Source organism: Spinacia oleracea, chromosome 6 (genome assembly GCF_020520425.1).
Source record: "Spinacia oleracea cultivar Varoflay chromosome 6, BTI_SOV_V1, whole genome shotgun sequence".
Lineage (NCBI taxonomy): Eukaryota > Viridiplantae > Streptophyta > Magnoliopsida > Caryophyllales > Amaranthaceae > Spinacia > Spinacia oleracea.
In genome coordinates this window covers 100666125-100738213 of record NC_079492.1, presented here as the reverse complement: position 1 = coordinate 100738213, position 72089 = coordinate 100666125, and the positions used below count along the sequence as shown (strand labels likewise).

Below are 72089 nucleotides of genomic sequence, written 5' to 3'. Positions count from 1 at the left end.
TGTAAATTCGGGCACTATCATAAGCTTGTAATCGGAACTCATCTAGCTCACTCAATTGAAGTAACCGCTTCTCACCGGCTAGCTTAGCATCCATGTTGAGCTGCTTGATTGCCCAATAAGCTTTATACTCCATTTCTACCAGTAAATGGCACGCCTTGCCAAACACCAATGATATGCATGTTTTATATAGTATTTTTACCCCCGTCCCTTAGTGCTTTTATGTGTCAAACGTGCTCTTAGGAGCCGTTTCTAGTACTAATGTGTGTTATTGAGTGTGCCTTAAGTTTCAGGTTTGATTATGAGAAATTGGTCGTTTTAGACCCGTTTCATTGTTGATCTAGGCCACTATATGAGTCCGAGAAGTTCGGGACCTCCATCGTCGACTTTCGGGAGCCTTGGATGCTTATGGTTGAGCCCCGGGAGTTAGACTCAGTGATATGGGCGAGCTACATTGAAGATTGCAAATCGCCCTGGAAGCTGTGGGCGAAATGCAACCATCGGGCGGATTTATAAGCAATATGGAATCATCAACGCGCGCCCGATCGGGCGCATCTCGCCCGATCCGGATCGGACGGTCAATCTGGAGGCTGTATGGAGAGTTCACAAACCGCCCGATCGGGCGGATTTTGGCCCGATCGGGCCGACTATCGAGTGGATCGCCCGATCGGGCGAAGCAACGCCCGATCGGGCGACGCCAACCCCCAGCACTTATGCGCGAGTTTTATTTCCGTTTTTTGGGCTTTATTTTGGGCAAACTATATAAGCAAGCCTTAATTGTTTTTAGAGAACACCTTTTATTTTTAGTTTTGAACCTTGAGTTTATTTTCTTAGCTTATTATTCTCTCAAATTTGTTCCAATACTTAGTTTTATTTTCAATCAAAAATTCAAGCTTTCATTATTCATTGTTCTTCAATTAGGTATTGCTTCTTGCTTTAATTTATCTTATTGCTTGATCATGTTTTCTATTATGTTAATTGCTTTGTTATTTATTATCATGAGTGAGTAGTTTAATTTCTAGGGTTTAGGGGATCCATGAATGCATGATTGGGATTATATGTGGACTTGATTAATTGATTGATTGATTATAATGTCTATAGCTTATTATTATTGCTCGTCAATTCTGTTCGGCCGGACTATTTTGATTTGAGTTTGATTAACCTTAGATTGTACGCCGAGAGGTATAAATCTGATGTTTTTGGTTTGTGGCTATTAGATAGGAATTATTTCTAGTACGTAGCGAGAGCCCGCTAGTTGTTCTATCCTAAGGAATTCATAAGATTCGAGAGATGCATGTTTTCCTAGTTATGATTGTTAATTGATTGTTATTGTCCGTTCTCCAATCCCGGTCTGCATTTATGGTGAACCGCTGCCCTAGATTCCTTTAATATTGTTATCTTCCGATTTGATTATTTGCTTTAGTTTAATATACAAACCAATCCAATTCTTGTTACCAATAGTCTAGATTAGTCTTTTAATAGTAGAAAGAACATTGTTTCCCTGTGGATACGATCCCTGCTTCCCTTGCTATATTTTTAGTTGGTGAACGTTAGGTTTATCTTTGATAGGAGTGCGATTTAGCCTGTGAAATTTTGGCGCCGTTGCCGGGGAGACGGTTTTATTTTCTGTTGTTGATTGCTTATCCTAGATTATTGTTTGTTACTACTCAAGGAACTCACGTTCCTTGAGACCGGATCTCACATTGTTTTGTAGTCTTTGTCTATGCCCAGGACCGTAGGTACAAGTAATCTTACTCCATTCGATCTTGAGCCCGAAAGAACCTTTCATAGACGAAGAACTTTCATTGCACAGTGTGGGAATTACTCTGATTCTGATCATAATATTGGCGATCTTTTTCCTTCAGATACAGATTCAGTTTCAGAGATAGAGATGGGTGACGAAAATCTGATACCGCCACCTACCCCACGGCTTACGGACTATTCTAAGCCAAGTCTGTCCGTGCTACCAAAGGCAATCATGCCTTCTATTGCAACTGAGACCTTCAAGATTGAGCCTGCATTGATTAACATGATCGAGAGACGCCAGTACGGTGGGGACCAGGTGAAGATCCGAATCTTCACATTCAGTCCTTTATCCAATATTGCTCCACCATCAAGCAAAAGGGATTGACTCCGGAGCAGACTATGGAGATACTTTTCCCGTTCTCTTTGAGTGGGAAAGCTAAACTGTGGAGTAATGGGTTGAATCGGGCGGCTTTGAAAATCAATAATTGGGAATCCTTGGCTCTTGCTTTTTATGTTAAATATTTTCCACCTGAGAAAACAGCTCGTCTAAGGGGTCAGATATTAGGTATCTCACAACAAGCGGATGAGAGTTTGTTCGAGGTTTGGGAGAGATTCAAGGATTTGCAAAGAGAATGCCAGCACCATGGTTTGGAAGATTGGTTCTTGATTCAGCAGTTTTGTAATGGTCTGGGCAATGAGTCTAGATGTTTGTTGGATTCATCTGCCAGTGGGAGGTTCATGCAACTTGAGGTGCCTAGAGCTATGGAGGTGATTGAGGAGATAGCCATTCACAATGCCCAGTATGGAAATCCTAGAGGTCTATCTAACAGGGGTGGTAAGCATGATTTAAATTCTATTGAACAATTAACTGCCCAATTGACTGCTTTACATTATAAGTTCGATAATATGCAAGCGGCCAATGCTCAATCTGCCCAACCTGTTAGTGTAGCTGCTATGAGTGCCCAACCTACTACTATTTGTGAAAGTTGTGGAATGTCTGGTCATTATGCACAGGAATGTAGAAGCTCTATTGAATAATGTAATGCATTTCAATCCTACAAACAAAACAACCCATTCTCCAACTCTTACAATGAGGGCTACAAAAATAACCCTCTGCTTTCCTACAGGAGCAACAATATCCAAAACCTTCACCAAGTTCAACATCCACCACCACAACCATATCAACCCCCACACCAACAATCTTACCAACCCCGAAACAACTACAACCAACAGTCTAGTGGGCCACCTGGGTTCTCTAGACAACACACATCACCCCCACAACCACAACCTCAAGCCACACAGCCTGACCCTATGCTAGTAGAGATGAGAAACATGATGCTACAAATGCAAAAATCTCTAAGTGAAAAGGATGCAAAAATCGATGCTCTTACTGCTCATAACAAGATCATTGATACACAGTTGGCACAGATGGCTACTACTATTGCAGGGAGGCCACCAGGCCAACTTCCTTCACAGCCCGAAAATAGGGAGACTGCTAATGCAATTACATTGAGGAGTGGTAGGGACTATGATGGTCCTTCTATGCCGGTTGAGGTTGATTCCGGGGTGTCTGCTAGTGATCTGGTCAGTGAGGAAATCCCGAAGATAGTTATGGGTGAAAAGGAAGCTGAAAAGGTAGTCAACGAGAATGAGGCTACAACTGCGGTTAAGAAGGGGGCGGATATACAAGTACCACCTATTGCACTCCCCTTCCCAAACCGACAACTCAAGAATAAGCTAGACAAGCAGTTTGGCAAATTCTTGGAAGTGGTCAAAAATTTGCAGGTAACGGTTCCTTTTACTGAATTAATTTTACAAGTTCCTGCTTATGCTAAATTCATGAAAGATATTTTGACCAGAAAACGTGCTTTTTGTGAGATAGAGACTGTAGCTTTCACTGAGGAATGTAGTGCTTATTTGCAAAACAAGTCTCCACCTAAACTTAAGGACCCCGGGAGTTTTTCCATCCCATGTAACATTGGCACCGTATTTATTGATAAAGCTTTATGTGATCTAGGTGCTAGTGTGTCTGTCATGCCTTTGTCTGTCTGTACTAAACTGAATATGGGTGAGCTTAAGGTTACCAATATCACTCTACAAATGGCCGACCGTTCTGTCAAATACCCCTTAGGTGTTTTAGAGGACGTCCCTGTTCGAGTAGCTAAATTCTATATACCTGTGGACTTTGTAGTATTAGACATGCAGGAGGATTCTCAAATTCCCATAATCTTAGGTAGACCCTTCCTTCACACGGCGGGGGTGGTAATTGATGTTAAAAGTGGGAAATTGACATTGTCTGTTGGGGATGATAAGGTGACTTTTAATCTGAATAGTGCCTTAAAAAGTCCCATGCTAGAGGAGGAACAATGCTATCGCATAGATGTAGTCGATTTTATTACTCGTGATAACGTCTCCCAAGTTCTCGAAAGAGATCCTTTGGAGGCAGTGCTTCGTTGTGAGTCTTCTGCAGGTGATAGCAGTTCTTGGAGTGCTGAAGTGGATGCTCTGGAGTTGGCTCTTAATGGTGGAGAATCTGAGCCGGAGAGCACCAAATTGAAGAGGTTAGTTCGGCCGGTTTGTTCTGCTAAAGAGGTAAAGAAACCCGAACTTAAGCCTCTTCCTGCTAACCTTAAGTATGCGTTTTTAGATAATGAACAACTTTGCCCTGTTATCGTCAGTACTGCACTTGATGCAGACCAGTTATCCCAACTTCTTATTGTGTTGAAAAGGCACAAAAAGGCCATTGGGTACAGTATTGATGATTTAAAGGGTATTAGCCCTGACTTTTGTATGCATAGGATACATCTAGATGAAAATCATAAACCATGCATTCAACCCCAGCGTCGTTTGAACCCTGTCATGCAAGATGTTGTAAAAGCTGAAGTTATGAAATTGCTTGATGCGGGTATAGTGTATGCTGTGTCTGATTCTAAGTGGGTGAGTCCCGTTCAGGTAGTGCCTAAGAAAGGGGGGACAACTGTGGTGAGAAATGAAAAAAATGAGTTGATACCAACTAGGGTAGTCACAGGTTGGCGCATGTGCATTGATTATAGGCGTCTTAATGTTGCTACTAAAAAGGACCATTTTCCCCTTCCCTTCATTGATCAAATGTTAGAAAGGCTAGCCTGTCACAAGTTTTTCTGTTATCTGGATGGTTATTCTGGTTTCTTTCAAATTCCCATACATCCAGACGACCAGGAAAAGACCACCTTCACCTGCCCCTATGGTACCTTTGCATATCGTAGGATGCCTTTTGGTCTGTGTAATGCACCTGCTACTTTCCAACGTTGCATTATGAGTATCTTTTCTGATTTTATTGAGTCTATCATGGAAGTGTTTATGGATGATTTTAGCGTCTATGGTACTTCTTTTGATTCTTGCTTGCTAAATCTGACTAAAGTTTTGAAAAGATGTGAAGAGTGCAATTTAGTCTTGAACTGGGAAAAGTGTCATTTCATGGTTACTGAAGGGGTGGTTTTGGGACATTTGATATCTGATAAGGGCATTCAGGTGGATCGAGCTAAGGTCCAAGTGATTGAACAATTACCCCCTCCAGTTAATGTGAAGGGTGTTAGAAGTTTTCTTGGTCATGCGGGGTTTTATCGCCGCTTTATCAAGGATTTCTCTAAAATTGTTAAACCACTTACCCAGCTCCTCCTCAAGGATGCCCCGTTTGTGTTTACTGATGCTTGTCTTGAAGCCCTTGACAGGATTAAACAGGCACTGATTTCGGCTCCCATCATCCGTTCTCCCGAATGGGATATTCCGTTTGAGATAATGTGTGATGCAAGTGATTATGCAGTTGGGGCAGTGCTGGGTCAGAGAAAGGAGAAGGTTTTACATGCCATCTATTATGCAAGTAAGACCTTGGATGAAGCTCAAGTTAATTATGCAACTACTGAGAAGGAGCTTCTAGCTATAGTCTATGCCTTGGATAAATTCCGCACCTATCTGATTGGATCCAAGGTGATAGTCTATACTGACCATGCGGCCCTTAAGTATATGCTCTCTAAGAAGGAAGCCAAGCCTAGGCTTATTCGATGGATACTACTGCTACAGGAGTTCGATCTAGATATCCGCGACAAGAAAGGGGCTGAGAATGTGGTTGCAGATCACTTGTCTAGATTGAGGTATGACGATGGTAAGGGATCTACACCGATTGATGATTCATTTCCGGATGATCATTTACTTGCACTTGCCAGTCAGTCACCATGGTTCGCAGATTTTGCTAACTACATTGTAGGTAGAATTCTTCTGGCCGATCTTTCATATCAACAGAAGAAGAAATTCCTACATGATGTCCGGTTCTACTTTTGGGACGACCCTTATTTGTTTCGTGAGACTGCTGAAGGGTTATACAAGCGTTGTATTCCAGAATGGGAAGTTCAAGGTGTTATCAGTAGGTGTCATTCTTCACCTTATGGTGGTCACCATGGACCGTCTAAAACAAACGCTAAGCTGTCACAATGTGGTTTTTACTGGCCTACTATGTTCAAGGATGCACAGGCTTTTATTATGGATTGTGATGCGTGCCAGAGGGCCGGCACTATTTCGAGGAGGTATGAGATGCCACAGAACGGGATCCTTGAGGTTGAGATTTTCGATGTGTGGGGAATTGATTATATGGGACCATTCCCATTGTCCAAGGGTAACTTGTATATCCTTGTTGCTGTAGATTATGTGTCAAAGTGGGTGGAAGTCGTTGCCTCACCTACTAACGATGCTAAGACAGTCATCTCCCAGTTCAAGAAGATCATTTTTCCTAGATTTGGGGTTCCGCGCGCTTTGATCAGTGATGGAGGGTCACACTTCCATGAGAAGCATCTGGATGCGCTCCTGCGCAAGTATGGAGTTTATCACCGCACTGGACTAGCCTACCACCCTCAGACGAGTGGTCAAGTTGAGGTCTCCAACCGAGAGATCAAATCTATCCTTGAGAAAGTGGTGGCAAAGTCTAGGAAGGATTGGAGCGATAAGCTAGATGATACTCTATGGGCATACAGAACCGCCTTTAAGACACCTATTGGTACCTCCCCGTATCGGTTGGTGTATGGCAAGGCGTGTCACTTAATAGTAGAAATGGAGTACAAGGCTTATTGGGAAATCAAACAGCTCAACATGGATGCAAAGCTAGCCGGTGAGAAGAGGTTACTTCAATTCGGTGAGCTCGATGAATTCCGACTACAAGCCTATGATAGTGCCCGGATTTACAAGGAAAAGACCAAGAAGTGGCACGACAATCACATTTTGCATAGAGAGTTCGCGGTGGGCGACAAGGTTCTACTTTTTAACTCTAGGCTTAAGTTATTTCCTGGAAAACTTAAGTCTAGGTGGTCTGGGCCGTTCACTGTGACTATGGTAAGCAAGTTTGGGTCTGTTGAAGTAGAGAATGAGAATGGTGAACGATTCAAGGTCAACGGGCAACGTCTGAAGTTGTACCATGATGGGGCTACTGTAGGAGTGGTTGAGGTCCATCACCTCAATCCCTCCGCCTCATAAACTGCATATTCAAGGTAACAAGGTCGAGCGGGACCTAGAAATAAACCAGCGCTTTGCGGGAGGCAACCCGTATTTTATCGCTTTAAGTAGTATAAGTTTGATTTTTTTTTTTTCCATTCTATTTTTGTGTGTTTAGTTAGTATTTCCATACCTAAGTGTGTTTAAGTATTGTTTTGGTGTTAGTGAGGCGAGAAGAGGGCATTACGCTGTTTGGGTGTTTAATAGTGTGCAGGCCTAAAGCTCCAAGTTCGAGAAAGTGAAATTACGCACAAGGCCAAGCACGCTGCAAACCGCCCGATCCGTATCGGGCGAGGTGCGCCCGATCGGGCGCGCACGGATGAGTTTCTTGCAGTTTATTTCCGCCCGATCGGGCGAAGCATGCCCGATCGGGCTGTCCGCCGAGTGGAATGCTCGATCGGGCGAAATTATTTCGCCCGATCGGGCGGTTTGGCGAGTGGAACGCCCGAGTCGGGCGTTTGTTTGCCCGATCGAGCGCAGAAGACGAGTGGAAGGCCCGATCGGGCGAAATTATTTTGCCCGATCGGGCGGTTGATGAAATTTTCGAGGAAAAGTCAAGGATGATTCTGGGCAGGAAAAAGTCAAGAAAATGAGCATTCCAAATCGCCCGATCCGGATCGGGCGAGGTGCGCCCGATCGGGCGCGCACGGATGAAAAGAAAAGGATCGCATTCCGCCCGATCGGGCGAAATGTCGCCCGATCGGGCGCGACGCGATTTCAGCAATAAACCAACGATTCCACCCTTTCTTTCTTCACTTCCTCTTCATCTTCAACCTAAATTTCTCTCACTTCCTCCATTAAACAACTTCCAAAAACTTCAAACCACCATATCTCCCTCAAATCTCCACCAAATTCAACAATTCTTTCATCAAAATCATCCTCTCATCATCCTCTACAACCTACACCTAACCGATTTAAGTTTTCTCTCATCCCCACAAAATCCCCAAATTCACCCAAAAAGCTCAAAAAACTCAAAAATTCAGATTTTTCATCAATGGCAAATAGACCACAAAGAAAATGCACGAGGGTACCAAGAAATCAACATGAGGCTTCCACAAGCCGAGCTCGGGAACCGACACCACCACCTCCACCACCGCAATTCGAGCCCGACACGGATTTTCCGGATGTCATCTTTATTACGGAGGAGCAACGAGCACGATTCATGCACCTCAAATTGAGGGAGGTAATCCCTACTCGCTTTATATGTCAAAAATCCTTGCATGAAATGGGAATTGAGCGTGATGTAAAACGTGTTTTTGTTGGTGTTGGTATGAGTAACATGTATAGTATGCTCCGTCTCACATTTAGACGGTTGACTCTAGAATTCTTGAGTAGTTTTAATTTGCGTAGGGATGGCTATCGAACCGTGTCATCGGTTCAATTTCGTGTGATGAATAGAACCTACACCATGAGCTTATCTGTTTTTGGTAGGATTTTTGGATTATCTACCACATATAGTAGGAAACCTAAGGAGACCCATAACAACTGCACCATGTGGGGAAAGCTTACGGGCAATGATAATCCCGGGAGTATGCAACATTTGCATGCTTCCAAGATACAACACCCGGTACCCATTGTCTTTTACAGGTTCCTAGGATTTACAATCTTTGGTAGGGATGAGACCCAGAACATTAGGAGTACGGAGCTAGAGATCCTAGGTGGCTACGTTTCCGAAGGAGAGGAGAGCTACAAAATGAACCTTGCACATCACATGGCCTCTCAATTTTACTCCATAGCCACCTCCACACATACTACCAAAATTACCATTGGTGGGTTGATCACCCACATAGCCATGGCCACGTCCAACTTTACTGAGGCTAACCAGATTCCAGTTCTGGGTAGCAACTTGCTTGATTTGGCTTATTTTGCTGGACTCCGTAGGCTACAGGGGGAGCATGGGTTATTTAGGCCGGGAGCCATGTACTGGATGTTCGAGGGAAACAGGCTTTTCACCTTGCCTGACCCTCAGGGCCGCACTAGTTTCAGACCCGGTCAGGCTCATTATTTATTTGTTGGATTTGAGCAAGAGCCTCAGCCTGACCCCCAGCCTCAGCCTGACCCTCAGCCAGAGCCCCATCAGTACCAGCCAGAGCCTCGCACCTACTTCAGGAGGGGGCGTCGAGACACGGGGAGGCCCCAAAGTGGCCCGGTAGTTCATGAGGAGCAGGGGTCCATTGATGAGAGGTTGAGCAGACTTGAGCTCGGGTTCCGGGAGTTCGCAGCTGATCACCAGAGGACCATGTTCCCATTTTGTGATCAGTATGCCAGGCAGGGCTATATTGCCCCAGATTACGAGCACCCTACCTGGTATACCTATCCCGCGGAGGGATATGGAGCTCCGGGTTCTATGGGCACCTTCACACCCACCCAGTACGGAGGGTGGGGAGCGGGTCCTAGTGGGCATGGTGGCCGAGATGATGGTGATGATGATGATGATGGCGGCAATGGCCGTCAATGATGGAGATGAGATCGAGTTGGTTCGATACCCTTGAGCCAATGAGGACATTGTCTGATTTGGTTTGGGGGGGTTTCACATTACTTGTACATTGTAGGTATGTTTTTCTTTTCTTTTCGCATTTCTTTATTTTGGTGTGTTTAATGCTTTCTAGATTAGTTTATTGCTTTAAAAAAAAAATACAAAAATACGTTCCGATGAATGCAAAATCATGCTTCCCTGTGCCCCTTTGATTGAAAATTGTTTTGATTCTTGGTGTTTGATGATGGGCAATGTAGATGTGTTAGCCATGATTTGATGTTCGATTGTTTTGATGCCTAAACATGAGTCAACTCGGACTAACTACTTGTGGACTTGGTGCTTGACTAGTTGACTTAGTTAGGATGTGTGATAGCTTCTTGGTGTGCCATTGATTTTGAGTATTGGTTTGCAACTATTAGTAATGTTTTATGACTCATATACATGCACATTGTGGAGGACGAAGGCATTTTTCTATTTAGGTAGCCTTCGGATGAAATTAGATACGTTTGTTCCCTCTTTTTCTACCCATGTTGTGCTTGTGCCATTTATTCGGTGACTAACCACATTACAAGCCCGTAAATTCCCCATTGGTTACTAGTCCCAAGCCTAGCTTGGGGGAGCTAATAGTAGTGAGGTGAGGGAGTTGTAGTGTGGTACATTTTGAGCATATTGAGTATTGAAAAGGGAAGTTCTTCTTATCATGATTATTGTTGAAAAAAATGAAATGAAAAATGAATGAGATGAGGAGAATAAAGAAAATCGTGTGAAGGTTCCAAAAAGAAAAAAAGAAAAAAAAAATGAGATTGAGCAAGAAAAAAATAAGAAGGAAAAATCGTTATTCTCAAGAAAATTCAAAGCATTGTTTCACTCAAGTATTGTAATTTCTTATCTTTATGAGTGATTGATTTTAATTGTGAAAGAAAGGCAAGAAAGTATAGTGTGGTTTGTTTGTTGTTTCATCATGTGTTGAGTGGGAAGTTGTGGTTGTGGTCATCATTTGTGGTTGACCATGGTTTTGCTAGGATTTATGCTCCCCAAAGCCAAGGCTTTAAGTTCACGTTTTACCCAAATTTACCGCACCTCTACCTAAGCCTATCATTACAAGCTTTGAAGACCTTCCGACCTTTGTGCATAGAGTCATATTAATGTGAAAGTAGTTGTTTATCAATGCAAGTTATGACATGACACATTCCGAGTCGACTACTAGGTTGAGTGCATGTTTTTCTAGACACACGAGTGTTGTGAGTTTGGGAGGGCATTGTACACATATATGTTGGGAGGGGAGCGAACGGGTACATTTTTTATCCGCCACATAAATGAGTGACGAGTGTGTGAGCACTAGTCTTGAATTCCATTGTACACTTGTGGTTCGCTTTGCGTGACGATTGTTGAGGTGGATTGGCGGTTGAATGAATTTGATTGGTTAACATTGATGCATGCTTGTTGGATTTTGCCTCGAATTATGTTTTTCATTTTGAATTATGTCGGGGGTGAAGTTGGTTTTGTGTTCATCGATGATTTCCTTGCTTAGGGACAAGCAAGGATCTAGCTTGGGGAGGTTTGATATGCATGTTTTATATAGTATTTTTACCCCCGTCCCTTAGTGCTTTTATGTGTCAAACGTGCTCTTAGGAGCCGTTTCTAGTACTAATGTGTGTTATTGAGTGTGCCTTGGGTTTCAGGTTTGCTTATGAGAAATTGGTCGTTTTAGACCCGTTTCATTGTTGATCTAGGCCACTATATGAGTCCGAGAAGTTCGGGACCTCCATCGTCGACTTTCGGGAGCCTTGGATGCTTATGGTTGAGCCCCGGGAGTTAGACTCGGTGATATGGGCGAGCTACATTGAAGATTGCAAATCGCCCTGGAAGCTGTGGGCGAAATGCAACCATCGGGCGGATTTATAAGCAATATGGAATCATCAACGCGCGCCCGATCGGGCGCATCTCGCCCGATCCGGATCGGACGGTCAATCTGGAGGCTGTATGGAGAGTTCACAAACCGCCCGATCGGGCGGATTTTGGCCCGATCGGGCCGACTATCGAGTGGATCGCCCGATCGGGCGACGCCAACCCCCAGCACTTATGCGCGAGTTTTATTTCCGTTTTTTGGGCTTTATTTTGGGCAAACTATATAAGCAAGCCTTAATTGTTTTTAGAGAACACCTTTTATTTTTAGTTTTGAACCTTGAGTTTATTTTCTTAGCTTATTATTCTCTCAAATTTGTTCCAATACTTAGTTTTATTTTCAATCAAAAATTCAAGCTTTCATTATTCATTGTTCTTCAATTAGGTATTGCTTCTTGCTTTAATTTATCTTATTGCTTGATCATGTTTTCTATTATGTTAATTGCTTTGTTATTTATTATCATGAGTGAGTAGTTTAATTTCTAGGGTTTAGGGGATCCATGAATGCATGATTGGGATTATATGTGGACTTGATTAATTGATTGATTGATTATAATGTCTATAGCTTATTATTATTGCTCGTCAATTCTGTTCGGCCGGACTATTTTGATTTGAATTTGATTAACCTTAGATTATACGCCGAGAGGTATAAATCTGATGTTTTTGGTTTGTGGCTATTAGATAGGAATTATTTCTAGTACGTAGCGAGAGCCCGCTAGTTGTTCTATCCTAAGGAATTCATGAGATTCGAGAGATGCATGTTTTCCTAGTTATGATTGTTAATTGATTGTTATTGTCCGTTGTCCAATCCTGGTCTGCATTTATGGTGAACCGCTGCCCTAGATTCCTTTAATATTGTTATCTTCCGATTTGATTATTTGCTTTAGTTTAATATACAAACCAATCCAATTCTTGTTACCAATAGTCTAGATTAGTCTTTTAATAGTAGAAAGAACACTGTTTCCCTGTGGATACGATCCCTGCTTCCCTTGCTATATTTTTAGTTGGTGAACGTTAGGTTTATCTTTGATAGGAGTGCGATTTAGCCTGTCAACCAACCGATACGGGGAGGTACCAATAGGTGTCTTAAAGGAAGTCCTATATGCCCACATAGTATCATCCAACTTATCGCTCCAATCTTTCCTAGACTTTGCCACTACTTTCTCAAGGATAGATTTGATCTCCCGGTTGGAGAACTCAACTTGCCCACTCGTCTGGGGGTGGTAGGCCAGTCCTGTGCGATGATAGACTCCATACTTGCGCAGGAGCGCATCCAGATGCTTCTCATGGAAGTGTGACCCCCCATCACTGATCAAAGCTCGCGGGACTCCAAATCTAGGAAAATTGATTTTTTTGAATAGAGAAATGACCGTCTTAGCATCATTAGTAAGTGAGGCAACGGCTTCCACCCACTTGGACATAATCTACAGCAACAAGGATATACAGATTACCCTTGGACGATGGGAATGGTCCCATGTAGTCAATTCCCCACACATCGAAAACCTCAACCTCAAGAATCCCGTTCTGTGGCATCTCATACCTCCTCGAAATAGTGTCGGCCCTCTGGCATGCATCACAAGCCATAATGAAAGCCTGTGCATCCTTGAACATAGTAGGCCAGTAGAAACCACATTGTGACAACATAGCATTAGTCTTTGACGGTCCATGGTGACCACCATAAGGTGAAGAATGACACCTACTGATAATACCTTGGACTTCCCATTCTAGAACACGTCGCTTGTACAAACCTTCAGCAATCTCACGAAACAAATAAGGGTCATCCCAAAAGTAGAACCGAACATCATGTAGGAATTTCTTCTTCTGTTGATATGTAAGATCGGCCGGAAGAATTCCCCCTACAATGTAGTTTGCAAAATCTGCGAACCATGGTGACTGACTTGCAAGTGCGAGCGGGCGATCATCCGGAAATGAATCATCAATCGGTGTAGACACTTTACCATCATCATATCTCAATCTAGACAAGTGATCTGCAACCACATTCTCAGCCCCTTTCTTGTCACGAATCTGTAGATCGAACTCCTGTAGCAGTAGTATCCATTGAATAAGCCTAGGATTGGCTTCCTTCTTCGAGAGCAGATACTTAAGAGCCGCATGGTCAGTATAGACTATCACCTTGGACCCAATCAGATAAGTGCGAAATTTATCCAAGGCATAGACTATGGCTAGAAGCTCCTTCTCATTAGTAGCATAATTAACTTGAGCTTCATCTAAAGTCTTACTTGCATAGTAGATGGCATGCAAGACCTTTTCCTTTCTCTGACTCAGAACTGCCCCAACTGCGTAGTCACTTGCATCACACATTATCTCGAACGGAAGATCCCATTCGGGAGAATGAATGATAGGAGCCGAAATTAGTGCCTGTTTAATCCTGTCAAAAGCCTCAAGACAGGCATCAGTAAACACAAACGGGGCATCCTTGAGGAGGAGTTGGGTCAGTGGTTTAAAAATTTTAGAAAAATTCTTGATAAAGCGGCGATAAAACCCCGCATGACCAAGAAAACTTCTAACACCCTTCACATTAACTGGAGGGGGCAATTGTTCAATCACTTGGACCTTAGCTCGATCCACCTGAATGCCCTTATCAGATATTAAATGCCCTAAGACCACCCCTTCAGTAACCATGAAATGACACTTTTCCCAATTCGGGACTAGATTGCACTCTTCACACCTTTTCAACACTTTAGTCAAATTTAGAAAACAAGAATCAAAAGAAGTACCATAGACACTAAAGTCATACATAAACACTTCCATGATGGACTCAATAAACTCAGAAAAGATACTCATCATGCAACGTTGGAAAGTAGCAGGTGCATTACACAGACCAAAGGGCATCCTACGATATGCAAAGGTACCATAAGGACAGGTGAAGGTGGTCTTTTCCTGATCGTCTAGATGTATGGGAATTTGGAAAAAGCCAGAGTAACCATCCAGATAACAGAAAAAACTTGTGACATGCTAGCCTTTCTAACATTTGATCAATAAAGGGAAGGGGGAAATGTTCCTTTTTAGTAGCAACATTTAGACGCCTATAATCAATGCACATGCGCCAACCTGTAACTACCCTAGTTGGGATCAATTCATTTTTCTCATTCCTAACCACAGTCGTCCCCCCTTTCTTAGGCACTACCTGAACAGGACTCACCCACTTTGAATCAGACACAGCATAAACAATACCCGCATCAAGCAATTTCATAACTTCAGCTTTCACAACATCTTGCGTGATGGGATTCAAACGACGCTGGGGTTGAATGCATGGTTTTTTATTATCATCTATATGTATCCTATGCATACAAAAGTCTGGGCTAATACCCTTTAAATCGTCAATACTGTACCCAATGGCCTTTTTTTGCTTTTTCAACACAATAAGAAGTTAGGACACTGGTCTGCATCAAGTGCAGTACTGACGATTACAGGGCAAAGTTGTTCATCATCTAAAAATGCATATTTAAGGTTAGCAGGAAGAGGCTTAAGTTCAGGTTTCTTTACCTCTTTAACAGGACAAACCGGCCGAACTAACCTCTTCAATTTGGTACTCTCTGGTTCTGACCCTCCACCATCAAGAGCCAACTCTAGAGCATCCACTTCAGCACTCCAAGAACTGCTATCACCTGCAGAAGATTCACAACAAAGCACTGCCTCCAAAGGATCCCTTTCGAGAACTTGGGAGACGTTATCACGCATAATAAAATCAAGCACATCAATTCGATAGCATTGTTCTTCCTCTAGCATGGGACACTTTAAGGCACTATTCAGATTAAAAGTCACCTTATCATCCCCAACAGACAAAGTCAATTTCCCACTTTTAACATCAATGACCGCCCTCGCCGTGTGAAGGAAGGGTCTACCTAAGATAATGGGAATTTGCGAGTCCTCTTGCATGTCTAGTACCACAAAGTCTACAGGTTTATAGAATTTACCTACTCCAACAGGGACGTCCTCTAAAACACCTAAGGGGTATTTGACAGAACGGTCGGCCATTTGCAGAGTGATATTGATAACCTTAAGCTCAACCATATTCAGTTTAGTACATACAAACAATGGCATAACAGACACACTAGCACCTAAAACACACAAAGCTTTATCAATAAATACGGTGCCAATGTTACATGGAATGGAAAAACTCCCGGAGTCTTTAAGTTTAGGTGGAGACTTATTTTGCAAATAGGCACTACACTCCTCAATAAAAGCTACAGTCTCTACCTCACAAAAAGCACGTTTCCTGGTCAAAATATCTTTCATAAATTTAGCATAAGCAGGAAACTATAAAATTAATTCAGTAAAAGGAACCGTTACCTGCAAGTTTTTGACCACTTCCAAGAATTTACCAAACTGCTTGTCTAGCTTATTCTTGAGTTTCCGGTTTGGGAAGGGGAGTACAATAGGTACGGCACTTGAATATCTGTCCCCTTCTTAACCTCAGTTGTAGCCTCATTCTCACTGACTACCTTTTCAGCTTCCTTACCATCCATGACCATTTTTGGGACTTCCTCACTAATCAGACCACTAGCAGACACCCCAGAATCAACCTCAACAGGCATAGAAGGACCATCATAACCCCTACCACTCCTCAATGTAATGGCATTCGCAGTTTCCCTATTTTTAGGTTGTGAAGGAAGTTGGCCGGGAGGCCTCCCTGCAAGAGTAGTAGCCATCTGTGCCAACTGTGTATCAATGATCTTATTGTGAGAAGTAAGAGCATCAATTTTAGCATCCTTTTCACTTAGAGATTTCTGCATCTGTAACATCATGTTTCTCATCTCTACTAGCATAGGGTCTGACTGTGTGGGTTGAGGCTGTGGCGGTGGAGGTGATGTGTGTTGTCTAGGAAACTCAGGCGGTCCACTAGACTATTGGTTATAGTTGTTCCGTGGTTGGTATGATTGTTGTGGTGGGAGTGGGTATGATTGTTGTGGTGGTGGATGTTGGACTTGATGGGGGTTCTGGATATTGTTGCTCCTGTAAGATAGTAGAGGGTTGTTTTTGTAGCCCTCATTGTAAGAGTTGAAAATTGGGTTATTTTGTTTGTAGGACTAGAATGCATTACATTGTTCAATAAAGCTCCTACATTCCTGTGCATAATGACCAGACATTCCACAACTTTCACAGACATTAGCAGTATGAGCACTCATTGCAGCTACACTAACAGGTTGGGCAGATTAAGCATTTGCTGCTTGCATATTATATCAAACTTATAATGTAAATCAGTCAATTGGGCAGTTAATTGTTCTATGGAATTCAAATCATGCTTACCACCCTTGTTAGCTAGGCCTCTAGGATTCCCATACTGGGCATTATGAATGGCCATCTCCTCAATCACCTCCATAACTCTATGTACCTCCAGCTGCATGAACCTCCCACTGGCGGCCGAATCCAAAACAAGTCTAGACTCATTGCCCAGACCATTATAAAACTGCTGAATCAAGAACCAGTCATCCAAACCATGGTGCGGCCACTCTCTCTGCAAGTCCTTGAATCTCTCCCAGACCTCGAACAAACTCTCATCTCATCTGCTTGTTGAGTAATGGAAATTATCTGACCCCTCAGACGAGCTGTCTTCTCGGGTGGAAAATACTTCACATAGAATGCAAGGGCCAAGGACTCCCAATTTGTGATTTTCATAGCTGCCCGATTCAACCCATTGATCCACAACTTTGCTTTCCCACTCAGAGAGAACGAGAAAAGTATCTCCATAGTCTGCTCCGGAGTCAATCCCTTTTGCTTGATGGTGGAACAGTATTGGATGAAGGACTAAATGTGAAGATTCGGATCTTCACCTACTTCCCCACCGTACTGGCGTCTCTCAATCATGTTAATCAATGCAGGCTCGATCTTGAAGGTCTCAGCTGCAATAGAAGGCATGATTGCCTTTGGTAGCACAGACATACTTGGCTTAGAATAGTCTGTAAGCCGTGGGGTAGGTGGTGGTGGTTGAGTTTCGTCACCCATCTCTATCTCTGAAACTGAATCTGTATCTGAAGGAAAAAGATCGCCAATATTATGATCAGAATCAGAGTAATTCCCACACTGTGCAATGAAAGTTCTTCGTCTACGAAAGGTTCTTTCGGGCTCAAGATGGAATGGAGTAAGATTACTAGTACCTACGGTCCTGGGCGTAGACAAAGAAACTACAAAAACAATGTGAGATCTGGCCTCAAGGAACGTGGATTCCTTGAGTAGTAACAAACAATAATCTAGAATAAACAATCAACAACAGAAAATAAAACCGTTTCCCCGGCAACGGCGCCAAAATTTGATAGGCTAAAGTCGTATCGCCTAATCAAAAATAACCTAAGTTCACTAGCTAGGTAGCAAAGGGAAGTCAGGATCGAATCCACAGGGAAACAGTGTTCTTTCTATTACTAATTAACTAATATAGACTATTGGTATCAAAAGGGTTTGAATTGGTTTGTAGATTAAACTAAGGAAATAATTAAAATAGAAAATATCAATGATAAAGGAATCTAGGGAAGCGGTTCACCACAAATGCAGACCGGGATCGGACAACGGACAACAACAATCAAATAACATTCATAACTAGGAAAACATGCATCTCTCGAATCTTATGAATTCCTTAGTCAATTATAACTAGCAGGATCTCGCTATGTACTAATTACAATTCCTATCTAATAGCAACAGATCAAAAACATCAGATTTATACCTCTCGGCGCATAATCTAAGGTTAATCGAACTCAAATCAAAATAGTCTGGCCGAACAGAATTGACGAGCAATAATAATAAGCTATAGAAATTATAATCAATTAATCAATAATCAAGTCCACATATAATCCCAATCATGTATTCATAGATCCCCTAAACCCTAGAAATTAAACTACTCACTCATGATAACATTGAACAAAGCAAGCATATTAATTGAAAGCATAATTAAAACAAAATAATAAATCAAGATAAGAAAATAATACCTAAATGAAATGGAAATTGAAAGCTTGAATTTTTATAGAAATTGAAACTTAAATGTTGGAGCAAATTTGAAAGAATAAAAAACTAAGGAAAAATAAACTAAGTCTACAATACTAGAAATTAAGGTGCTCTCTAAAAGTAACAAAGGCTAGTATATATAGTTTGACCAAAATAAAGCCCAAAACCGGAAATATAACACGCGCATAAGAATCAGAGGTTAGCGTCGCCCGATCGGGGGACGCTTCGCCCGATCGGGCGATGTGCTCGATAGTCGGCCCGATCGGGCGGTTTGCGAAAGGCTCACAGCAGCACCCAGATGGCCGCCTGATCCGGACCGGGCGAAGTGCGCCCGATCGGGCGCGCACGGAAGACTTTAAATCCCTTTTCTTTCCGCCCGATCTTCGCGTTTCGCCCTCAACTCACAGGGCGATTTGCAATCATCAACATCCTTCGCCCATATCACCGAGTCTAACTCTCGGGACTCAACCATAAGCATCTAAGGCTCCCGAAAGTCGACGATAATGGTCCCAAACTTCCTCGGGCTCGTGTAGTGGCCTAAATCACCATGAAACTGGTCTAAAAAGACCAATTTCTCACTAATCAAACCTGAAACTCAAGGCACACTCAATAACACATATTATTACTAAAAACGGCTCCTAAGAGCTCATTTGATGCATAAAAGTACTAAGGGACGGGGGTAAAACTCTATATAAAACACACATATCACGCACACGCAAAGCCCGCAGCAGGCCTCGCAACCCATACGAGCTCGCTGCCATGTGCTCGCAGCCTTGGCGCGCTGAGCCTGGCCTTGCGCAGGGCCAGGCGTTGCCTTGGGCTGCTGTGATGCGCGCTCGGCTTGCTGGACGTGGGCCTGGCTTCGCGGTGGGCCTTCGTTTAGCAAGCTCGTCCGATGCTTATTCGTACGACGCGCTTCCGATTAATTTTCCGATTCCGGAATTCATTTACGATACGAACAATATTTAACATTTCCGATTCCGGAATTAATTTCCGTTTCGAACAAATATTTAATATTTCTGTTTCCGAAATTATTTTCCGATTCCGATAATATTTCCGATTCTGGCAATATTTCCGTTTCCGGAAATATTTCCGATTCCGGTAATATTTCCAATTCCGATAATATTTTCCGATACGTACAATGTTTCCGTTTCCGGAAACATCTACGACTTGGATAATATTTATATTTCCGATACGATCCATATTTCCGTTTCCGGCAATATCATCATTTCCCGGGTATTCATAATTTGCCTTTGACGATCTCAGCTCCCACTGGAACCAAGATCCGTCGATTCCGAATATCCATAGATGTAGTATTTAATGCCATTAAATACTTGATCCATTTATGTACTATTTGTGTGACCATACGGGTTCAGTCAAGAGTAAGTTGTGGATTAATATCATTAATTCCACTTGAACTGAAGCGGCCTCTATCTAGGCATACAGTTCACTTGATCTCACTGAATTATTGACTTGTATAATTAACACTGAACCGCATTTATTAGACTTACCATTAAATGGATACTTGGACCAAGGGCATTATTTCCTTCAGTTTACTGCAAAGCAACATTAAGTTAAGAGTAAGTGATCACCGCATTATACTTATAAACGCATTAGCATATTATATTTGAGAGTACTTTCTCAAAAATTATCAATAATAGTATGCTAGAACCATAACTAGTGTATATTTGGTAATTGTTAAATTAACAAACATTCTCCATGCAATGAGAATAAGATTAAAAGCGCTTCTACCAACTCAAATCCCTTACCAAGCCATCAAGTGTCATATAATTGACCTCGAACCTTCATCTTGGCTTAAGACATTAGAAACATTAATCTCACCAACATCATTATAACGTGTGAGAACCAACAACATATGATTACCACAATCCATATTGGCACATTCAAAGCTAATTAATAGTTTAGGCTACACACATGCAATAAATCCCAAACGTTATAAGCCAAGAAAAAGAGTAGTTTTAATAGAACTTCTCATACCACAATGTACGTAGGTGCTTGAAACGATTCTTTCATAGCTTTACAAACATACTCACCATAACCAAGTTTGCAACTAACTTATTAGTTAATCTCAAACAATGGCTCACCCCCCACATTGCACAACTATTTACCAAAATTATTATTTTACATAAATGGGGCACAAGTAAAATATATGTATGAATAATAATAATAATAAATATTCATATATTATAAAACAATTATAGACTTCCTTACTACCGTGTCTGATGGATATACTACCATCACTGCACCTGTTTGCCAAGTAGTATACGAGAACTCCCACACTAATATTTCTAGCATCGCAGAAAAGTAGTCATGTTAACTTTTGAGTACGACACACCTGCACAATCTTACTAGCGATCAAATTCGCATCACAACTTACTCATTAGTGTTCAAGTTTTAACCTCAACCCCAACATTTCCTACTAGAGTATTAAATAAAATACCTAACATGAGACTATGAGAAGGTACACAAACTAAGATATATAAATAAGTCAAACTTGACAACATTAAAAATAAGAAGGAGCTTTCCCTATATCGTCAAATTTCACAACAAGTTAGTTGAGTAACGTTACCTATCTCAACTATATAACTCATCGAGGCACAGACATATACAACCCATCAAAGCCTCGTGCTTCAAATGCTACCGCGACTCTTACGATCATTTTCTGTGTAAATACCATACAAGGAGATAACACCTATAATCCAAAATAATATTTAAGCACTTAAAACAAATTTTAAACTATCCAAACAAATTCTGAATAATAACCAAATTCAGCCACTGTGGTAACCGCATGTCCGATAGTTTTATGTACTACAAAAGAATCAAAAGGTTAAATGTACCAAACTGATTTCTAAAATCAACAAGTAAAGGTTGACTGCGTAAAGATACACCCAAAATATCGATTATAACAGCAAGTGTATGCATATATTAATAGCCCAAAATACACAACAACACAACGAAAATCGTTATTTAAATGACCCAATTTTAGGATACCCTTCCCTCGGCCTTCGAGGCAAATAACCTATACTTCGTGTGAAGTATAATACAACAAGAATAATAGTCTTGTCATCATCTAAGACAAAAGACAGAACTATATAGTGAGAAATAAGAAATCCGATCAACCACGTGATTAGGTCAAGGCGCTTCATTGAGTCTCTCTTATTACCATTTTAAGAAATACTCACAACTTATCTAATTGCTCCTAAATCTCAATTCCAATCACGATCCCGATCCCTTTGCCACAAAATTACTTTAAATCCTAACATTCAGAGAGATGACCTCCATAATATTGACTAGCCAACTAAAAGTTACTAGTCCCAATATACAAACCGAAGAACTTAAGAATTAGGCGAAACAACGGATAATAATGTTCTGTACATAATTGAGACAATTTTAATCACCAAATAAACTCTTGGCCAGTGCCATAATGCTAGCCATAACGTAAATTCATCAGGGGGTCATAAAGACATGTATCTAATTAGTATAGTGACTAAAAGCAATCAAGGATCACTAAACTATTACAATAGCATAATTTTACAATAACATTAAACTAATTCAAATGATAAAAAAAAAAAAAACATACATGCATATATCACAAGGTAACATGTAAAGATTAATTTCCCAATATCACATAACCATCACAGTGATTTGATCTTAGTCACCGGATTTCCTTTCAAAACAAACACCATAATAAATAGTGCAGTAAAGTTAATATTAAAAGAAATTCAGAAAACTCCCCTTGATAATAGGAATCTGATTTTAAGGCTAAACAACACCAACAACATTTTTCTTCCATCCCAAATTCATATATTTCCAGATCGTTTTATAAGTTCGACCAATTGAAGAAATCACATTTATTTATTTATCTGGAACAACACCATCAGAACATAAGCAACATTAATAATCGTCTTTTAGATTGTTGCACATAAGCACAATATAATAATAATAATAATAATAATAATAATAATAATAATAATAATAATAATAATAATAATAATAATAATAATAATAATAATTTAGGTAGAATAGACTTATCTGGAATATGCGAACAATCTGATGAACATATAATCTAAAGTTGTTGCGCCGTGGAATATCACTGTCCTAAAAGACGATTCCGCACTACCTTCTGGTGTAGTAGAACAAAAGCGGTCGCCCTCCAGGATTAACACAACTCCGAATTTGTGTGCACTCACAAACCCGAATGGAGTCAGAACATTTGCCCAAAACCGAGAGCAATTTGAGAGAGGAAGCATGTGTTTTTGTATTTCTGGAACTGTGGTTATATTTCATGTTAGGAACCCATGAACATGAGATTGATTAAATAATCAATCTCCATAAAAGGCAATGGACAAAAACGTGAAGAGCAATAATGTGGAAAGTTATTATGGGAAGAAAATAATTATGGTTGTAACGGACGCAATAAATGCTAATTAATCCAACAGTTACGTAATCAATACAGATTCTCGTAACAAGGACTTAATCAAAACAGTCCGGTACCAAAAGAATATGTAAGACCCACAAAACTCACTCACGCCCGCGCATCGCATTCCCAAGTACCATGGCTCACGCTCGAGCCCGACCCGGCCCAGCCGGCGTGCACGTGTGTGTGAGTTATGTGTCCACCCATACCACTCTCACACTTTCTTAAACAAGAGTTACACCCACATCCCAATATATAAGCAAGGAGGAAATGAGGAATTCTTTCAACGTGGGACAATAAACACTATTCACATATTTACACTCTTTTCTTTTGTATTTCCCAACAAGAACTTCCAACATACAATAGGTCTCAGGTTCGAATCCCCTCGCCCCCTTTGTAATTTGTAATGCCCTTGTGACGCATTAATGTTTTTCTCCTACTTACAATTCCACACTAGCATTGTGTACTTAAAAATATATGACATAATATAATAGCATTTAATGCCTTTTTTATTACTTTAGTTTGCATTATCGCTTCCACTTACAGCAAGTACTTCCTCCGTTTCTTTTTGTTCTTTACGTTTGGCTTTTTACACGTTTATTAACGACTAATGTACATTGAGATTTCTCTGGGTTTTTTTTTAAAACAAGGAAAATTACTTTTATTTACAATGTTTTCACTTTTATCAAAATTCTGATATTTACAATGTGTGAAAGATTAAATGACCTAATGAATTTAAATGGTTAAAATAATCATTAGACACAAATTTTTGATAGAATATTAAAGCATTTATGTGAATATAAAAGGAAATGTAAATAACATTTCGAGACAACAAAAAAGGAAAACATAAAGAACAAAAAGAAACGGAGGCAGTACCATTAATGGTGGGTTTTGGGATAGCATATTTGAAAATGATGTTCAAATCTTTATATTTTGATTATAATTGAGTTATGTCAATTGTAACTGTTCACCTATGGAAATCACAAAATATATTAATGATAGACCCATTTTAATTTTGTTTTAAAAGGTCTTTTGGGTGCGCAAATGTTAAAGAAATTGAAAATATTGTTGTTGAAAAAACTGAGGAAAGTCACATTTTGTAGCCCGTTTCAAACAAGCTAAATTTTTGTAATTTTTTGTTTTAGTTTAGATTTCTCACTAGAATTTGTAAAATTAATACTCAGTAACTTTGAGTTTTTTTTTTTTTTTTTTTTGAAAATATAACTTGAATTAAAGGTGTGGTTAACTCACATGAAAAGTGGAGTAAGGTTCTTAAAGTTGAAAATTTTTAAACGTTAGACCACAAACGTATGCTTAACTCCTTGAAATCTAGAGCTGTCAAAACGGTTAATTAAGTTGAACCGGGTTCCGCCGGGCTGGTTTCCGATCAGGTCATGTTGAGTTATTTTTCCATTCAGGGTACATGTTGGGTTATGTTCGAGTCATATTTGTATAGGGTTCAATTTCGGGTTCAGGACTTATCGAGTCGGGTTTAATGGGGTTTTGTAGCAGGTAATTCTGTATATGTTTCAATTTTGGATCAGATAATTATCGGATCGATTAAAATTGAGGCCGGGTTCACTCCTAGACACAGGTCAAGATTGGGTTCGATAATTATCGGGTCTGATCAAGTTTTTAACCTATGGTTATTTTTTTCTTATATTGTAAAAATTAATGTTCAGTTTCTTTAAATTTTGAGTTTATTCAAATTAGGTCATCTTCTGTTCTTGTTAAGTCAATACATATATAAAGTTAATACTACCTCCGTTTCAAATGATCTTTACACTTTCCGTTTTAGTTTATTTCATAATGTTCTTTACACTTTACTTATTCTATTCTTGTACATGAAAATTTACTACCTTACCCTATTTACCCCACAATATTTACAATTTTCACTCGATTTCTCTTACTTTATTAAATTTTTTTCTTAAACTCACCCACTTTTTTACACATTTCTCTTACTTTATCCATATTTTATTATATTCTATCAACTTTTTTACTTTTGTGTTAATATTTGTGCAAATAGTAACTGTAAAAATCTTTATGAAACGGAGGTAGTATGAATTACGGAAGGTCAATTGACCAATTTGCTAAAAGAAAATTGTAGTTGGACGACAAATGGTAATAAAAAGTGCTCAGAAGACTACTGTTAAATAAAAAACGAGTTCAAATAATAAAAATTACTTCCGACAACAATTGAGCCACAAATTCGAACTGAACTTACAAAAGCTCACACGTAAGACACCATATTTTATCAAAATATGGTTTATGCACCCGGTGAACTCTGTTTTGAAATGAACATACAATTCAAATCAAAGAAACATATTGTTCATACCCATAGAACATATAGTTCAAATGCAATGAACATATTGTTCATACCTAAATAACATATAATAAATGAAAATATAATTCTAATCTAAAGAACATATAGTTCAAATATTTCATTTGTACATGTACATTGAAATTATTCTCCATGTTCAATAAATATTCAATGAATATTCATAAGGGTGCACCATAAACACTATACACCCGGATATATAATCCAAATTACGACATTTTATCGAGCAACGGACCATCGGAGTCTTTCTGCAGAAGATCTAGACCGCATCGGTAGACCCTAGTCAATAACTCAAATGGTCATACACTCACTTAAAACCGCAACACTCTTCATTTACTCAAAACACGTGCTCTGTTCTTCTCTGTTTTTTGCAACTATTACAACAACTAAAACAAACTCCTTTTCTTCCTCAAATTCCAAAACCCAACTCACGTTTGCACAAATTCCCTTCCTCCTCCCTTCCATCAGCTCAACAATCACGTTCTTACCCATCTAGGTACTCTCACTTTCCCATTAATTTCTGTTTTTTTCATTTCCCAGATCTTTAATTGTCTTAGTTTTTCAAGCAATTCCTCTCTAATTTAAGATCCGATTAATTTAACATATTATTGCACCTGGGTTTGGTTTAATTTTGTTTTGAATTGGTTTAAAAAGGGGGAAGAAATGGATGATTGTGATGGTAAAATTAGGTTAGACAGATTATCAATCGAAGGATCTAGAGATACCCAGATGGAAAATCGGATCAATTCGGGTACCCTTTTGAATTATCAGTTTCGTTCAATGAGCGTTTTGCAGATTTTGAGAGAAACAGTGAGAATTCTGAGATATAATTGTGCTGGATTTATGGGAATTGCAGCATTGCTAATTTGTCCTGTATCTGCTGTTCAATTGTCAAATATGTTAGTTGATCATACTATTGTGAGGAGATTGAGTATAAGATTGTTATTGATTGGTAGAGCTAGTGGTTTACCTCTTAGTCCTGTTGTTAAGCAATCTTGTCAAAAGTTTTCGGAAATGGCTGTTTCGACTGCTGTGTGCTTCTTTTTGTATATTACATTGTCACTTGTATCGAAAGCGGCTGTTGTGTATTCTGTTGATTGTACTTACTCGAAGAAGCAATTCAATGTCTCGAAGTTCTGTGTGATAGTTAGTAAGTTATGGAGGCGGGTTGTGGTGACCTATGTATGGGCTTGTATGGTGATTGTTGGGGTTGTTACACTGTTCCTTATTATTCTTGTTGCTGTTTGTAATGTGTTGTTGATATTTGGGTTCATACCGGATTTAGTTGTCTATCCAGGTGTGGTTATCGGGCTTATTTTCTCGGTAGTGTTTGCAAATGTAATTATTCTTTGCAATGTTGCGGTTGTGATCTCGGTTTTGGAGGATGCTTCTGGGCCTCAGGCATTATTGAGGTCTTTTGTTCTGATTAGGGGTCAGACTCAGGTGGGTCTTCTTATGTATTTGGTGTCTACGATGGGGATGGCTTTTGTGCAAGGATTGTTTGAGCATAGAGTGAAGACTTTGAGCTATGGTGATGGTTCATCTAGGATATGGGAAGGGCCTCTTTTGGTGATCATGTATTCCTTTGTAGTGCTTATTGACTACATGATGACTGCAGTTTTCTATTTTAGCTGCCGGTCTTATAGTATGGAAGCAGCAAATGAGGAAGCTCAGTCAATTTTGGAATTGGCTACTGCAACCCCAAAAGCAAACTCTGTTGATACTGAGAATCAAGCTAGTTGAATTTGAATGGTAATTTCTGGAATAAGTCTCTTTTCAGCTAATGGCCTATGAGGATGCTTCAGCAGCCAAGATATCTGAATGTTACCTGTCTTGCAGCCTAACCATAAAGAACGTCAAGAGAATCAAACTTCTTGGGAAGAAGATGTTGATGACTCGGGTAGTAGATGCTAGAGATGGTTTTGATTATTGAATATACAGAATTTGTGAGCTTGAGATGTCTGGCTCGTCTCTAGGTGACCTATGAACATAGTGGATGATGCTCTTTACGAAAGATTTCTACTGCAAATCAGTAACATACTGTTCTCGTAGGTATAAGTTTCGGAGTATGCAGCATATTATGACTTTTTGGTAACTAAAATATAGTTTTCCCCCTTGATCGATTTGGTTATACATGTATGTTTTATTTATTTGAACCTAAAAATAATTCAATAAAATCCTAGTCATCCCCCAACTTTACCTTAATTGATATGCTTCTTTTTATCAAATGCTCAACATTCTCGTTGCTTGCTACCTTGCACCAGTTTTGCTCATTGTTGACTCTCAGATCTGATACAAAGGGAAACTGAGGGTCAATGATCTCCTTATCACAAGTACAGTTGCCTAGATCTGTTATTGATTGAATAGTATATATATTTTGTACCTCCTTGAAAAAAATCCATGATACGAGGGGTTACCTGGGTTATACTTGTTACCTTAGCATCTGATGGTTATGTGCTTGTTCTTTTCAAGTAAACCAATGTTTTTCTTCTCAATCTGGTTGTTTCCCAAAATTATTTGCATTTTACATGGGATACTTACTACAGAATTAGGCATCTTCTTCTGATGAAAAGAAGTAATGGCTTCTTTTCATGGTATACTTATTTCAGATCAGTTTTGTAATGGCTTTTGGGATTTCTCTGCATATTACGCAAGCAGCTACTTAAGTTGAGCTAAGAAAAAATTGATCTGAAATATTCTTGCGCAGAAGGTAGTTACTAGCTAGTCTGCTAAGACTCATTTTGATGGTAGTCTCAAATTCTCAATTATTTACTTGGTGATAATAGGCTTACGATGTTAACTTGCATAAAATGTCTCTGCTCTCTTTTTCTGCTGAACAATAAAAAGTAAAGTTTTGGCCTTAGTTTGTTTCAAATGTTTTCCGGGTAACAGGTACGTACTACGTAGTACTAACTTGCAGTGACATGGTTCAGTATTTGCTTTGGTCTCTGCCTCAAGAGAAAGCTAATTAACTTGTTGTTGAAAGGTTATACTGAGTAGTGCTCAATATCCATCGTGATATAAATTGACTTCAGCATGCCAAAAGAAGATAATGTTCAATCTTTGCAGAGTTATGCCTTAAGCAGACAATCTAGAGTGCAAGGAAATCAATTTTGCCTATGTTAGTCTCTTCCCAACCACTTTGTCACAGTCAGATGAGACCATATATGTTGCTGATGAGATTGTGATCAATATCAAGGTTCGAGATTAGTTACTGTTTTGTCAATAATAATGTAGTTTTGCTTCCCTGCATTGGCGTATGAGGTGTTTAAGGTGTAGTTACTGTATTTTTCGTAATGCTTTTAACTAGAGCGTAACAGAAACTGCTTTTGACATACATTAGATTGATTTTGGCACACCTCTTTGTGAGTAAAACACATAAAACTGTAATCTTTCAGTGAGTTGGTGCTTTTATGTTTGGGATCTCTTAAGCATACATCTGGCGTTCTGTGGCAGCCTGATAGGAGTTATAGGAGACTATAAGTAGTACTAGGAAACATATTTCTTTTTTCCGAAACGGATTAGGAAGTACATTGTTAGTGGGACTCTTTTGCTTATTAGATGTGTATCAGATAACTTGTTGATTTTTCCAGTTTGAGTTTGAGTTTGAGTTTGAGTTTGAGTTTGAGTTTGATTTGATGTCTAATTGTATACTCCATAAAAGCTTTAAATATTATAATTACGGAGTATATATGTATAATCTGAAACAATGTGCAGTATTAGAGTTGATATTGATATCCCAGAAGACATTATTTTCCAGATTCTATCAAGACTACCATCGAAATGGTTGGTGCGATTTCAGAGTGTGTGTAAGTCTTGGTATGCTGTGATAACACAAGACCATGATTTTCAGCTTAATTCAAGAAACAGCTGTTGTCGTAGTTGGATTGGTATTGAATCTAAATTCAGTCTTGATGAGTATATAATCAAGAATAATTTGTGGGTATTTGATGAATCCTTTACTTACATCTAAAGAGCAGCTTTATCTTCCAACATGTGCTTTACGGAGATAATTGGATCATCCCATGGGATATCCCACCATAAAAAAGTATGGTGAAGGAAACAAATGGGAGGTAGGAAAATTGTTCATGTGTTTGACTGTTTGTGGAACCCTTGTGTTAGAAAATATAAAAGGGTGGACTATCCATGGAAGATTCCTCCAAGGAACGTATATAGGACGAGCATGATGATGGGATACGGATACGGATACGGATACGCCACCAATAGTCGTGATCACAACATTGTTGTCATAACTAAAGATAAACACGGCCAGGACCATGTTTATGTCTATTCACTTCGGACAACTTCTTGGATTGAAATCATACCTAAACCCCAATCCTCCAGCCTTGGACACATTGTATTGGAAGATAGTAGCTGCACTTTTTTCAATGGAGTTTGTCACTGGGTAACTTTTTCTTTTCTTTTCAATTTTTACACAAATCTCTAATGCATTACTTTGACCATTCATACTTTTAATTTCACATCTATTACTATATACTACAAGAGACACTAGGAACGACACACATGTCAATTCCTTGTGCGATTTTTTTCTGCCAAAAATCACTTTCCCAAAAAAATATCTGTTTTATTTTATTTTTTACAAACTTTTGTATAAGGCGGTCTTTCCTGTAAGACCACCTTATAGTTGGGTTGTATTCGCGGGTCAAGTCTTGTTGGCTGGTCGCGGGTCACATTATTCGGGTCTTATAAAAGCCCCTTTTACACGATTTTTTCCTCATTTCTTATCACTGTTCACCTTCCAACTTTGAGGAGAGAGAAAGCTCTGTGATTCTTCGTCGATCCTTCTTCTACTTCCATTCAACTCGATTTCTTCAGATCTCTGACTCTGACTCAACCTATCTGCTTCATCTTCGTTTCTACGATTTTGTAAGTTTCCCGGCGAAGAAGCGGTGAGGAAGGTGGCGGCGTTGTCGCCAAATTCGATTGAATTTACTCGTTTCTATGCGAAGTTGCTCGTTTCTATGCGAATTTGATCGTTTCTCTGCGAATTTGATGTTTTAGCAACGACGAATTTTGGTGGCGTAGTCGATTGCGGCGCCGCCGGCGGTAGTGTTCGTCTTCTCTCACCACAAAGGATGCTCGTAAGTCCGCAACCACTGGATCTCCGCGTTCAAAATAGGTTTGATGTTCGATCTAAAATTATTACTCGTATTTGAATGCTGGAGATTACGATTCATTTCCTTGAAATTATTAGGATTGAGTTTTTATTTGGAATTTGATTTTCTGTTTTTGTTTTTGTGATTCCTTTTATTAAATTCCGGCGAGAAATTAGGGTTCCAGCGAAAAAAGATCGTCGGCGAACAGCGAGAGATGAAGGAAGGGAAGGAGAAGCGTCGGCGTGAAGATTGAGAGTCGCCAATCGCCATTGTTCGATGTTATGTGCTGGTTGAATGAGTTCCTCTTGCTGTGGTGGAACAGATCTTGTGGTTGTTGTGTTGGCGGCTCTAATTCCCTGGTTGCGGCTGTGGCGGTGGCGTCAATGTGAAGGAACAATGTTGCAGAGGCCTCGCAAGTGGTAACAACTATTGTTGTTGTTGGTCTTCCTTGTTGTTAAATTAAAGGAGCTGCTTTGTCATTACAGATTTGTTTTAGTCATAGTTTGGTTATATTTAGTTAATAAATAAAATGGTTTAGTAATAATTTTTATGGTAAAATTGCAAAGAAGTGCAATTAATTCCTGGATTGTAACAATTTTGGTTCATTTATATGTTTTAGTTAATAATACGTTTATTTTGGTTACACATTTCTGGATTTTAGTTAAGAGTTTTTGAGAATTAGTTATGATTTCGTGAAATTTTTTTTGTTAATATAAAATTCAATTAGTTAAGCAATGGAGTAAATTAGTTAAGTATTGAAGTCAATTATTTAAGCACCGAGACCAATTAGTTAAGCGATAAAATTTATAAGTTTACATATATAAATAAAGTATTTGTTAAGCCGGAAATTCAATTAGTTGAGCAATGAAACCGTTTAGTTAAACAATGGAATCAATTAGTTGAGCTTGAAATTCAATTAGTAAGCAATTGAACTAATTAGTGATGGAATGAAACTAATTAGTGAGGCAATGAAACCAATTAGTTAAGCATTGGAACTAATTAGTTTAACCTGAAATTCAATTAGTCAAGTAATGTAACATGTTAGTTAAACATTGAACCAATTAGTTAAGCATGAAATTCAATTAGTTAAGCAATTGAACCAATTAGTTAAGTTTGAAATTCAATTATTTAATAAATGAAACCAATTAGTTACACAATTGAACCAATTAGTTATGCAATCGAACTAATTAGTTATGCAATGAAACCAATTAGTTAAGCAAGGAACTAATTAGTTAAACATGAAATTTAATTAGTCAAGTATTGTAACGTATTAGTTAAGAAATGAAACCAATTAGTTAAACAATGGAACGATTTAGTTAAGCAACGAAACCAATTAGGTAAACCTGAAATTCAATTAGTTAGGCAATCGAACCAATTAGTTAAGTTTGAAATTCAATTAGGTAAGCAATGAAACCAATTAGTTAAGAATTTGAACTAATTAGTTAAACCTGAAATTCAATTAGTCAAGTAATGTAACCTATTAGTTAAGCATTGAAACCAATTAGTTAAGCATTGAAACCAATTAGTTAAGCATTGAACCAATTAGTTAAGCATGAAATTCAATTAGTTAAGCAATTGAACCAATTAGTTAAGTTTGAAATTCAATTAGTTAATCAATGAAACCAATTAGTTACACAATTGAACCAATTAGTTATGCAATGGAACTAATTAGTTGTGCAATGAAACCAATTAGTTAAGCAAGGAACTAATTAGTTAAACATGAAATTTAATTAGTCAAGTAATGTAACGTATTAGTTAAGCAATGAAACCAATTAGTTAAACAATGGAACGATTTAGTTAAGCAACGAAACCAATTAGGTAAACCTGAAATTCAATTAGTTAAGCAATCGAAACAATTAGTTAAGTTTGAAATTCAATTAGTTAAGCAATGAAACCAATCAGTTAAGTTTGAATTCAATTAGTTAAGTAATGAAACATATTAGATAAGCAACGAAACGATTTAGTTAAAGCAATAGAACCAATTAGTTAAGCAATGAAACGATTTAGTTAAAGCAATGAGACCAATTAAGATTTTCTGAGTTTTAGTTAGGGATTTTCGAGCTTTAGTTATGGTTTTTGAAGTTTTAGTTAGGATTTTAAAAAATAAAAATAAATTGAGTTCTAGTTATATATTTTTAGTTTAAAAAATTTAGTATTAGTTATTTTTTTTGAGCTTTAGTTAAGATTTATGCGGTTTTAGTTTCTTTATTTTGTGTTTTAGTTAATTTTTTTTGAGTTTTAGTGGATTTTTTCAGATTCAGAAAATTAACATCAAAAGACATTGATGATTTGTTGCTTATAACCAAAAATAAAATGCAAAAAGATAACTAAAACACTTTATTTCATAACTAAATATAAAAAAATTATAACTAAAACAAAATTCTATAAAAAAAAACTACAGGAGAAATTTCAATATACTGAAATACATCTACATTCAGTGGTTTTTCTTGTGACTCCATTCCTCACTCCGACTTCCTTGCCGCCGCCTAATTCACCATCATCGAATCCACCGGTGATAGGTGGCGTGACTGAATTCAACTAAATTAAAAACCACAACCACCGCAACGAATCAAAGGCAGATAAAAAATCTATAATGAAAAAACCTAATTTCAGCACACCCAAACACAACACCATCTCTCTCGCCAATCAAACACAACAACCATGCCCAGATTCCAATCAACCCTCCTCGCAAAACACCAATGACACCAGCATCGAATTTAGAGCACCTTCCAGAACTACTCATAGACCGCCGTAGAAGAGAATTCGTCAACCTCGACCACCAGCCATAATCAATCTTGAAGTTTTCATGTGGATACGACGGTGAGAGATCCATGGAATTCGTTTTGTGGTAGAAATCGCTGCGAAAGAAACTAGGGTTTGCGGCGGAGGAGAAGAAGAGATCGCGAAGGAGGAGTTTAGGGTTTTGAGTTACAGGGAGAACGATGAGAGGAGAGAAGATGGAGTTTACAGAAAATGAGAGGAGAGAGAAAAAAAGTCAATTTATACCGCGCGTGAAGATACGCGCGCGTGATTGTCTCACCTGGTCTTTCCTACACGCGCCGTGAGGCGGTCCTACCGAAAAGTTGCTGTTTATTTTTATTCTCTACTTTTTTTTTTATAAACTATTTATGTATGAAAACAAAATTTCGTTTATAAATTATGGCAATAATAGATACGACGTGATAATAATTATTCTAAATTAGTCAATTCGCTATATTAATAATGGAAAATATATCATTCGATATTTTGGTCAAATTACGATACTAGCATTTTAAATATGCATATTAAACGAGTATGTTAAAATGTTATAACTATGCGGTAGTTGGGGAATACAAACTTTTGTATAAGGCGGTCTTTCCTGTAAGATCACCTTATAGTTGGGTTGTATTCGCGGGTCAAGTCTTGCTGGGCTGGTCGCGGGTCACATTATTCGGGTCTTATAAAAGCCCCTTTTACACGATTTTTTCCTCATTTCTTATCACTGTTCACCTTCCAACTTTGAGGAGAGAGAAAGCTCTGTGATTCTTCGTCGATCCTTCTTCTACTTCCATTCAACTCGATTTCTTCAGATCTCTGACTCTGACTCAACCTATCTGCTTCATCTTCGTTTCTACGATTTTGTAAGTTTCCCGGCGAAGAAGCGGTGAGGAAGGTGGCGGCGTTGTCGCCAAATTCGATTGAATTTACTCGTTTCTATGCGAAGTTGCTCGTTTCTATGCGAATTTGATCGTTTCTCTGCGAATTTGATGTTTTAGCAACGACGAATTTTGGTGGCGTAGTCGATTGCGGCGCCGCCGGCGGTAGTGTTCGTCTTCTCTCACCACAAAGGACGCTCGTAAGTCAGCAACCACTGGATCTCCGCGTTCAAAATAGGTTTGATGTTCGATCTAAAATTATTACTCGTATTTGAATGCTGGAGATTACGATTCATTTCCTTGAAATTATTAGGATTGAGTTTTTATTTGGAATTTGATTTTCTGTTTTTGTTTTTGTGATTCCTTTTATTAAATTCCGGCGAGAAATTAGGGTTCCAGCGAAAAAAGATCGTCGGCGAAAAGCGAGAGATGAAGGAAGGGAAGGAGAAGCGTCGGCGTGAAGATTGAGAGTCGCCAATCGCCATTGTTCGATGTTATGTGCTGGTTGAATGAGTTCCTCTTGCTGTGGTGGAACAGATCTTGTGGTTGTTGTGTTGGCGGCTTTAATTCCCTGGTTGCGGCTGTGGCGGTGGCGGCAATGCGAAGGAACAATGTTGCAGAGGCCTCGCAAGTCGTAACAACTATTGTTGTTGTTGGTCTTCCTTGTTGTTAAATTAAAGGAGCTGCTTTGTCATTACAGATTTGTTTTAGTCATAGTTTAGTTATATTTAGTTAATAAATAAAATGGTTTAGTAATAATTTTTTTGGTAAAATTGCAAAGAAGTGCAATTAATTCCTGGATTGTTCATTTATATGTTTTAGTTAATAATACGTTTATTTTGGTTACACATTTCTGGATTTTAGTTAAGAGTTTTTGAGAATTAGTTATGATTTCGTGAAATTTTTTTTGTTAATATAAAATTCAATTAGTTAAGCAATGGAGTAAATTAGTTAAGCATTGAAGTCAATTATTTAAGCACCGAGACCAATTAGTTAAGCGATAAAATTTATAAGTTTACAGATATAAATAAAGTATTTGTTAAGCCGGAAATTCAATTAGTTGAGCAATGAAACCGTTTAGTTAAACAATGGAATCAATTAGTTGAGCTTGAAATTCAATTAGTAAGCAATTGAACTAATTAGTGATGGAATGAAACTAATTAGTGAGGCAATGAAACCAATTAGTTAAGCATTGGAACTAATTAGTTTAACCTGAAATTCAATTAGTCAAGTAATGTAACCTGTTAGTTAAACATTGAACCAATTAGTTAAGCATGAAATTCAATTAGTTAAGCAATTGAACCAATTAGTTAAGTTTGAAATTCAATTAGTTAATCAATGAAACCAATTAGTTACACAATTGAACCAATTAGTTATGCAATCGAACTAATTAGTTATGCAATGGAATCAATTAGTTAAGCAAGGAACTAATTAGTTAAACATGAAATTTAATTAGTCAAGTAATGTAACGTATTAGTTAAGCAATGAAACCAATTAGTTAGACAATGGAACGATTTAGTTAAGCAACGAAACCAATTAGGTAAACCTGAAATTCAATTAGTTAGGCAATCGAACCAATTAGTTAAGTTTGAAATTCAATTAGGTAAGCAATGAAACCAATTAGTTAAGAATTTGAACTAATTAGTTAAACCTGAAATTTAATTAGTCAAGTAATGTAACCTATTAGTTAAGCATTGAAACCAATTAGTTAAGCATTGAAACCAATTAGTTAAGCATTGAACCAATTAGTTAAGCATGAAATTCAATTAGTTAAGCAATTGAACCAATTAGTTAAGTTTGAAATTCAATTAGTTAATCAATGAAACCAATTAGTTACACAATTGAACCAATTAGTTATGCAATGGAACTAATTAGTTGTGCAATGAAACCAATTAGTTAAGCAAGGAACTAATTAGTTAAACATGAAATTTAATTAGTCAAGTAATGTAACGTATTAGTTAAGCAATGAAACCAATTAGTTAAACAATGGAACGATTTAGTTAAGCAACGAAACCAATTAGGTAAACCTGAAATTCAATTAGTTAAGCAATCGAAACAATTAGTTAAGTTTGAAATTCAATTAGTTAAGCAATGAAACCAATCAGTTAAGTTTGAATTCAAATAGTTAAGTAATGAAACATATTAGTTAAGCAACGAAACGATTTAGTTAAAGCAATAGAACCAATTAGTTAAGCAATGAAACGATTTAGTTAAAGCAATGAGACCAATTAAGATTTTCTGAGTTTTAGTTAGGGATTTTCGAGCTTTAGTTATGGTTTTTGAAGTTTTAGTTAGGATTTTTTTTAAAAAAAAATTGAGTTCTAGTTATATATTTTTAGTTTAAAAAATTTAGTATTAGTTATTTTTTTTTGAGCTTTAGTTAAGATTTCTGCGGTTTTAGTTTCTTTATTTTGTGTTTTAGTTAATTTTTTTGAGTTTTAGTGGATTTTTTCAGATTCAGAAAATTAACATCAAAAGACATTGATGATTTGTTGCTTATAACCAAAAATAAAATGCAAAAAGATAACTAAAACACTTTATTTCATAACTAAGTATAAAAAAATTATAACTAAAACAAAATTCTATAAAAAAAAAAAACTACAGGAGAAATTTCAATATACTGAAATACATCTACATTCAGTGGTTTTTCTTGTGACTCCATTCCTCACTCCGACTTCCTTGCCGCCGCCTAATTCACCATCATCGAATCCACCGGTGATGGGTGGCGTGACTGAATTCCACTAAATTAAAAACCACAACCACCGCAACGAATCAAAGGCAGATAAAAAATCTATAATAAAAAAACCTAATTTCAGCACACCCAAACACAACACCATCTCCCTCGCCAATCAAACACAACAACCATGCCCAGATTCCAATCAACCCTCCTCGCAAAACACCAATGACACCAGCATCGAATTTAGAGCACCTTCCAGAACTACTCATAGACCGCCGTAGAAGAGAATTCGTCAACCTCGACCACCAGCCATAATCAATCTTGAAGTTTTCATGTGGATACGACGGTGAGAGATCCATGGAATTCGTTTTGTGGTAGAAATCGCGGCGAAAGAAACTAGGGTTTGCGGCGGAGGAGAAGAAGAGATCGCGAAGGAGGAGTTTAGGGTTTTGAGTTACAGGGAGAACGATGAGAGGAGAGAAGATGGAGTTTACAGAAAATGAGAGGAGAGAGAAAAAAAGTCAATTTATACCGCGCGTGAAGATACGCGCGCGTGATTGTCTCACCTGGTCTTTCCTACACGCGCCGTGAGGCGGTCCTACCGAAAAGTTGCTGGTTGGGGAAATATTCAGTTAAATATTTTGTGAAAAAATGATTAAAATACGTGCGTGCATGAGATCTAATCTAGTTAATAAAAATATGGTAATTAGCAAATTTAGTAATCCAATGAGATCGATCCCACAAGTTAATATTAAAATGCTATAAATTACAGGTTGTGACCAGCAATCCAGCAAGTGAGACTGTAAGTTACATGGGAAATCCTGGTAAAATCTTGTGCTTCAATCTTGACGACCAGAAATTGTATAACATCGACCTAATTCCAATGGAATTGCAACCAAACAAAGGCAGTCATCGTTACCATCTGCGACAGCTCAATGACTACAACTACAAGTACACGCCTATGCATAAGATTATGGTGTATGAAGGAATATGGGAACTCCAATTCTTGGACTCCTTTGTTTAACGTACATACAGGTACAGCCCATACAGGGGACCTTTTTTCGGTCAAAAGACTATACGGAACGGACGAGGGAACTGAAAATAAAATATTGTTACTTACAGAAGTTTTATGGACCTATGAACCTCATAACCAACTACTTAAGCCACTTCCAACATCAACACATTCTATTGATCAATTAGTTTTATACCAGGAAAGTCTATTTCTATTTTCTATTGTAAGGGCTTAGTCCTTTGTACACTTTAGTAATTGTAAACATGGACAAATTGTTAACGTCCCATCTAAGTCTTTAAAAGTTAATGGGTGCAAATGTTGGATTATTAGATAATAAATTAAAAGAAAATCGTCAAAATGTTGGATTATTATAAGTAATTTTTCCTTATTAGTTTCATTCATTCATACTCTTATTAAATTATAAAATATATAGTGTGGTCATTTGCTTATCCGGCATTTTTCTTACTATTTGGATTCTGCTATTTGATTTGATTATAGGTACCCAGTCAAAAACTATGGAACCGATCAGAACCGGTTCATGATTTTTGGTACCGGTCAGGTACCCGATTAGCATTCACTTTTTTCATCCTTGCTTTAATTAACAATTAAGTTAAAACTGAATTTAAATTTATGCTTTTTTCTAATAAACTACAAGCTAGACAATTTTAAAGTTGCTTTTTTCTAGGTTTTTTAAACAAAAACTACAATTAATTATTATGTTTTTTGAACTACTTGTGTCTGTTTAGTACCAGGTATTTGGTCCCGGAATCGGTCCCACAGGGTAGTCGGTCCCGGAACTGGTACCCAGTGGGTCCTAGAAATCTAGACCCTGACCCGGTTATGACCGGTTCCTAAAATTTGGAACCGAATATGTCCCGCCGGTACTGCTTCAGGTCTGGACCCGTGAGGATCGTTTGCGGTTCCGACTCCGAGACCGGGTACCCAGTATTTCTGCTCACCCCTAATTATAAGTACTTGTTTGGCCATACTTTTGAAAGTATTACTTAACTTGAGACACAATTTATAGGCAAAACAAGGGGTTTTTAGGAAGGAGGGACATTTTCCTAAGAGCCCTAATCAATTTCTAGGAAAGAAGGCAGAGCTGATCATTATGGGCCCGGCCTGAAAATTAGCGGGTTTTGGGCAGCCTATTCTAGCCCGATTTTCGGGCCCGACCTGCCCCGAATCGAATTTTTAAAAAAGTGCGGGCATTGGGCAACACAAAACAACATTTTTAGTTATAAATTTGGCCCAGCTCGAAAATGGCCCGAAAAGCCCGCTAATTTTGGCCTGAAATAGCGGGTTTTGGGCACACAAAATTGGCCCGAACCTTGGCTCGGCCCGGCACGACCCGACACAATGGGCAATTTTTTATTCTCTCGGCCCGGCCCGCCTTTTGATCAGGTCTAAAAGAAGGGAAGGAGAAACACCAATTTAAAGCTTCTACTGAGTTTTTCTTGTGGGACTATAGCTAGGTTTCTAAACGTTAAATGGCTTGTCACCAATTGGAACCATTTTAATTCTAACACAAAATATGTCAGTACAATAAGGAAAATGACTCGTATTGGTACTCTTTAGTCCTTAGCAGTGTATCCTCTCAATACCAAAACCAAAATAATGGATACTGTTAAGAGTCACGTGCGTCTATTTTATACACAAGTCACTTTTGATATAGACTTCCTCGCTATTTTCCCCTTCAAAAAAACATTCGTCCTGCCCAAAACACCCTTATTTTCTGAAAAAAAAATGTCCAAAATATCCTTCCTGTTGTTCTCTCTCCTCATCAAGCACTCGTATCAATGGCACCTCCGTCTCTTCTCCGTCGTTCTCTCACTACCCATCCATATGCCCCTTCAAATAAGTTTATGTTTTCTCAGAGAATTATTTAATTTCATATTCCGTGATATCCTGATATGATTAAAATCTCCATAGAAATTTATAGACTTAATCCTTGAACAAAGTAGAAAATGTAAGGAAGAAAAAAGGAGTGCGTTATTACACAAATTTAAGAAAGTGGTTACTCCCTATGTTCTCCAATATTAGTCCCTTTTGGAATCTTGACACTATTCACAATTGAAGAGAATCTTCTAATTTCTTTCCAATACGTATTTCAAAACATATTCATGTAAGATCTTATTTTGTTTGTCTTAATGTGTAGTTTAACTATATCAAAACAGATGTTCCACTGACTCCTTCCCACCAAAACACAAAACACAGTTATCAGAACAACCAATCCCCCATGCTTGAATTCTATCAGTAGTATACAACCTGTTGGAGAATGGCTAACCAAGCAATGAATATACTCCTAGGGCTAGCCTTGTTGTAACAAAGCACCCTCCTCCAAGTCACCTTGGGGTACTCTTCTTGCAGACTTCTATAGACTGTGCTGATAGAATATTTACCTTTAGCCACAGACTTAGCCGAATCACCAATCTGTAAGATGAAATTCTTACTGTTAAAAATCTTTTAAGAGCCCAGGAGCAAGAAATAGGAGCAACAAACTGGAGAGGATCTTGCCCTTTCATATAGAAAGTGTCAATCCACTGCACCCAAAGCTTATCTTTTTTGAAAGCCAAAGCCCACAGAAGCTTGCCTATTGCTACTTTATTCCAAAGAGAAATGTTTTTCACATTACGACCACCTGAAGACCTAGGCATATACAACCTTTCCCATGCCACAAGAGCTTTCTTTGAGTTCACAGTGTCACCAGTCCATAGAAAAATTCTGCAAAAAGCTTCAACCTCTTTTATAATTCTCTTAGGGAGTATAAAAATCTGGCACCAAAATGTATGCATCCCAAAAAGGATAGTCTTAATAAGAATAAGCCTGCCTGCATAAGAAAGAAACTTAGCAGACCAAACCTTGGCCCTGGCTAAAATCTTATCAACCAGTGGCTTACATTGATGGTAGTTGAGCTTTTTAGAAGAGAGAGGAACTTCTAAGTATCTAAATGGCAAGCTACCTTCTACTATCTCTGCTGTGTCAAGAATATAACCTTTCTCAGAAGTAGAAACACCCCCAAAGTAAATATTGCTTTTGTTCATATTGGCTTCCAAACCTGACACTATGGAAAACTTGAGGAAAGCACCAAGCAACAATTGCACTGAGATCTTATCAGCTCTGGCAAACAACAATAAGTCATCAGCAAACATCAAATGAGTGATACATAATGGCCTTTATTGTTCACATAGTGACTATGATAAGTTTTCTGTATGCGTGTCTATTATTCAATTCCTCCTTTGTCCTCTTTTTCTGAAAATCATGAATGACCTGCAAATATGAATCAACCCCATTGGATGGTTGACCAAACAAATCGATTTTGTCCATCTTTTTTTGATTGATTTTCTTATATGAATTATTATTATAAGTTTCGTTTTTCAGATCTAGGTTATAGTCCACTTTTATTTGCTCCGGCAAATTAACATTGCCAACAGGATGTTCTAGGACGGCGTGGTGAAGTTGTGGGAGAGGAGAGAGAACGACGTGGTGAAATTTGGGAGAGGAGAGACAATCGACGGGAGAGGGAAAAAAGAACGTAAAATTTCCCGTTTTCGGCACCGGTTACGGGAAAGGTGTAAAGAGGAGAGGAAGACAGAGTCGGCTACGGGACGGCGAAAGCGGAGAAGTTAGGTGGCGTCGGGTGTGATGGTGACGATAACGGTGTAAATGACAAGATGGCAGGATCTGGATGGATTAACTAATTAATTAACTTTATTAGGATCTTTGATATTTTGAGAAAATACTTTTGGCCAAAATATTATGAATTTAGAAAGGCAAATTTGTCAAAAAGGACCATTTATAACTCAAATTTTGCGAGAAAGGATCTTATATAATTTTTTTTTGTGAAAACACACCTTAAAGTAATTTTTTTTGCGAGAAAGGACCTAAGGGAAGTTACCGGCATTGACTGAGTTTTTCCGGTCATTGACTTGCACGTGAGCAGCACGTATGGCTTACGTTGGCTAAAGACATTGATTTTTCCGAGTCTTGAATTTTCAAACTTGATTTTATTTCGATTTTTTTTTCAACTTTAGTTTTTAAAACTTAGAATTTTGGAGGAAAATTGGGTGTAATTAGCAAAATAAAGTCACACGTGCTTCTCACGTGCAAGTCAATGGCCGAAAAAGCTCAGTCAATGCCGGAAATTTACTTTTGGTTGTCTTTCGCAAAAAAAAATTACATTAAGGTGTGATTTCACAAAAAACAATTATATAAGGTCCTTTCTCGCAAAAAAAATTTACATTAAGGTGTGATTTCACAAAAAAAATTATATAAAATCCTTTCTCGCAAAATTTGGGTTATAAAAGGTCCTTTTTAACAAATTTGCCATTTAGAAATAATTTTTGAAATTACAAATTATTTAACAAAAATAAGAATTTTTTTTAATAAAAAGAAAACACTAAGGTGTCCTCGGCGGATCACCTTAGACATGTTCCCCATCCTTTGATCCATTTTCTTCGTCCTCGTGCTTGTCGTTGTACAGTAAGAAAGCAGAAAACTTCATCAAAACTCATCTCCTGTCTTCCCAAGTTTCAACACCGGCAATATCACTTTCTCTCTCCTATCATATCTCACATCAACAAACAAGCTAGCAACAATGGAGAATTCATCCCAATCTCTGGTAGATTTCTGGGGCGTAATCACAGAATCAAAGCGCATAATCAACGCCCACTCCCGCCATTTCTTAGCCCTCTCTGTCCTCTTCCTCCTCCCTCTATCCTTCTCCCTCGCCGTTTTCCCCACCCTCCTTCACTCCTTTACTTCCTCCCAACCCAACCGCATCGTCTCTCTCCTCCGCCTCAGCATCCACCACAGCTCCGCCGTCGACCCCCCAATTCTCCTCCACCCTGCCCTCCACCACTATGCGCACCACAAAACCCTCGTTTTCTCTCTACTCTTTTCCGCCTTCATCCTCTTTTTCTCTCTTCTCGCCTTCGCTTCCATCACTTTCTCTGTTTTCCATGGCTTCTATGGTCGACCCGTTAAGCTTATCTCTGCAATCGCCTCTCTTCTTCGCTCCTTTTTCCCTCTTTTGGTCACTTTTATTGCTGCCCAGATTGTGATTTCTCTTATTTTCGCGCTATTTGGGATTTTAGCTTATCTGGGTGTTAAAGGTATTGAAGTAATTGAGGGTGAATTCTCGTATAATTCGCCTTACTTTTATGGGGTTTCGTCAATTGGGGCGATTTTATTAGGGTTGGTTTTAGTTTATGTTGGTGTCAATTGGATTTTGGTTAATGTGATTGTGGTGGTTGAATCAAGATGGGGGTTTGAACCCATGACTAGAAGTAGCGATTTGGTGAGGGGAATGAGATGGGTGGCACTGTCCTTGATCATGTTTTTCGGATTTTTTGAGCTGGTGTTGCTGTGGATTAGTTTGGTTTCCGGGGGTGAATCCATTGCTGTGGGGGATGGTTGGAGCACTTGGGCTTTTGCTGTTAGAATCGTGGCTACTACTGCTATTTTGACATTGGTTTTGCTCCATGGTATCGCTGCCACCACGGTTTTGTATATGTACTGTAAGGCTTTGCACGGGGAATTAGCTGGGGAGATCGCTCATGAGTTTGCAGCTGATTATGTGAGCCTGCCTTTTGATGATCAGAAGGTCCCTCGCATTGTTTGTTATGTGTATTGACTTTTGAGCAAGTTTCGGCATTACAGGTTAGTTTGGATTTATTCCCATTCTAATCCTGTTTAGTTCTGTAGTTCTTTTAATCTTTGTTGCATTAGTTTATGAATTTATTGAAAATAGGTGGAAATTAGATTTTAAGGAAATGAATGAATGATATCGATGCCTGAACATTTTGACCATTGTTGGATGAATAGCATTGCTTAAGTTGCTTTGCCATGATTTTCAAATATCAAAAGAAAAGGCCATCTTATATACTGATATCCTAATGCAAGATGCTTTTGTAATCATCATATGTATTATCTGTTGTGGCTGATTTAGCTTTGGTTTTGCAATTTTTGTGGATAAGTCGGAGTTGCATCCTGTGAATAAAGAAAACATTAGCTCAGAACACTATAACATATAGAGACTGTTGAAGGGATGATAACATGTATGAGCATTACTCGGTGGATCAAATGTTGATTTGATGCCATCGCCTAGCCTGCTAAGTTTCTCGGTGACCGGAAGAGAGATCAGCAGTTCAGGATTCTGGTACATGTAATAGGATCACAAGTTTGTTAGGGGATCATTTGCTTTTGCTTTTCTTTCGGCAGAATAAGGCATTAGATGTTACATTTCACATGGGTACACAAGGCATCACTCTGTCTATTACTCTACCTCATCTCTGTTATTTATGGCTACTTTCTTATCTTTCTATTACCTTCGAAGAGCTCATACCAAATTCTAGATGTCTTACCCAGTGTTACCCAGTTACCTAACTATGTAATCATCCCATGAACTGCGAACTGAAAAGGCGAATTATAACATGAAAATGTTACATTTTGGTCTAATTTTAGCAAATTAGATAGCGAATTACAAAACCCGTGCCCAATCTAATACCAGCAAATCAGATAACAGTGGTCTTACCTTAATTCCCTCCCCTTCCTTCCCCTCAGGGAAAGATTGTCCACTACTGTCCTCATGTGCAAATCTTATCCCATACGGAGGAGCTTTCTGTTCCATGAGATTCTACTTTTAAACTCCCGTTGCCCTTTATTGAGTTGTCACGTTGTCTTAAACTCTCAACTTCTCTAGTTTAAGATATTGATTTTACAAAATACGGAACTCTTTATAATAGTCAGACCATTTGTACTATCTCCCTATCACTTACTTCAAAGTGGCATATTGAGATATAGTAATATATAACCATAGTATATTATGAAAGGTGAATCTCAGGTCATCTAAAATATTGTATGTGACAATATATTCCTGAAGTGGACTGTGGGAATATATGTCTAGTCATTTCTTCTTAACTTGCTGATCTGCTGAACAATGAACATTGTGATTCATTACTCATATAATTTTACTACTGCATTTGGAAATAGTTCTCTTGTTAGCCCACCCCTTATATTTAAAGATACCATAGTTTTACCAAAAGACCATATAGAGTATTTGGGTCTTTCTCATGCTCTCCTCATTTCTTACATTAATTAGGGACTTTTAGGAATTTTAATCACAAACCTTAACTATTTTAGGAAATATGACAACTTTTTTTGACATTTTAAATTGACAAGCGTGATCATATTTTCAGATGGAGGGAGTATAAAAGCATAAGAAAATTAAGTTCACAAGTATATATTGTTGTGTAATTGACATATATCTTTTTAAAGCCAGTCAATTTTGCTTAGTATGTCTGCCACATCATTTGGGCCTATTATTATGGCGAGGGCCCCTTTCTGGAGGGAGGCTCTAGTTGCTAAAATGTAGCACCTCCCGTGTATGATCAGGTTTTTCTAATTGGCGGCCCAAAGGGCTTTACTGCAATTCCTGACTATCCTTCATATTTTACTGGTTCTCTGTAATTTTTCTGGATTACTGCGAAGCTGGGGACATTTACTTGAAAGTTTCTGTTATGTTTACAAAGAACAGCTGATGAAACAAAATGTAGTACTAGTGAATGTAAAGATTTCTGTTTGTTTTGTCTAGTTTGTTACGGAAGGAGAAGTAGGATATTTGCACTGTAATGGCACTGCGACACTGCTTTTTCGCTGGGAAATTAGCTGCAATAAAGATCCAGTGCCACTGGTTGTATGGTGCACTAGGAGCTCATATAGAATTTGCAATCTTTTATTTGTGACTTATTTTTTGTTAGTTTAATGAACTTAGTGCCCTGACAGTACATTCTATGACGCTATTGTAAATTGCCGGCTGTACATCAGTAGAAACTTTTAGTATATTAGTGCAGAGAACTTGTTCGTGTGAGATGGTTTCCCAAATTAATTGTGGTATAAAAGAAACAAAGCTTTGCAGGAAGTAGCTTGTAACTATGTTGGTGTATTCTGGAAGTTTTGCTGCTAATTTCAGAAGGCTGACAAGTTAGCAAGGTGATTATGTTGTGGTCTAACAACTTTCCCTATCTATGCAGTATGTCATCGATTCAAACTTCTTGGTATCTTTTTGAAATTTTTCTTCTTGTTGGAAAATGTCTTGAACTACACATGCTCGAATAACACACTTTTGGGGGCAAAGGGCAGAGTATATCTGTATATGCATATCATTTACTCTGTGTACAGTAACTCTTATTGTACGGTATTTCTATAAAGTTACATGACCTAGCCAATATTTTAAAAAGTAGCAGGAATGGAGACCCTACAAAAATAAGCCACATTCTTGTGCCTGAAACATGTATGCATTTATTTTCTGTAAATGCGTTTCAATGCAGAGCTTCTTCATGATGTTTTGTTGGTTGTAGATTCCTTAGGAGAAAATACTCTTTATTGATCTCAAGTAGTTAACCCTGCCTATGGTCGGATCAATACAGGGTGGTTAAATTATTGAAGTTGTGGGTTTGAGTGTAGCTTTCAACTACTCTGGACTCCGCCCATCCCTCAATAAGAGGCTACATTTCTAGTTTCGTCCCAAAAATATAGGCCACTTTCCAAATTTAGGTTTTAAGTTGAACTTTCCCATAGTTCGGAGTCCTTTTATGATAGTTGAATTTTGTAAGAATTATAAAGGTGATAGTAAATATATTTTTCTACTGAAGTATATTTATTGCATTGTAGTTAAACTCGTTGAAAAATGATCCCAAATTAAAAGTGGGACGAAGACTGTATTAGAATTATACTGAGATCTCTATCTTGTAGCAGAATGAATTTGCTAAAAACATGTTCCATATCACAAGTTTGTATTTTCATATTATTTCAGATATCATATCAAACAAAATGGACTGAATTGCAAGGTGTGGCATGTATCTAATAGCTAATGTAAGTTTGGTGTGACATAAGTGAAGTCTCCTCTGCCAGAACAAGTCAACAGTCTGCAGTGGCGTCAATTGTTCATATGTTGACTATTCGCTGATAGTTAGAGATGGTAACAGTTTTTCTCCAAAATTTTCCCACTGCAACACTAATGTAACATCCAAAGCCTGGCATGTAACATGTAAGTAAGCCTTGTTTTTTCGCTTCTTGTAAAAAATAATCGAGACTATGTAACAAAACTTGTATAATCAGTTGTTTTATGGAGTACATGGACATTAATTGAGAATCTGTAGACAGAGCTGGCAAATTAAGTTGTGTTGGGTCAATTTTGTCTAAAAAAAAGTCAACTTTACTCGAAAGCCCTCAGTCTTGCACTGAACTTGTTTAAGTGTTTTTCTTAGACATTAACATTACTATACCTGAAAGGGATGACGCAAATACATAACCCCAATTAAAATAGAAACAAGTCTAGAGAATTTGGTAATCAAAGAATTCGAATAATGTTGATATTTTTAAGAGTTCTACACAGTTGGAAATTTCGATTGCAAAGACACTCAGAAAAAGAAAACTGCCTAGACATTCCTAGCAAAATTCTACACATAGAGGTATTTGGTAATAAATTACATGCCCTACAACATCTACCTGACATATTTTTTTTCTTTCAGAAACATCGCTAAAATAGCATGATCAGTCAAGGTTAGATCCTGCACAATGCCTTGGGAGATAGGACCAACTGATTCTGATGGTGCTTTAAAACCCACAAATGAAAGATAATTGACCCTCCAAATTCCAAAACCCTAGAAAAGAAATCAACATATTCACTAAATTTCATCCCTTTAGAACTTTCTAAGGTTGCCCTGGTTAAATGCGGATGGTCCCTTTAAACTGAGCGTTCCTCCATCTTGGTTTGACCTGAAGAGTAAACTAGTCCAGTTTACTGTCCTTTCCTCAGGCCTTGAAGGAACCTGATCGCTGTCTTCTCCGCCAGAAGGTTCATATCCATCACTGGTCGATCTTGACAGTGGAATCCCAGGCAGTACACCTCCACCAGCCACTTGCAGACCAGTAAGCCTTCTAGATTCTTCCGCACCAGAAGAGGAAAGACGAAATGGATGCACATCAGGCGAGTCTATGCTGCTCTCAGGGGAGGACCCAGCCATGATGTTAGCTCCACTCGACATAGCCATGCTAGTTCGGAAGGCACTTCTTGCTTCTAGCTGGAGAGGAGCCATGCTACTTGATGATGATGCTTTTGTTGTTGTTTTACCAGATACATTCACCAGCTGCTCAAGGGGTAAATCAGAGGGCAGTCTTACCCGTTTACTATTTCGCCTTCTATTGTGATCAACTCTGGAGACAACCCGTCGGCCACTACCAAAACTGCTGTCCCTTTCAAGGTTAATTGGACCCTCACGTCTTGTAACAGGCTGCAGAATCTTGGACTTCTTCCTTGCCTCTGCAGCAGCCTTCGAAACCTCTTCCGCATTTAAACGGGCTAATGTCCATGGGCTAATCTTTACAGCTGGATTCTTTTTCTTCATTGGTTCCTCTATTGCACCCTTTTTACCATACGAACTTACCGATCCAGTGTCTGGAGGAACTACATCAAACTGAAAACCAATGCACCCAGTAAAATGAAATGTATATAAAACTCACAAGGTAGAAAAATGCATACATATTTTTTGAGGAAACAACATGTCAAAGTCTATGATGGCCTGGCCTGCTAGTGCTACTTATTTGCCAATTCCAACAGGAAACAGCTTATAAAAATTACCTGATCCTCAAGAAACAACCGTGGGGGTGTACACCAGGCACCCCGCCGGAAAGTGTTGAACGAACTAGCACTGCTCAATCCCGTAAGAGAACTAACTTGAGACATCTGAGGACTCTGTCCACCTCCAACTTCTTGTTGCTCCTGCTCTCTCAGAGCTACAATATAGTCATATGTGCTAAGCCCCTGAACATAACATATTTGAAAATTGAAAGATAATACTTCAGAGTTCAGACCAAAAAAGAATTTTTTCATCATGATAACAGTAGGTGCTCAATAAAGCTGTAAGAGGAAAAGCTCTGTTGTTGCAAGAGATTGTCATATTTACCTTCTTTATGAGGAGGATGTGGAAAAAGAAAAGCTGAGCCAGTGGTAGGGTTGCTATCATAGCCAAAATGGTGCACATGGCCTACAAAATTATAGCGTGATTCAAAAAAGTCAGCACTACCACAACTCCACAACTAAACTACAAACTCAATACATCCTTTCCATTAAACCCAGCATCAACAATGTAATAATTGCAAGTAAGCTGAGAAAACAGCACAAGAAGAAATGTAGTGGACAGATTCAGGCACTAACCACTACAATAATAAATGGCACCAGAGAGAAACTGCTTCCCAGCTTTGCAACAATCTCTGCACTGAATCTCTTCCTCTCAAGAAAAGAGCAAATCAAGACAAGGATCCCAGTTGACCATTGAAGAATTAGCTGCAATCTCAAAGCCCAACATGCCATTCATACACCTGTCAATAATTATCTAAAATAAAAATGACGTGAAAATAAATGCTCATTTTTTACAAGGTTCTACTCTGATAGACACAGATGTTTAATTATTGAAATTTTAAAAAAAGTCGCCACTAAGTAAATGGTTAATCAACGAAAACCTGGCCCCGCCATCCAAATAAACGCATAGTTTCCTAGGTAACTTGCTCGTTTTCAACCCAAAATAGTTATATGGACTAACAATTGAAACAAGAATAAAAATTGTTACAATGCCCATTCTCTCAACACTCAGTATAGGTTAAACACTGTTCAGAAGTTCTCGGAATTCATTCATTCATTCAAGATACAAGCTGGTACCTTTTGAATTGACTTATGCCAAGTTAATTTAAGACTCATATTAATAGTTTCAGTTTTTGGTTTCCAAGTTAGATCATGTTTCTGTTTGAATGATTGGATAATTTGTTTTAGATTATTGAGATTTAGATTTCCCAATAAATAGGCAATCTAAAATTTGAAACCACAAATTTACTGGTTCTAAAAAGTCTATATCGATTGTCGAAGAGAAAAACTTTATACACAATGATACCAAACAAGCTGTGAATTCCTTATCTGCTTTCTAGATGCCATGGATGGATGCTTTCACTTACCAATAGAAGTGACACAACCATGAGGGTGAAAAACTTCCGATAGTTGCCTTTGCCTATACAGTTATTTAGCCACTGCATATCAAGAATACATGCAAAAAAGAATCTTAGGAAAAGTGAAGAACTCAAATATTATAAGGCAAAGTGCACTCAACCTCTGACATACCCGGCAGTGGTGATCAAAACAATCAACACATTTATCACAAACTCTACAATGCTTGCTGTACTTGAAAACCTACATCATAGACATCATTTGAACCACAAAAGATTAGTGAGAAGTAAAGACCATTAAAGCAATATCAAAACAGTATACACAAACAAATTTCCTGCAATTCACCGAAATGGCAGAATATCTCCGATGGAAAAAGGGTTCTTTTATGTTTATACAGGAGATCATTTTTATAACTCTCAGTAGCATTTTTAAAGCTTAAAAAATGACCAAACTTAAGGTCTAAGGAAAAAATTTACAAATAAATTCAAGTAGTTGAAGATACCTCAACTTCACATAAACTGCAATAGAACATTCCTTCTTCACTTATTTGCTGCTCTGAAGATTCTTCTGATGAGCTCATGCAGTTGCAAAGAAAAGTACAAGGAAAGAACAATACTCCCAAAACACAAGATAAACAATTTGATGATCCAACATTTTGTTCATGTTCAGCATCAAAATCTTCCATGTTAACATCTGCGCTCTTGACACTTCCATCATGAGGTTTGTTACTATTCTCTCCCGCAATCGCAAATTGCTTAGACGAAACAGACCCCCCTCCTAGCTTTAAGTCCTTTGCTTCGGTATGTTTGCCTTTGCATGATGTTTTAAGGTACTTCTTAGACCTGAAAACTCCTGGGTCCGCTGGATCAGACGCTGCACACCAGATATATAGTCCAAAAGCACTTACTATCTGAAAAAAGACAAAATACTAAATGAGAATTCTACTCAAGGGGAGCTCACACTTAAAAGTGAAAATCGGGAAAAAGATCATCATGTCATGAACTAGATAAGACTGCTCCTATTCTTTAAACATGCATTGTGTTTAGATGTAGTAGCTGAATCTTGATAATAAACTAGCAAGAACCAACATGTTTTTGTTTTTTTGAGGGAGCATGAATCAACATGTTTGTATGAAGACACTAGAACTCAAACTATCTACACTCTCCAGGAAATAGAGAACCAATCAAGCAAAGGGACTTCCAAAACCGTATAGCACAAATGTTAAAGTAAGGAAAAGGCAAAAAGATTGAGAACTTCATTGACCCAGATTCAAGCAATACAGGCACCTCCAATAAGTCCTTGACTAGAAAGGAGCCAATCTAAACCTCCCTATAATCAATCTTTACAAGGGTTGGTTGCAGTACTTATAACGAACTAATCGACGCACAGGAATTGAAGGCCACACGGAAATGGACATGGAATTAGGAATTTCAGATTGTATATGTTAATTTTATCCTTCATTTACGAGTACCATAGAAACCAAAACATGCAATTATATGAATGGTCGGATCAGCATACATCAATGCCAATATTCCCTTTGAACATTGTTAGGTTAAATACTAACACAATACAGAAATGCAAGCAATCTACACCTTGGTTACCAGAATGATAAAGGACATCCATATCTTTTGTGGCAGGTTCTGAACCAAACCTCGGCATTATATATATAACAAATAGTTCAATAATAATTTAACTAAAATTCACACCAAGTTAGCAAGGGATAAAGACTTCTCTAGTTACAGACACTTCACTTTTATATAGTGGAAAATTAACAATATACTCATACTTTTTAAACATTGTCAAATTATAGCTCAGAAGAATCAAATCCAAAATAATAAGCCAGCAAAAACGCCAAAAATGACAGAATGCCCAGTGAATTATACTGTATGAATAATACATAGCTAGCAATAATAACAAAAGATAACCAAAGATAATTTACCAATAATAAGCCATTGAATTATACATATACATGAATCATTATGTCATATTAACAACAATTATCTGGGATTTTCCACGTAAAAAAATGAAATCTGATAATTAACTTCTTGTGAGATAAACAGCATAATTCAAAATTACATAATTAGGAATACTTTGAAAAAACAAAAAGTTGCTAGAAGACAAATACTCCATCTTCCCTTATCAAGAAAAAGTAATGGCATTGGTGCTCTTAGATTGTGTGGTGACAAAAAGGAAACTTGAAATTTAAAAATCAAAACCCAGAAAAGGAAAAGTAACCCAATTGCAGCAAATTTGACTTGGAAAAAAAACCCAGGAATTAGAACCACACAAGTAAACCCCATAATTAGTTCGACAAACCCCGGATCGAATCCCGTCTACACTGTTGCCTTTCGTGGCACGAAGAAATAAATAAAACCCAGATCTCAACTTAATCAAGGCAGCATAAACTCACAAGAGGAGTGTAGAGGCCCATAATGATGTACTGGTAAAGCTCCTTTCCAACAAAAGGAGCAAAAAATACATAGAATGCAAAACCCAGTGCTAGAAACACTGCTACTGCAACCACCTGCAACCAAATAATGAAAATTCGAGCAACATTTAGTGCCAAAAATAGAAAATATTCAGCAAAAATTGACAAAAAATTGTACCTGAAGTGGGTGATAAGGAAGTTGCCATCCATGCTTTCTCATAATTTTTTTTGAAGAAATGGGAAATGGGAAATTGGTGATTGTGAAGTAAAATTAGTGCTCAAAGTTTCCCTAAATTCCCGGGAAATAAAGGGTATTTTGGATGGATGGTCATTATTTAGGAGAAATAAATGTGGGTATAGAAGTTGACAGAAAATGAAAAAATGGGGTTTGTTTATGTGTTGTGTTCTGTGAGCTTTTAGAAACTGGGGTTATGGAGATCTGAAACAGCAGAGGTTGGGAGGAGGAGAGAGAAAGTTGAAGAAGGTGGGTGTGTGGAGTGAAGAGGAGGAGTGTCGGAGTGGTGGTTGTATTTTCTTTTGCAAGACCAATTATAGTCACTCAATGCTTAAAAGCTCTTTTCACTTTTTGGCTGATTTGCCTGTTTCAGTTCGCCATCTAGTACCACTATATCGTTTTCGGACTCACTTATGACTAAGAGCTGTTAAATACTTAAATCGGGTGTATTCGGATCGATTTTAAGTTGGGTTTTGGCCAAAGCTCGATGGATTTGGGAAGGTTATCCATTTATCCTAGATGTTTCTCATAATTTAATAAACAAAAGGTCTTCTCGATTTTAAGTTGGGTTTTTGGCCAAAACTCTTTTTTTTTTTTGTAACTTTAACCTAGTTTTGATTAACTTTTATGTTAGTAAGAAAAATTAATAAATAAATATTTTAAAGGGTTAAATGATTAATTTTATACATTATTAGTTATTTTGAAGAAATAAGTTTTACTAAAATGAAAAAATTTATCAGTGAAAAATAGATAACTTTTACATATGTATGCTTAACTTTTAAGCATTTTAGTTAACTTTTACTCTGGTGTACAATATTTATTGTACACCCATTATAAATAAGAATTTGTGTTTACTAAATTGACTCTATGTATAAATATCTTGAACAATTAAGTTTTTTCGGGTTAGGGTCAAGTCGGATAATTTTTTGGCCCAGGTTCGACTAGGTTAATTAGGTGTAAGTTGATTAACGTTCTTTCAAGTTCAGGTAAATTCAAGTTTGAATCAAGTCATTATCGAGTACATGATAGATTTGAAATATTTCATTCTCGAATACAACTATTCAAGTTAAGGGTTTGTTTGTTTCAATTTATTTTAACTTATTTCAGCAAAAATAAGTTCAAATAAATTCGGTCAAGTTTAGATAATTAATTTGAATCAAAATCATATGAGTCAAACAGAGTGTAAGTTGGAAAATAATCATTTTCGATTATCGCTAAAATTACAATTTAGTTATTCCAAAATTAGAATTATGTTTAAGTTCGTGCTTAACATTAATAGGATGGCTAATAACAAACGAGTTGAATTTAAGTTAGGTCAATAGAAGATTGGATTGAATCGAATTTGGCCAATAACAATTCATACGGAGTATTTGGTTAAACAGGTTTCAAGTCTTTCATGGGTTGAAAGTGGATTCAATGTATAATTTTTTTTATTTCTGGTCCATCTTTAATGTTGAATTTCCTAAAGTTGACGAGGAGTTAGCAAATTCAGACTCGAATTCTCTAATTATATATGTTGATCTAATTCCGAGTCATGTTAAAAGGAAGTACATAAATACATGAATAAATTATTATTTTTATTCAAATTAGTATATGAATAGTGAAAAGGGTAAAAAAATCATATAAGTCAACCATAAGTTTAATGTCCACACCTGAACTAACTAATATTCCCTTACAACTTGTGTTATCTTTTAAAATATTTCCTCTGTTTTTATTTAATTTTCATATTTCTTTAGTCATATTTATCAATGTACATTTTTAACATTAATATACGGAGTAGTTGTATAAACTTAAAATTTATACTCCGTAAAAAAATTAAAATACCAAAAATATTTTTGAAGACGAATTTAATAAGATATTATACGACTATGAAGCAGTTATTAAATTCATTTAAATCTGATCTAAAATAGACAAAGGAAGGGTTCAATCAACCCAACCCGTAAAAAGACCAAGAACCTAGAGGAAAGTGATCGAGAAATGGCATTACCAAAAAAAGACATTACGATTAAAACATTAAAAGATATTGCTAATTTCAAAACTTACCAAATTCATTAAATAATGCCTAATTGTAGCCACCAAGAGGGTCATTTTGGATTTAGCGGTTCAGATCTTTGTTCAGCTTCTAAAAACCGTGATATCTGCAAAATCTGACATTAATTTAATTTAATTAATTAATTAAGAGGTTAGAGATTCGTTTGTGTAATTAATAATTAGTTTATACTTACATCCCTATCTTACATTACTTTGTACGTATTGTTTGTTTTGTGGTATTAATTTGTCCACTAGTATTTTGGAACGAATTTGATTAACTTTTCCACATTGACCATAGTATAACTAACCTATTCATCAATTTATGTAAGAATGTGGAAAAGTTAGTAAGATTAACTAATTTGTGTTAGTCAAACAACCATTGTAATCCCACTACGGAGACAATTTGATATTCTCCTAAAATTAGGTTAGAAGTGAGAATAATAAGAAGGAAAATAAGCTCTTATGTTAGTGTAGAATTTTTCCAAAACACATATCCTGGCCACAAGTGTTGCAGTCTTCCGAGAGCATCGTGGAAGAATTTAGAAAGTATGTAGTAACACGTGTCTCATTTGCCTGCGTCTTTTCTGAGATTTTAATCCTATATGTGCTACATTTTCAAAATCTGGGACCCATGAATTGCTCTTTACCAATTGGGCTATGCATTGGATTACTTGTATAGGACCATTATATTCAAGGGATGTTTTAGGCTTCATGTTTACGATGGAATTTTAGTGGTCGATAATGCTTTAGAATACACAATAACTTATAACCACGAGATTTCCATAAGCAAATATGAGTTTCATACTACCTATGTTTCAAAAATATCTTTACACTTTCCGTTTTAGTCCGTTTCATAATGTTCTTTGCACTTTGCTTTATTCTATTTTTGGGCATAAAAATTTATTACCTTACCCTTCTTACCCTACAATATTTACAATTTTCCACTCACTTTCTCTTACTTTATTCATTTTTTTCTTACACTCACCCACATTTTTACACATTTCTTTTACTTTATCCATATTTTATTATATTCAACCACTTTTCCTAATTTTATCTTAATATTTGTGCAAACAATAACTGTAAAGATCTTTATGAAACGGAGGTAGTACATTACTTATGAAATAGAAAAACCAATTTGAGCTTCTCATGAGCTTTCCGAGTCGCGTAACAAGTTTCTCAACTTGACTCGTTTGTATCTCGTGATCTATTTGAGCTAAATCGAGTCGAGTTTTGAACCAGTGGCGGTTGAATGAATTTCGAGTAGCTCGCACGTTGTTTTATACCGACCATTAATTAATCTGCAATCCTAATGTTGTGCAAGCCTTGTTGTTTTATGATGTGCATACTATTTGCACATATTAGTGTCATTAAAGATGTATTTATGTGTAATTTAGAGTAGTTTAGTTGCATTTTAGGACATAATTTGCACATCTTTTATAATCTTGTCATTTTTTTGCTTGTTTTTTTACGGAGGGCTCATCTATTTCTATTCTTAGGTGCTAATCAAAGCAATGCACAAAAATATGAACCTCCTTAAAATCGAAATAGAAAGAACTTGAAGACCCTGGAGGACGAGGCTAGTTCTGGGATCTTCAAACCGCCCCCCTCATCATCATCACAAGTCAATCCATGGAGCTCTCTTGACAAAGAGAAGAAAAGAGAAGAACATCAAAGCTCCACTAAAAATCCAAAATCAGTCCAAGAACCAATATCATTTGGGCCCAAGGGAAAAATCTAAGGCCCAAAAGATAACAAGGTATAGAGAAGGAAGTAGTACCAAGAGGCACAACATAATGCATGACCATGCCTCAAAAACACTAAAAACAACCGTTAAGTAATAAAAACAAACTAAATTTAACCCCACGGTTTTTCTTTTGTTTTAAATTTTAATTTTCATCAAATGACCAAAAATTTATGCTTAGAAATCAAAGGGGAAGTAAGTTGCAAGAAATTAATAATAAGTAATCAACAAATCATGGATATACATGAAGTTCTCCAAGTGAAAGTATTTCTCAATTGTACTTTTCATATTGGTTATGAACAATCAACTTTCACGAAGTCTAATCGAACCTCAATATTTCCCCATAAAATCGGGCCAAAAATAACCTATCCTTCCTTAAAGTTTGAAAAACATAGTCAAATGCAATCAATACGAAAAATAAGCTTGTAATTGATACAAAAAACTGCAAGTTGATGAACCTGCAACACGATTTTCCCTGAAAAAGTTCATTAAACCACAAAGCATTAGAAAATACATGTTGAGAGTAGTCTATACAATTCTTTAAAATATCTAAAAGTCTAAAACATCATAAATTTCACAAGTCTAATTGAATAACAAATCTAAGGCAATCCGTAAAAGAAGAAAAAGAGAACCCATGTTCCTAATATGCAAATTGAACATTTCCAAAAAAATAAAAATAAAATTGAATTCATGATTAAATTTTTATATTATGAGAATAAAAAAAAATGACAATTAAAATATGAAAAAATAAAATTCATGCAATAGGTCGAATAGTTTGTTCATAATAATTAACTAATTGCATAAACAATTGGGGGTACGAACCAAAAATCAAATTAGAAAAGACGATTAAAATATTACGGAATTGTAACTGAGAAAAAAATAGAGTTAATAATACCAAATAATATTACTCTTTGGTAGATTGAATTCATTCGGAAATGTAGAAATAACGTTAAGAATATTGATTTGGAATTATTTTTGCAAAACTAATTACGGAGTATGAAATTTGGCGACATTGGCTATAGTTTTATGCAAAAATCAACTCACATACAGTAAAACCAGAATTAGGGAAGAGAGAAGGAGAATGAAAGAGTATCTAATTTGTAATTGCGAAGGTATTACAGAAACATGTTGAAATTAAAAATATGATTTTGATGGCCAGTGGTGAAGAAGCTGGAACATGAATAGAAACTGTTATTCTGTACTATAGATATGGTTTTCTAAGCAGTAGAATAAAACGGGCGGAATTAAACGACGGGAAAAAGACAGTGAAAATAGGTTTTTTAATTAATTTTTTTTTGAAAAAAAATTGAATTATGAAGGAGTCACGTGGTACTCTACATGCATTTCTTTTAAATTGGGTTGTTATTGCTCGTTATCCTTACTGTTCTCTCTGCGGGGGGGGGGGGGGGGGGGGGGGGGCGCTATCACATAGCTCTAAGCAGGGCAAGGAAGGTCTAGTATAGATTTTTAAAAGTGTATGAAAATTACCCTTTTGAAAACCTCTGAAAAATACCCCTACACAATTGTTGATGTTTTAAGTAGCTGATAGAGGAGGGTAGAGACTAAGTTTATTCACAATCTATACTATATATTAAAAATCATTTGTAAGAAAGCTTTCAGGATACGTGTTGCTCTGTTTATGAGTTTTTCACTCTATGTATATTTTTTTTTTGACATAGGCTTAACATACATTAATGAAAATGGTTCACACCATACAACAAACTACTACTTGAGCTTTAGTAGCTCTTAGAAACCATAATAAACAGATAGCTTTTAAAACAACAAAGGTAGTGAATGCTTTAATTGTTGGCCCTTGACTGATGACATCCTCTTGATCATTGTAACATGCAATACTCCATGCGCCAAAACATTCTACACACACAGTGGCGGACCCAGCTAAGGGCAAGGGGGCACGTGCCACCCCCGGAAAAAAAGAAAAAAAGAAACTGGAAATTTTAAGAAGTTGTCAACTGAAATGATATTATTTATTATCTGCCTAACTGATACATGAAGTGTAGCTTACTCTAGTGGTAAGCGGAATGTTCCTCATGAATTGCGGACCCAGGGGGAGGATGGTCGCGGGTTCAATTCCTATGTGAATGAAAAATTGGTACTATTCCCTCTTTTTTTTGTAATAAATCGAAGCAATATTTCTTTTTCTCCTTTCAAAAAATTAAGTTTATTTATTACCAAAAGGAAAGATTAATAACAATAAAATAACTTACTTAAACTACTACTCTATCATAGTAGTCATCTTCATTTTTGTAAATTATTTTATAGAGTTTTGGTGATACATTTAAGAAAAATCTCAATCTATTTAAATTTTGCGATGTACTCTATAATCAACTACACACATTTATCATTATAAAAAAAATCCTACTACTTTAGTGTATGGGGATGAACAATCGGAACCTTTTCCTCTTTTTTTTTTTTTAATAAATCAAAGCATTCTTTCTTTTTTCCACCTCATTTAATTGGACTACATTTTTCTTCACAAAATCCACTTTTTTGCAAATAAAGTTTATTATTACCAAAGGAAAGAGTAATAACAATAAAATAACTTACTTTAACTACTACTCTATCATAGTAGCCATCTTCATTTTCGTACGTTAGAATTTTAGTGATAGATTTTAAAAAAAATCTCAATCTATTTAAATTTTGCGATGTTTAGAATCAACTACATGAATTTATCATTATAAAAAAAAAACTTTAAAAGTTACCCACTTTTTATTTTTTTATATAAAAAAATATATCAATGTCTTTTTATATACTAACAACTACTCGTATAACTTTTGTGCCACCCCTGGATTATAATCCTGGGTCCGCCACTGTACACACATACTTTCCACATTCTCCTTTTCATTTGGTTGGAAGAAAGCTTGAAATCAATTGGAAGCCCTTAAAAACCAGTGATACTTGAACGACAAGGAGAGACACTGAAGGATAGATAATCCACTAATTTGAAGAACCAACGTTGTAAGCAGGGTGAAAAGCTCACAAACAACCTGAGACAATGACTGAATACCTTCCTGAAAAGGTGCATATATGGAGTTTCTCCTTAGAACGTGAGAAACTCAACCTAGTTGACATGATATGAATCCCCAAAAGTTGGGGAGAAGTCTTTGGATAAGAAATTATGAATGCAATGAGAACACCTCTCATCGCAAACCTATACCAAACCACCCAATTTCGTGGATACCAACACCCCCTCCCACAATCGCCCATACCATCTCCCTTCATCTTATAACTTGTCACACTACCATTATAGGTAGTATGAACACCCAAGACAAGACCACTAACAGGGTTAATTGCCTCTTTTGCAAATAGAATCGGGTAACACTTAAACTCATCCGAACTACCCCTACTTGCCTCAAATTAAGTTGAACATATCCACACAAGACATCCAACAACAAACCAAATTTGGGAACAACAAAACGGGAAACAATAACTAATAATTCCAACAGGGAACCTTCCAACACCAAAGCATAATACCATACTACCCAACAACAAAAAAATTTAAACTTGACATTTAAACTAAACAACTAAACCAATCAACACAACATGGATGAAAATAAGGATACACTCCACTCACACAAATGACATAATCCCGAAGTTTTGGCCGTAATTAACACCAAACACCACACACTAACTTAGTCTTTACCTTTACTGTCAAGATCGGCGTGTATTCAGACACTATAAAACAGTGGCGAGAAGGAACTATGTAATATTTATATACATTAAAAAAAAGTTAAACATAGTTTGTGTAAGGTTTGAACCCCTGATTTTGAGTTTAAATAATAAAGCTTTTACAACTAGCATATGGCATGTTTCATGTTATCATTGCAAAATAAATATAACTAAATGTTAATGTTATTCATGTAGTAACCAGGGGCATCGCCCGAGCCCAAAAACTAGGTCTTATTTAAAGTTTTAAACGTGGTGTACTGGTGTATAATAAATATTGTACATCCGAATAAAAGTTAACCGATATAATGTAAAAGTTATTTATTTCTCACTGGTAAATTTTTTCATTTTAATAAAAACTACTCCTTAAAAATCACTAATAAGTAATAATGTATAAAGTTAACTATTTAGCTCTTTTAAATGTTTATCCGTGATTTTTTTTATATAATACTACTTCCGTTTCACAATACATGTAACTTTTTTTTTTCGTATTTCAACACGCTTCTTTAGATACTAATCTCTCTATGTATAAGGAAAAAGTGTAAAAGTTTGATATTTGGAATCTTCGCATTGATACGAATTTAATAAGATCCCACTTGACTATGTTTTTTCTTACATGATGGTAAAAAAAAATATTGTCAAAGTTGGTTGGTAAATAGTGCCCAAATGAGAAACAATGCAATGTGAAACGGATGTAGTATAAAAATTAATCAAAATATGTTAAAAGTTACAAAGAACTGGGTAAAAGTTATTTGTACAATAAATTTATTGTGCACCTTATGCGTGCAACACATTTTAAAGTTTATTACAAAGTGATAATGAGGTTTAAAAAAGGGGCTTACTATTTACCGCCTCATATTACTCAAAACCGTCTAATTCATTTACCCATATACCTTTCTTTATTTACCCTTTTCAATCAACATTTACCCATATACCCGCCCAAATCTAACCACCACCTCCGGCCACTACCATCACGTCGTAGGCGACAAAATGGCCGAGTATTCACAATAGTTTTTTTTCCCCGGATTTTTTTTAGAAACTTATGCATTTTTATCTTGTACCATGGTACAGGCTTATGAATTTTAAGCTTGTACCATTGTATAGATTTATGAGTTTTTAGCTTCGACAATGGTATTGACTTATGTAGTTTAAGCTTGTACCATGGAAGAAGCTAAAAATTCATAAGCCTGTACCATGGTACAAGCTAAATATTCATAAGTCTATATTATTTAAGATTTTGATTTGTTGTTGCAATTAATTTAATATAATCGGAAAAAAAATAGAGACTTATGAATTTTTAGCTCCTTCCATGGTACGGACTTATGAATTTTAAGCTCATTCCATGTTACAAGCTTAAATTGCAAAGTCAATACTATGGTCGAAGCTAAAAACTCATAAGTCTGTACCATGGTACAAGCTTAAAATTCATAAGCCTGTACCATGGTACAAGCTAAAAATGCATAAGTTTCTAAAAAAATATTCGGACAAAAAAAAAAAACTCTTGTGAAGACTTGGCCATTTTGTCGCCTACGACGTGATGGTGGTGGCCGGAGGTAGTGACCGGTGATGGTGGCCGGAGGTGGTGGGGTGGTGTGAGAGAATTGGAAAGTAAGATTAAGTAAGGGTATTAATGGAAAATAAGGAAAAATAATGGAACGGCTTTTAGCGCTAGAAGATAAAATGAGGGGGAGGGAGGAGCTTGAGGGAGGAGAGAGGTTGTGCAAACTCTTCATTGCTTAATCAAGACATCAAGCATACTTCACCCGTTTCATTTTAGAGACAACAACTTTTACTTTAACTTGTGTCAATGCATTATTTATGATTTCTAGCCATAATATTTTTAATTAACAATAAGTCAAAAGTATAGAATTTTGACATATTAAAAGTATATATTTGAGAGGATTCTAACAAAAGCACTCATAAACATGTATTTTCTTAAATATAAATCACCAAATTAAAGTACTCTGTAGTTAAAATATGGTATGAACATATATTGTAAACTGTCAATTGTCTTTGCACAAAAAAAAAATACATGATGATTTATTTTAAGTGTTTTAAAATAACGCCCGCGTTTCCCTAAAAACACATGCATTTAATGTTTGAAAATACAATTTTGCCCCTTTAATATTCACCCCTTTCAATAATAATAATAATAATAATAATAATAATAATAATGACAATAAAAAAAACAATAATACTAATAATAACAAAAAAAATTTTTCGCCACTCATCAATCAATCATCAATACTATATACTAAAAGACACACCACGAATGACACATGTCATCTCCTGGTGTGTCCTTAGATTTATTTTTAAATAAAATTTTAAGAATCTTTTAAAATATCTAATTTCTTGATTTTTTTTCTTATTTTTTCTTCAAAATTACAATTTCATGTGTATTATGACAAAAATCTAACATAATGTAATAATACTAATTTGAAAAATATATCAGTAATGGAAAAATCATAATTTTTATGATATTATTGTTTTTATAATATACGTAGTAAATTGCTACTCCGTTATAGCAAGATAGTATTTTGATTTTCATAAACCTTTTTCAAAAAAAAAAGTAATTATACTCTTAGACTACATGCAATATTTTTTAAAAAAAATAATGTGTTATTATATGTGGAATGACACATGTCATCTCTTGGTGTGTCCTTAGATTTTTTTAAATAAAAGTTTAATTAAATAATATTTTAAAATATCTAATTTCCGGATTTTTTTTTCTTATATTTTTTTCAAAATAACAATTTCATGTGTATTATGACAAAAACCTTACATAATATAATAATTCTAATTTGAAAAAATATGTCAGTAATGGAAAAATCATAATATTTATGATATTATTGTTTTTATAATATACGTAGTAAGTTGCTACTCCGTTATAGCAAGATAGTATTTTGATTTTCATAAACCTTTTTCAAAAAAATAATAATTATACACTTAGCCTACATGCAATATTTTTTTTAAAAATAATGTGTTATTATATGTCCATACCCAAACAAGTATTTTTTAATTATTTTCTTCCATTTTATGTAGCGGGCCGGGTACGGGTATGGTTACAGTTTTGGATATCATTCAATTTTAAAAGAAACAGTTACCTGATAAAGGCATTCAATTTTTGTCGAAACCCTAAACACCTAATATTGCACTAATCACTTTATAATTCGAATAAATAATAAAATTCTCTAATTTTCCAACAACCCATATTAAAATTTTATATGATTTTGTTTTATTAAAAAATTATTTTAAATAAATTAGTCAGAATAGAAAAAACAAATTATTTAGTCTATCCGTGCGTTGCACGGGACCTAATAACTATACTAAACGAGAGGCCCCTAAAATCACATCTGACACATGTCACGCTCTCATTAAAAAATTTCCCACTCTTTTATCCTTCCCTAATACTCCCTCCGTATTTATTTAAGAGATACACTTGGCCGACCACAGGTATTAAGAAGAAGAATTGAATGAAATAAAGTAATTAAACAAGTGGGGTTGAGTAAATATTTTAATTAATAAGTAAAACAAGTGGGGACCAGACATTTTAGGGGGTGGGGGTGAGGTGTAATTATGAAATTATTTGTTTAATAGGGTGGTTGAACATAGGATTGTAGGGTTATGAAAAATATAAGTAATATAATTCATGCGGAAAAACCATAAAGCCAGGAATCCAAATTAATTGCCACATAGTCAATTTGCATAATTAGGATACACACAATGTGATGCGTGCCTTCCCTAACTTCTCCCGTGCCGAACAAGAACAAGTGTAGGACTCCAAATGTCGCCCCTCCGTAGATAGTCCACATCACGTTCGGATCCGCCTCAGATTCAATTAACTAGAATATTATCTAAGGTTTTATGTGTAGGGGAATACAATTAAACATAATAACATGTGCGGAAACAATCCCCAAAGCCAGGAAACATGTATAAAGCACAGATTAAGCAAACTTACATTCGAAGCGTGTTTTCCACAATAATCTGTCAACGAACACGAACAAAGAACTCCACTTGTCGTTCCTCTACTTGGTTCACCGACACAATCAGATCCGTCTTGATAATCGTAGCTTAGACAATCATTCAAGAGTTTGTGCTTTTGGGAAGAACACATCCATGGAGGCTAGAGAGAATTAGGGTTTCTCTCTCCTCCTTAGGTTTTTATGTGTAATCTGATTTTTGCATAAGGTTATTGGAAAACGTGAGATGGATTAATATTATAACCCTTAGGTTATAATATCAACCGGCCAAGGCACATAGGCCATGCGCCAGCCAGCCCCGTCCGTGCAAGCCCACACACGCACAGCCACACAGGCGCTGGGCCTTGGGCCGCGCTGTGTGCGCTGCTGCTGCTGTTCCTCGCATGCGCGCGCGCGCCCAACCAAGGCTTGGGCCTTGCGCGCTGGCTCGCTGCTACGCCCAGTGGGCCTTGCGCGCTTGCGCGCCTTGGCTCGTTGGGCTGGCAGCGTTGCCCCTTTCCGTATCCGCGATTAATATATTTCCGATATATTATTTACCGTTTCGTATACAACGAATCACCGTCGTACAATACGATTTATTCATTTCGCCTAGCTTACGAATATTCGCGATACGATATACGATTCCGATGCAAGGTCGTATCGTATAATACGTTTTCCAACTAATTCCCGAAAAGCTATTAAATGAATTTCCGATTCATTTAATCCGGTGATCTGTTACGTGTTATTGGTGTGACCTTGTAGGTTCAGCCAAGAGTAAGTTGTGAGTTCAAATATGCATTAGAACTCACTGATCGGAAGCATTGCTCCAGCTAGCTGTTCCGATCACTTGATCTCATTGAATTAATTGTTCGCAATTAATCTGAACCTTGGTATTAGACTTAATGCACCTTGGATGAAGGACATATTTGATTCATAGTACGCCCAATAACTGCTTTTATACCCAAGATAGGAGGAAATATGTCCTTCATCCAAGGTGCATTAAGTCTAATACCAAGGTTCAGATTAATTGCGAACAATTAATTCAGTGAGATCAAGTGATCGGAACAGCTAGCTGGAGCAATGCTTCCGATCAGTGAGTTCTAATGAATATTAAGCTCACAACTTACTCTTGACTGAACCTACAAGGTCACACTAATGGCATGTAACAGATCACCGGATTAAATTAATCGGAAATTCATTTAATAGCTTTTCGGGAATTAGTTGGAAAACGTATTATACGATACGACCTTGCATCGGAATCATATATCGTATCGCGAATATTCGTAAGCTAGGCGAAACGAATAAATCGTATCGTACGATGGTGATTCGTCGTATACGAAACGATAAATAATATATCGGAAATATATTAATCACGGATACGAGGAGGCAACGCTGCCAGCCCAACGAGCCAAGGCGCGCAAGCGCGCAAGGCCCACTGGGCGTAGCAGCGAGCCAGCGCGCAAGGCCCATGCCTTGGCTGAGCGCGCGCGCATGTGAGGAGTAGCAGCAGCAGCGCACACAGCGCGGCCCAAGGCCTAGCGACTGTGTGGTGCGCGCGTATGGGCTTGCTGTCCGGTTCTTGCCCTTGTGGCTTGGCCGGATAGTATTATAACCTAAGGGGTTATAATATTATTCTACACAAGTTTTCCTAACCTAATACAAAATTCAGCCACACACATCAAACCCTAAGGAGGAGAGAGAAACCCTAATTCTCTCTCAGCCTCCATGGATGTGTTCTTCCCAAACGCACAAACTCTTGAATGATTGTCTAAACTACGATTATCAAGACGGATCCGAACATGTTGGTGAACCAAGTAGAGGAACGACAATTGGAGTTCTTTGTTCGTGTTCGTTGACAAATTATTGTGGAAAACACGCTTCGAATGTAAGTTTGCTTAATCTGTGCTTTATACATGTTTCCTGGCTTTGGGGATTGTTCGCACATGTTATTATGTTTAACTGTATTCCCCGACAGTGGTATCATGAGCCTTATGTATTCAAAGCATGAATTAGCATGAATTTATTTTTTTTGCATCTGTCGAAAATTTTGAATTTTTTGTTGATTTTTCGGAATTTTTACGAATTATTGGATGAATTGCGTAATAATCAGGTCCGAAATAAAAAATGTTCGTTTTTTCGAGTTTTAAAACCCTAATTTGATTGAAAACGATTTTCTAAGATCAACTCATGAGAACGGAATTGCAAAATTAGGCCTCGAAGTGTCGTTTTTTGGGCGTTTTTGTTAATTTTTTTATTAAAAATTAAAAGTGTCGGACAGTAATTCAATTAAAAGGTCTACCTAAACTAATCGGAATTGCTTGAAATTTTGACACATTGTTTCTAGGTACATGCTTGATCTATGGTAAAAATTTCAGATGTTTCTGGTAAGTATAAACCCTAATTTTGCCTTTTCCCAATTCGTAAAATTTGAAACCCTAATTGAATTTTAATTAATTTTGGTTTAATAATTCGGTTAATTGGGAAAGGGGTTATAATTTCATAGGTCAGTGGCTAATTTTAAAAATTATTGGATTAAAATTTTGAATGGTTTCGTTAATTTTAATCGCACTTAAACCAAATTATTAAAAATCTGAAATTTAATTGTTAAAGAACGATTTAAAGCTTCGGATTTTATTAATTAAAAGTTCAAACTTTAATGTTGATTCGTTCGTTCATAAAAGTTTGAATATTGTTAGACCTTGATTTAATAATTTTACGAAATTGGATTGTCGTTAAAGTTTATTAAATCGTTAAAAATCGTTGTTTTTCGAAAATAAAAATCGTAACTTTTTGAAAAATAAAATTAATGCAAGTTCGTGAAATTAAATTTAATTTTAATTAAGTTGGTCCGTATCACGAACCAATGGCACGAACATGAGCATGGTGGACGTATGGCTCGTCGAGCCATGCGAGGCTATTGTGCTTAGGCCGAGCCGCATGCGACACGGGCAGCAGCAGGTACGCTGCGTGCCTCGTGCTCGCTGGGCGAGGAAGGGGCAGGCGGCATTGCTTGCGGGGCTGCAACGAAGCAAGGCGCGAGCCATGCGACGTCCAGCACACACACGACGCACAACACGCAACGCAGGGGCAACATAGCTGCGGGGACGCGATGCGCGCGCAAGGGGCTGGGGGTGTGCGAGACTTGCTCGTGCGCTCTTGGGCCTCACGCAAGGCATGGGACTTGGCGCAAGCCTAGCCCGACTACGTAATCGAACTTTTTTCGTTGAAAATTGTTTATTTCGTTGGGCTTCGTATATTTGCATTAATTTGGGCTAACGGGATATTTAATTTTAATATTTTATTTACTTGGGCCGGGGCGCGAGTTTTAATTTAATATTTCATAATTAATTATCTGGAATAATTATTGGTTTGAGTGGGAGCCACTAAATGAAATTAAAATGAAATAATTATTTTTAATTATTTTCATAGGTCGCATTATTTTAATTAAATTCAATTTTAATTAGAATAAAGTCTAAGGATTAATAATTTGGAAATTGATTAATCTTTTAGGACGCGTTTATGTGAACGTGAATTTTAATTAATTCATGTAAATACTTGCATATTAAACACGGGCCATTCGTTTTAGCACACGAATGGGTGAATGCATAGAATATATATTTTATGTAATGCAGGTACTCCAAGTGACTAGTATGGCCAATTTAGGATAGTTAAATACGTTCTGCGTACCGTTCTATCTTTGAATGTAAAGTTTTAAATATGGTCTGCGTACCATGGAAATTTTGATGTAATTTATTTTTCAAGTATTTCTAAGTTTAGAACTTTAAGTTAGCATTTGAACGAAGATTCAAGACGATGCCAAGCTAACAAGGAGGTGATAAAGATTGGATGCTTCAAGACAAGAAGTTTTGGGCCATACTAGATCACCATTTATTTATGCAATTTAATATATATATATTATGCGTGAATGTATGAATGTATGTATGCTTTGCATGAACAGGTTGTTTCCTATGAATCGATTAGTTTTAAGTTCACTAAATAATCGAACCAACATAGAAACAACTAGGTCCAAGTAATATTGAGTTTTAAAAATTGCCTTCCAAATCAATACTTACAAAAATCTAGGGATCTAAGATAGTAGGTTTACGCTAAAGCGAAGTGCTATTTTAGTTGACTTAGGTGGTAAGGCGTCCTAAATGAGCACGTTGATTGTGGTTACAACTCAAACAACAATGGCATTAAGTTGTGGCAATGGGATAAATTATGGCATTAATTTATTAACCAAGAGTAATTTGGAGATTACTAGCAATAGGTTTTGCTTACCTAAAATCTTAAAATACTTAAGACATGCTAAAGCTGCTTAAGGATTTAGGACTTTTGGGGTCTTGGAATCGTTTCATTCATTTTGGACCATGTTTTTGCTTTTTGCATGAATGAAATGTTTAATAGCTTTGATGATTGCGTGAATGCTTTTATTTCAAGTTATTAAAGTATGATAAATGTTTTTCTTTGCTAGTTCATTTTGTAGAATAGTAAATTTTCAACCTTATTGCGTTCGGACAATAGAACTGCGATATTTCCTCGATCGATTGGTAACTATTTTGAGAGCGATTCTCAAAGAAAAGGAGAGTGAGAGCGTATCTTGAATGCTATTTTCTTATAGTGATCTTCATGGTTGTTTTCAAACTAGAATTTGAATGGTAGACCAATTGGACCTCATATATTTAGAATACTGGTTAGTTTTGAAATAATGAAGTATTGAGTTAAAGACTCATGTATAACCAATGGTTAACAACCAATTTTCTTTTGATTCGATGATGAATTAGACTCATTGGATGTTGTCATTCAAAGTGAACAAAAGAAAGGGACTTTGTACGCATAACAAAGTAAGAAGATCAAGCAAATAGTTAAATCTTTAGGACTATAAGAAAACGTGCTAGAAAGGATAGGAAAGGGGAACAAAAGAAATGAATTCAATATTCAATTTCTACCTAAAAGTTTGTGTTAAAGAGAAACGACTTAGCAAATAAACTCCTATGGTATTAGATTACCTCTTGAGGTTCTAAACTCTTGTTAAGAACTCAAATTCCGGGAGCTAAGTCTGGTTATTGACCTACAAGTGGGAAATGAAGCAAAGTTGTGCTACATTAATTGTAGAGTCATCATGTTTGTTTTAAAGTCCTTCTAAAGGCTGGAACTTAATGGTATTATGTTCCATTAATCATCATAATCAATTTCTGTTTGGACAACGGAAAGACTCACATTCAAAGTAAACAAAAACATCCGTTGAGTGTTTATTTGAATGAAATGGTCATTTAAGGGTTGAGTCATATGATTGATTAATAAACAAACGAATCTCTTCACACTCAAACTTCAGAAGGTTCAAATCAAACATTTTATTTGTGTTCCACATATCTTTGGCAATGTCATACGACCATATCAACAAGTCAACATTCTAAGATTCCATGGCATGGATTTCTGAAAGTTGGTTAATTTAAGACACGTGGGTCTTGCTTGTTGAACATGACATAGAAATGGACTATTGTTAGAAGTTTCTAGACAATGGAGTTCATGGGCCAAAGATGGATTTTATGACCTACCTATTTCACAAGAATTTGAGAAAATATGGCTATATTTACTCGAATTGAAATGTGTGAAATGCTTCGATGCAATTCACAAAAGGGTATAAAATCAACTTGGAAAGAATTTTGGAACATCTACGCTGGGTCAAGGTGATGTTTGCATGAGCCAAGAAAGATTATCTAGATTGTTTATATGACATTATAACAATCGAAGCTCCATCAGAATATGGTATGTCCAAATGGAGAAATCGGAATCTATTTCGATTAACGATAATCACGACTATTTTCCTATATAGTTTCTAAATGATACTCTCAAGTGACTTTCATACTAAACAAAGTTGTCAAATCTAAGGATAAGATGTCATAAGGATTGAACTTCGGTTTAGTACATCTTTTCAGTACATATATATCTAGGGTTGTCAAACCCAGTAGGAGTTAGTGTTTACATCAAACAAACTCAAGGATAGATATATGTTTCTTTATGAGCGACTCATAGAAACAAAATGTATTGATTCTACCACAAATCTGAGAACATATGGTTGTTTCTTAAGATAATGTCTTTTAGGAAACCATCATATTTCCAAAAAGGAAAGTGGGAGAAAAATGACCTCGAATGGACTTCGAGTCAAGCAACAAACAAATGTAGGACACTTAGGAGTCTTTGGAAAAGCTCCGTATTTAGAAGCCTTTGGAAGAGCTTCGTGAAGACTTAAGAAGTGCTTCAAGAGAATCCTAATACTCAAAGGACTTGAGTAATGTCTTTATAGACACTAACGTTTGATGTTCATACCTAGGTAAATCGTATAAGAAATAGAATTCAACCAAGATAGATACATAGATATCTTGAGGAATGAAAACTATGAAGACTTTGGAAAGTGCTTCAAAAACATACGACTTACAGGTTAGCTACGACGAATTAAAATTCCCAAGTATGGTTCGAGGCCATACAAAATGGTTTGAGGCCATTTCATCCAAAGTACCTTCATCTTGAAGAATCAAATCCATGATTTGGTTGATTTGCATAAAGGGTTCACTCCCATTAGTTGCAAACATGTTTTCTAAACATACAACGTTGATTTGCATAAAGGGTTTACTCCCATTGGTTGCAAACATGTTTTCAAAACATACAAAGATGATATTGTATACACATAAAAAAGAGAAGCTAGATTGGTGGTTAAAGATTGTAAACAACTTCACGGCGTTGATAATGTTGAAATCTTTTTCACCAAGTCGGAATGCTTGAACTATTTTGGATAAATCTAGCAATCATTGCATATGGAAATATGGCAATTGGAAAACGAAACACCTTACTCAATTGGACTTGTAGAAAGGAATTGTGTACATCACACAATATAAAAGTTTTGGATGCTAGATAAAAGAGCAAGGTTAAGAAATCTATTCGTAGATTAAAGCATGCAAGTGGGAATTGGACCATATTTGTCTAAAAGGCTATTGAGCAATCATAGCTTTATGAAAATATGGATCATCTTATAGATGAGGAGTTTAGTGGGAGATAAGTCCAGTTTATTGGTTCTATATATGAGATACATATCTCTGTATTGAAAATGACATTCAAATTCTAAATGGTTATATTTGAAAGTATTTGTCAATATTAGAACCATGGCGAAACTTAGAACATACCGAGTTAAAGATCTATTGGATAGGATCTAAAGCGTTGTTTGGATTCTGTAAAAGTAATTACTAAATCAAACACAATGGAGAGACTCAAAAGAGACTCTCAACCCATATGAGTTAGTCTAAGTTATGAATGCTTTAACTAAGTATAAAGCTAGGCTGTTATCACTAGAGTTAAGCATGAAGGACCTTGAAGAGGTGTCTTCACCTTATGTCACATGGCAATGCCAAGATTTTAACAAAGATTCAGTATCTCTTGAAACAGAATAAAGCTAAAAGTTACATGGATAGATTCAAAATGCGAATGGTTTTTGCATTACAATCAATCATGTATGATGTGATATATAGATCGCCAAGATAACTCGTGAACATTGGATCGTGACGAGTTTATACCAATCTCTATTGATCTGGATCAAAGATCATTGGAACAGTATCAAGAACATCCAATACATTTGGAGATGTAGGATGAGCACTTGATAAGAGGAAGTGAAGATAACTAAAGTTTTGATGCTACATGCATTTGCCTAAGCAAAAGTTGAATCTTGTTGTTAGGCAAACCACAAACATACACGGGCAATTAGGCGTCGTGATTAAAAGGTGGTAACATAGGTTCTAAACCATATGTGATGCATGGGAAACTGAATCAATGATTAGTTTCCAAGTTCTTAGTTGAAAGATGTATCTCCCACATCTATGTGAACTGGTTAATTGGAGCATTATTCCAAAAGGAAGCATCATTTGAAATTCTACATAATTGAAATGAATTCATTATTGCCTAAGAAGCAATGAAAGGGAATTGTTTTAGTGGGAGTTCTTCAATGAACTCAGGTTGATCACAAGTCTGCTACCTGGATGATTTTCTATTTTAGATATGATTATCATTCTAAACAGCAACGAAAGACTAGATCATACTAGAAACATATTCAAAGATCTTTTCATCTTACATTGAAAGGCTTTCGATAGAAAAGATGCTAAGGATAGCAAAGCATGATAAACTAAACCTCTGCATTGAATGAGACACAA

At 36.9% G+C, this 72089-nt stretch overlaps 5 protein-coding genes and 1 non-coding gene across 7 annotated transcripts; 3 read left to right on the top strand and 3 right to left on the bottom strand.

Annotated features, from left to right (window-relative positions):
- Positions 1-2286: 2286 nt before the first annotated feature.
- Positions 2287-2393, bottom strand: LOC130464546 (small nucleolar RNA R71). Its single transcript, XR_008924946.1, has one exon. It is a non-coding gene; the product is annotated as a small nucleolar RNA R71 (small nucleolar RNA).
- Positions 2394-25699: 23306 nt separating this feature from the next.
- On the top strand, positions 25700-27579 carry LOC110785040 (uncharacterized). Its single transcript, XM_056831742.1, has 2 exons — positions 25700-27126; positions 27214-27579. The coding sequence occupies exon 1, from the start codon at positions 26038-26040 to the stop codon at positions 27115-27117; it is 1080 nt and encodes a 359-aa protein (XP_056687720.1). The 5' UTR covers positions 25700-26037; the 3' UTR covers positions 27118-27126; positions 27214-27579.
- A 1504-nt stretch (positions 27580-29083) lies between these two features.
- LOC130463411 (uncharacterized) lies at positions 29084-37827 on the top strand. Its single transcript, XM_056832539.1, has 3 exons — positions 29084-29264; positions 30397-30476; positions 37576-37827. Exons 1-3 carry the CDS (start codon positions 29084-29086, stop codon positions 37825-37827), a joined length of 513 nt encoding a protein of 170 aa, XP_056688517.1.
- Positions 37828-39983: 2156 nt separating this feature from the next.
- On the bottom strand, positions 39984-41142 carry LOC110785029 (uncharacterized). Its single transcript, XM_021989468.2, has 3 exons — positions 41003-41142; positions 40165-40935; positions 39984-40083 (listed from the first exon to the last, which is right to left on the bottom strand). The coding sequence occupies exons 1-3, from the start codon at positions 41140-41142 to the stop codon at positions 39984-39986; spliced, it is 1011 nt and encodes a 336-aa protein (XP_021845160.2).
- Positions 41143-42230: 1088 nt separating this feature from the next.
- Positions 42231-46975, top strand: LOC110785039 (uncharacterized). 2 transcript variants are annotated; one of them, XM_056831885.1, is made up of 2 exons: positions 42231-43476; positions 45734-46613. In XM_056831885.1, exon 1 carries the CDS (start codon positions 42413-42415, stop codon positions 43448-43450), a length of 1038 nt encoding a protein of 345 aa, XP_056687863.1. In that variant the 5' UTR covers positions 42231-42412; the 3' UTR covers positions 43451-43476; positions 45734-46613. The 2 variants fall into 2 exon arrangements, with proteins under 2 accessions (XP_056687863.1, XP_021845171.1); XM_021989479.2 differs by lacking the exon at positions 45734-46613 and adding an exon at positions 46631-46975 and having other exon boundaries at positions 42232-43476.
- A 184-nt stretch (positions 46976-47159) lies between these two features.
- Positions 47160-52850, bottom strand: LOC110785038 (probable protein S-acyltransferase 22). The gene is made up of 9 exons (XM_021989478.2): positions 52420-52850; positions 52224-52337; positions 50316-50723; positions 49988-50056; positions 49825-49896; positions 49034-49162; positions 48783-48863; positions 48458-48640; positions 47160-48293 (listed from the first exon to the last, which is right to left on the bottom strand). Exons 1-9 carry the CDS (start codon positions 52459-52461, stop codon positions 47520-47522), a joined length of 1872 nt encoding a protein of 623 aa, XP_021845170.1. The 5' UTR covers positions 52462-52850; the 3' UTR covers positions 47160-47519.
- Between the last annotated feature and the right edge of the window lie 19239 nt (positions 52851-72089).

Bases quoted from the DNA above. Each gene is read 5' to 3' on its own strand.
- LOC110785040 (XM_056831742.1), top strand. From the start codon at position 26,038: ATGGATGATTGTGATGGTAAAATTAGGTTAGACAGATTATCAATCGAA.
- LOC110785029 (XM_021989468.2), bottom strand. From the start codon at position 41,142: ATGGACAAAATCGATTTGTTTGGTCAACCATCCAATGGGGTTGATTCA. The intron at 40,936-41,002 runs GTGAACAATAAA...GTTGTTTGCCAG, and splicing joins AAACTTATCATAGTCACTAT to AGCTGATAAGATCTCAGTGC. The intron at 40,084-40,164 runs GTGACTTGGAGG...ATTCTCCAACAG, and splicing joins TGCAAGAAGAGTACCCCAAG to GTTGTATACTACTGATAGAA.
- LOC110785039 (XM_021989479.2), top strand. From the start codon at position 42,413: ATGGAGAATTCATCCCAATCTCTGGTAGATTTCTGGGGCGTAATCACA.
- LOC130463411 (XM_056832539.1), top strand. From the start codon at position 29,084: ATGTGCAGTATTAGAGTTGATATTGATATCCCAGAAGACATTATTTTC. The intron at 29,265-30,396 runs GTATTGAATCTA...TTGATGTTTTAG, and splicing joins CTGTTGTCGTAGTTGGATTG to CAACGACGAATTTTGGTGGC. The intron at 30,477-37,575 runs GTAAGTCCGCAA...TATAAATTACAG, and splicing joins TCTCACCACAAAGGATGCTC to GTTGTGACCAGCAATCCAGC.
- LOC110785038 (XM_021989478.2), bottom strand. From the start codon at position 52,461: ATGAGAAAGCATGGATGGCAACTTCCTTATCACCCACTTCAG. The intron at 49,897-49,987 runs GTATGTCAGAGG...CTTGATATGCAG, and splicing joins GTTTTGATCACCACTGCCGG to TGGCTAAATAACTGTATAGG. The intron at 49,163-49,824 runs GTAAGTGAAAGC...TTGAGATTGCAG, and splicing joins TGGTTGTGTCACTTCTATTG to CTAATTCTTCAATGGTCAAC.